At 44.8% G+C, this 72,089-nt stretch overlaps 3 long non-coding RNA genes across 5 annotated transcripts; all 3 read left to right on the plus strand.

Moving 5' to 3' along the window:
• The first annotated feature begins 31,266 nt into the window (after positions 1–31,266).
• Positions 31,267–39,726, plus strand: LOC141073578 (uncharacterized). Of its 2 annotated transcripts, none has more exons than XR_012227000.1 (6): positions 31,267–31,427; positions 37,704–37,904; positions 38,141–38,259; positions 38,363–38,472; positions 38,845–39,164; positions 39,488–39,726. It is a non-coding gene; the product is annotated as an uncharacterized lncRNA (long non-coding RNA). The 2 variants fall into 2 exon arrangements; XR_012227001.1 differs by having other exon boundaries at positions 37,756–37,904; positions 39,488–39,725.
• A 7-nt stretch (positions 39,727–39,733) lies between these two features.
• Positions 39,734–44,426, plus strand: LOC141073579 (uncharacterized). Its single transcript, XR_012227002.1, has 3 exons — positions 39,734–40,313; positions 42,546–42,851; positions 44,275–44,426. It is a non-coding gene; the product is annotated as an uncharacterized lncRNA (long non-coding RNA).
• A 15,115-nt stretch (positions 44,427–59,541) lies between these two features.
• Positions 59,542–66,647, plus strand: LOC141073580 (uncharacterized). 2 transcript variants are annotated; one of them, XR_012227003.1, is made up of 3 exons: positions 59,542–59,702; positions 65,979–66,179; positions 66,337–66,647. It is a non-coding gene; the product is annotated as an uncharacterized lncRNA (long non-coding RNA). The 2 variants fall into 2 exon arrangements; XR_012227004.1 differs by having other exon boundaries at positions 66,031–66,179.
• Positions 66,648–72,089: the final 5,442 nt, after the last annotated feature.

Consider the following 72,089-nt stretch of genomic DNA (forward strand, 5'->3'; position numbering starts at 1 on the left):
AAAAAAGTACTTTTTTTTACAAATCAATTTGTGAAGCACCTGGGGGTTCAAAGTGCTCACTATGCATCTAGATAAGTTCCTTGGAGGGTCTAGTTCCCAAAATGGGGTCACTTGTTGCGGAGCTCCAATGTTTAGGCGCACAGGGGCTCTCCAAAGGAGACATGGCAATCGCTAAATATTCCAGCATATTTTCCATTCAAAAAGTCAAATGGCGCTCCTTCCCTTCAGAGCCCTCCCGCGTGCCCAAACAGTGGTTTATGACCACATATGAGGTATCAGTGTACTCAGAAGAAATTGCCCAACAAATTTTAGGATCCATTTTATCCTGTTACTCATATGAAAATGAAAAAATTGATGCTAAAAGAAAATTTGTGTTGGAAAAATTAAAATGTCCATATTTTCCTTCCACGTTGCTTTAGTTCCTGTGAAGCACCTGAAGGGTTAATAACCTTCTTGAATGTAGTTTTGAGTAGCTTGATGGGTGCAGTTTTTAGAATGGCGTCACTTTTGGGTATTTTCTGCCATCTAGACCCCTCAAAGTGACTTAAAATGTGAGGTGGTTGTTACGTGTTACAGAACCACTCAGCACCCAGAATATGTTGTGCAGTTATATGTATGTATAATAGGTTCTATGTGAGATGCATGTCCCTAATGCATCAGCCCACAGGCTTCCCCCCTGGGCAGAGGGGACACGATTATCTGCCCGGGCTGCCTGCACGGGGTCTACTTCATGCAGCACTTGAGGGCCTCAAACCACCGAAGATTGTAGGGGGACCAGCTAGAAACCCGGCCTACCACAGTCCCCCTGGGGCGCAATGCCACACCTGCCGTCAGCTGGGCCACCTTCAAAGACAATGCCCCAACCGGACTCAGCATACCCAGTGGCCAAAGGCGGGAACAGCTACCTTCAGCCGGGCTGCTGTACACTGCTACCAAGGCGAAGCTGACCCGGCATTGGGGGCTACGACTAACCAAGGGGTGGAAGAGATGGAGGAAGTGCTGCATGAAGTAGACCCCGTGCAGGCAGCCCGGGCAGATAATCGTGTCCCCTCTGCCCAGGGGCGCAGCCTGTGGGCTGATGCATTAGGGACATGCATCTCACATAGAGCCTATTATACATACATATAACTGCACAACATATTCTGGGTGCTGAGTGGTTCTGTAACACGTAACAGCAGCCTTCAGCTCGTTTGCATTGTTGGCTCTGGTGTCTCATTTTCCCCTTGATAATACTCCATAGATTCTCTATGGGGTTAAGGTCAGGCGAGTTTGCTGCCAATCAAGCACAGTGATACTGTTGTGTGTACACCAGGTATTGGTACTTTTGGCAGTGTGGACAGGGGCCAAGTCCTGCTGGAGAATGACATTTCCATCTCCAAAAATCTTGTCGGCAGAGGGAAGCATGAAGTGCTCTACAATGTCCTGGTAGACGGCTGCGCTTACTTTGTACTTGATAAAACACAGTGGACCGACACCAGCAGATGACATGGCTCCCCAAACCATCACTGATTGTGGAAACTTCACACTAGACCTCCAGCAGCTTGGATTGTGGCCTCTCCACCGTTCCTCCAGACTCTGGGACCTTGATTTCCAAATGAAATGCAAAATTTACTTTCATCTGAAAACAACACCTTGGACCACTGACAACACTCCAGTTCTTTTTCTCCTTGGCCCAGGTAAGATGCTTCTGACATTGACTATTGGTCATGAATGGCTGACACAAGGAATGTGACACTTGTATCCCATGTCCTGGATACATCTGTGTGTGGTGGCTCTAGAAGCAATGATTCCAGCAGCAGTCCACTCCTTGTGAATCTCCCCCAAATTTTTAAATGGCCTTTCCTTAACAATCCTTTCCAGGCTGCGGTTATCCTGGTTGCTTGTGCACCTTTTTCTACCACACGTTTTCCTTCAACTCAACTTTCTGTTATTATGCTTGGATACAGCGCTCTGTGAACAGCCGGCATCTTTAGCAATGACCTTTTGTGGTTTCCCCTCCTTGTGGAGTGTGTCAGTGACTGCCTCCTGGACATCTGTCAGGTCAGCAGTCTTCCCCATGATTGTGGAGCTCCTGAAACTAAGGGACCTTTATAAACACTTAGGAAGCCTGTGCAGGTGTTTATTGTGAATTATTCTAATTTACTGAGATAATGACTTTTGGGTTTTCATTGGCTGTAAGCCATAATCATCAACATTACCAGAAATAAACACGTGACATAGATCACTCTGTAATGACTCTATAGGAGGAGAGTCACTTTATGTATTGAAGAACTGAAATAATTTAACTTTTTGATAATAATAATAATAATCTTTATTTTTATATAGCGCTAACATATTCCGCAGCGCTTTACAGTTTGAACATATTATCATCACTGTCCCTGATGGGGCTCACAATCTAAATTCCCTATCAGTATGTCTTTGGAGTGTGGGAGGAAACCGGAGTGCCCGGAGGAAACCCACGCAAACACGGGGAGAACATAGAAACGCAGATGTTGTCCTTGGTGGGATTCGAACCCAGGACTCCAGCACTGCAAGGCTGCAGCGCTAACCACTGAGCCACCGTGCTGCCCAATGATGATTGATGATATTCTAATTTTGTGAGAGGCACCTGTAAGTTTACATCAGCATCATTCTTGAAATGACTTTTTTTTTTTGTTAAATTGTTTGAAAGGGTAAAATTTTATCTGCAATTTTTCATTGTTTCAATGCAATTTAACGAACCTATATTTTTAGGGACTGCTTCACTTTTGAAGCGACTTTGAGGGGTCTACATGTGAGAAAACTGGCAAAAGAATACACATTTTAAAATCTGAGCCCCTCTAAATAATCAATAGTGCACTCAGAAAGTTTCATTATGATGGAACGTTAGGAGCCTCGAAGAATATAAAAAAGTGGGCATAATTCCCCGAGGTCTTCGCATGCAGATTTTTCCCTCTTGGGAAGCAGCTTCTGACTTCCAGTCTGTTTGGGAAACAGGGTTGGCTCAATGTTCGATTATTTTAATTGACATTTTGATTGAGCATGACCAGGCTCTGCTGAATAAAATAAAGGAGGAGAATAAAAAATGGGAGAACAAGCTGACTAACTTCGATAGGGACACTACTGTTGTTCCTTTTCAACAAAAATTAAAAACCACAATAGATCACTTTGAGAAAGAGAAAATCACTAGAAATAAATTCCAACGTGATAAACTAGATTACAGCAAAGGAAAAGCATATAACTGGGTACATCATGGTAATAGATGCCCCATCTCACGGGAACCCCAAGAAATAAACAACACTGCAGTAGCTAGGGATGTATCTTCTAGTGATTTTTTTTGTCCTCAGACCCCAGCGACGCAGAGGGCGCCGCGGGAGGGGTAGAAGGAAGAAGAGATATCTTCAAGAAGAACGGCAAACCACAAAGGAATTGGTCCCCCACGTTCAGGAGAGTGACAAGATACAACAAGAGAATAAGAGTCAGTGATAAGCGGTCATAAAGGAGCACTTAGGAAGCAACCCAGGGGCAGACAAAAATGTCAGGTCTACACCGCAGCTCCAGCCGGATAGGGGCAATGAGAAAATGGAAACGGTCTTAGGAGCGCAGGAAAGAGACTCAGACAAGAGATGGAGTTAAACCACAACGCGTTTCGATGGAGAATCTTCATCAGGTGGAAGTTCCACCTGATGAAGACGGATTCTCCGTCGAAACGCGTTGTGGTTTAACCCCATCTCTTGTCTGAGTCTCTTTCCTGCGCTCCTAAGACCTTTTCCATTTTCTCATCAAGATACAACAAGAGACAATGACTACCTCAAGTGGAATCGTGGGATCACAAGGTAACCTGCAGGCGATCAACCTCGCTTCTTATGTACTATCAGATTTGGAGACGCGGGTCTTGTGTAAAGGGTTATCTTTCTCCCTTATGAATGTTCTTGATTAATTCATTTTCATTAAGGACCTGTATTTTGTTTTGTCGACAGCTCATCTTTAAAATGTTATTCCATCAGCCAACCATTGCTGATTCTTTCCCAGATGACGAGAGACAGGTGTTTCTGGATCTCTTCGACCTATTACAGGAAAATGAAGTAGCAGAAACAAAAGGAAGATTTTCCAGACGACTCCCCTCCCAGGCCACTCCATCTCTTGCTTTGTTTCCTACAGTTCAAATCTTCTTTGAAAAGGTATGTAGGGATGTCCAGAGACTAAAACTAGACCCCAACAAACATTATACTGATGACGTTCTGTTTTTATGGAGGGGCTCCCCTGATCAATGTATTGAATTCATCAATGATCTTAATAGTAACCCATTTAACATCAGGCTTACTCATGTCATTTCAGCTATCTCCATAGACTTCCTTGACATTAAATTATCCATTGATGATTCCCAGATCATCTGCAGCCTTTTTCGAAAAAAAACCCCAGCTACAAATAGTTTTTTACACTACTCAAGCTTCCACCCGCAACATCTGAAAAACGGAATCCCAAAGGGTGAACTCCTCCGACCTAGAAGAAACTGCAGCTCTGAGTTGGAATTTACTGAACAAGCAAAAGATTTGACTATGCGTTTCAGGCTAAGAGGTTACCCATGGAAGGTTGTTTCAGGAGCATACCAATATGGCCGTAGTCAAGACAGAACTAAGCTACTAAATAATAAAAAGGTATGTGAATCCTCCCGTCCCCTTCCGCTAATCACCACTTTTAAATAACCAGTGGTCTGACATTCCAGGGATCCTCATGAGGAATTAGGACATCCTTTTGAGTGATAATAGGATCACTCCTTTCATTTCTGATTCACCTGCCCTGGTGGCCAGGAGGGCAAAAAAACGTAAAGGATGACCTCTGCCATAGCCACTATCAAAGACCCACTAAGAAACTTAATCGGGGAACAAGGATTTGGGGTTCTAACCCCTGTGGGAACTGCAGTATCTGCCAACTTTTAATAGCACAGGATGGTTATTGTATTCAATCTTTATCTTTTCAGATTCGTCCTAGAGACAACTTCAATTGCAAGACTTCAAATCTCGTATATGCCATTTTCTGCAGTTCTCCTAAAATTTATGTGGGACAAACCACCCAACAACTTAGGAGAAGAACACAACAGCATCTCTCAAACATCTCTACTGCTTCCAAGGACCGAGAAAAGGGAAAATCACTCTCCTCTGTGGCTGCACAGTTTTGGACACTCATGGAGGCATTTTCCTTCTTAGGGCAATTTTTGGCACCTTTCTAGGAGTCTTTTGTCATATACATATTTGTTTGTTTTTTGATAACTGCCCTCTCCCGTATGTGATCATTCAGACTTTTAGGCTTGAGAGTATCATCCCTCTTTGGGAAAACTTTCTCTCCTTATTTTCGTCCACAATATTTGCGTGTCAGTATTATTGGTATTTTTTATATTTTCTGGACATACAAGAAACCTACTATGATCTGTTTTTTTTTTTATACATGTATTTCTCCTGTTGAGCCATATAAAAGCTAATTGTTTATGAGGCATGAATATACAGTGGGGCAAAAAAGTATTTAGTCAGTCAGCAATAGTGCAAGTTCCACCACTTAAAAAGATGAGAGGCGTCTGTAATTTACATCATAGGTAGACCTCAACTATGGGAGACAAACTGAGAAAAAAAAATCCATAAAATCACATAGTCTGTTTTTTTTCATTTTATTTGCATATTATGGTGGAAAATAAGTATTTGGTCAGAAACAAAATTTCATCTCAATACTTTGTGATATATCCTTTGTTGGCAATGACAGAGGTGAAACGTTTTCTGTAAGTCTTCACAAGGTTGCCACACACTGTTGTTGGTATGTTGGCCCATTCCTCCATGCAGATCTCCTCTAGAGCAGTGATGTTTTTGGCTTTTCGCATAGCAACATGGACTTTCAACTCCCTCCAAAGGTTTTCTATAGGGTTGAGATCTGGAGACTGGCTAGGCCACTCCAGGACCTTGAAATGCTTCTTACGAAGCCACTCCTTCGTTGCCCTGGCGGTGTGCTTTGGATCATTGTCATGTTGAAAGACCCAGCCACGTTTCATCATCAATGCCCTTGCTGATGGAAGGAGGTTTGCACTCAAAATCTCACGATACATGGCCCCATTCATTCTTTCATGTACCCGGATCAGTCGTCCTGGCCCCTTTGCAGAGAAACAGCCCCAAAGCATGATGTTTCCACCACCATGCTTTACAGTAGGTATGGTGTTTGATGGATGCAACTCAGTATTCTTTTTCCTCCAAACACGACAAGTTGTGTTTCTACCAAACAGTTCCAGTTTGGTTTCATCAGACCATAGGACATTCTCCCAAAACTCCTTTGGATCATCCAAATGCTCTCTAGCAAACTTCAGACGGGCCCGGACATGTACAAGCTTAAGCAGTGGGACACGTCTGGCACTGCAGGATCTGAGTCCATGGTGGCGTAGTGTGTTACTTATGGTAGGCCTTGTTACATTGGTCCCAGCTCTCTGCAGTTCATTCACTAGGTCCCCCCTCGTGGTTCTGGGATTTTTGTTCACCGTTCTTGTGATCATTCTGACCCCACGGGGTGGGATTTTGCGTGGAGCACCAGATCGAGGGAGATTATCAGTGGTCTTGTATGTCTTCCATTTTCTAATTATTGCTCCCACAGTTGATTTCTTCACTCCAAGCTGGTTGGCTATTGCAGATTCAGTCTTCCCAGCCTGGTGCAGGGCTACAATTTTGTTTCTGGTGTCCTTTGACAGCTCTTTGGTCTTCACCATAGTGGAGTTTGGAGTCAGACTGTTTGAGGGTGTGCACAGGTGTCTTTTTATACTGATAACAAGTTTAAACAGGTGCCATTACTACAGGTAATGAGTGGAGGAAAGAGGAGACTCTTAAAGAAGAAGTTACAGATCTGTGAGAGCCAGAAATCTTGATTGCTTGTTTCTGACTAAATACTTATTTTCCACCATAATATGCAAATAAAATGAAAAAAACAGACAATGTGATTTTCTGGATTTTTTTTTCTCAGTTTGTCTCCCATAGTTGAGGTCTACCTATGATGTAAATTACAGACGCCTCTCATCTTTTTAAGTGGTGGAACTTGCACTATTGCTGACTGACTAAATACTTTTTTGCCCCACTGTATAAAATAACAATAATAAACTATTGTGTGATCGATTTAAATGAAAAATTATTTTTTGTTATATTTGGGGCATTTGCTCATTCGTACCCTTTATCAATTTAGGGGAGTAGTTTCTCATTTTATACTCCTTCAGCAATATCTAACTTTTTACCCTTTTCCCTCTTTTTTGGCCATTTAGTTTTACGCTCTGATGGCCGCTTGACTGCAGTCTAATTTGTAACTAACATCTGGTTGTTGGCCCATCTATTTTCATCAAGGGATTATAGGGGAAGTATCACTCTGCATTTGTTTGAAAGGTTTTTATGGGACTTTCCATTTATAGAGACTGTATGTACATGTGAAATCTAACTGTAGGCCTATTTAACTTCTTCAGACTATGACATGGCACATCAGTTTTTCAGGCTCCTATATTTATTTACTGATGATACTATTTCTGTAATACGCTCAGATGGCTGCCTGATTGCAGCTCAATCTTTGCTGGTTAAATACCTGTTTTTTTTACTTTTTTATTTTTCATCAAGGGTCTTGTGGGGAGCATCTACGGACTGGGGCTGTAATTCAGTCCTGGCATTTGAAATCACACAGGCCCATGTTGTCCGTGTCCCCAAGAACCAGATGACTATATTACTAATATTACCCTGGACGGAGGAAAGGAAGACCACCGATTCTGTAAGCAACGTAGCAGACAAGGCAGCCCATGACCAGACAGGCCCTTCTGGCATGTGCCAGAATTGCCAGATGACCAGTCCAGCCCTGCTCGGGGGGCAGCACCTGAGCATTCCTATTGTAGACCCTGAGAGGAAGGGAGGGTGCTTGACGAGAAACGGAAAACTTCCATCACCCATTGAGGTCACTAGAAATGTGGAGAATTTGTGTCATTTTGGGCTGAGTGTAGACGGGACGGTCACATCCTGGGACAGTTATTACGGGTTACTGCAGACATCACTTCGTTCCCAGAATGCTCTCATTGCTATGTACAGCGCATGTCATGATCATTCTCTGCCGTGTGGCGCCATCCTGCGGCTATAGGATTCCACCCGTGTAGTCAGGGCGTTACTGCACTGCCAAGTTATTGGGCGACTGATGTAACTGCATTCTACTTTTGGTGGGACAGACATACACTAGATTAGTGACTGACGGACATTAGGCCTCATGCGGAGATGAGTGATAATGTCAGAGAGGCTGCAGGAAGATGCGTCCCTGACTCAGAACCATAACCCCAGAGTGCTATCAGTCAGTCAGAGAAGCGAGTCAGCTGTGTGTCCAGCCCGCTGCCGCCTGGTAGCACGCGGTCTCCTCTCCTGGGCCCGCTCCATGCACCTGGATCACCCCCAGAGCTATGGGATTACTCGGTACCTGGCTGGTGTCTCAGAGGGACGTGTCGCGGTGGCGGTGACCCGGTCCGTGGCCCTGGGTGTCCAATGTAAAAGGGGTTGAATGAAGTAAAGAGTTTCTAGGTAGTTCGTGACGCCACCTGTGGTGCTCGGCAAGGGAGGGGTTAAGCCGACGCTGCGGTGCAGATCCTCTGGGACAGATGGTGGGGCGCAGCAAAGATGTGATAGCTCTCCACAGGCAAGGTTGTAGTCCCAGGGCAGTAATAGAAGGTGTTGAGGTAGATAGTGTAGTGTTAGGCACAGAGATGTGGCAGTGCTGAGTGGGTTGGCGCAGGAAGAAGGCAATGACACAGCTGAGTGCAGTTCCAAGTCTTTTACTCACGTTTCTGGCACAGACAGGTGCCCGTTTCAGTGCTGTGTCCTCCAGGTCAGGGGCTCAGCCAACTCCCAGGCATATGGATTAACCCTTCTAGCACTCCCTTCCAAATGTGCCTTTTCTGAACGTCTCCTCTCTAGCGCTAATCTGAAGTGCTTGCAATTCTGAATTACACTCAAGTGCCTCCTTCTTGATGTTACTTATAACTCCACTCGTATGACAGGCGGCTGTAGCCTGCTTCGGGAACTCCATCAATCTTGTCCCGGCTCACACAACGTTGCCACTGTGTCTTCGAGTCTTTGGTGGGAATTAAGCGGTCACAACTCCTATTCCTCCGGTTTCTGCTGCAGGATCATTAGTATCACACACAGCCTCGGATACCGGCGCCCGGCCTTGGCGCAATGAACTTAGGGAAGGGCTCCGCACTAGCCCCAGTCTCTCTCCTCCTCACGTTCCGTGCTTATCTATCTTCCTTCTGAACAACTGATCCTTCTTTCTTCCTCTTTCCTTGCTAACAGCTCCAGCTCACAGGAGGCGGCTGCAAACACGTCCTCGCACTATCCTCCACCGGGGATTATCACTGTCGAGAGTCCTTCTCCCCGCTCCCCCCTGCTGGGAACTTCTGCCTTCCTCCCCCTCTCAGGGGATGCTCCCCCTAACTTCCTGTCAGCTTTCCCCTCTCAGTGTCGGTACCAGCGTCTGGTCAGGTGTCACCATCTTACCTGGGGAGTGGGACAGTACACCTCAGGAGGAGGTGCAGTACCTCTGTGGCGACTGAACCCTCAGGGGCGCCACACACTCACAACCAACATCCGCTGTACATATACAGCTAAATACAATCCTCATAGCACACGTAGTAACAGAAAACCCGGCGTTCTAGTAACGACACAACCTCGTTCTCAGGAGGAAGCAATGACAACATATAGGGGGGGCTGTAGGAAGGGGCCGGTGAGTTTACGTGTTACAGACCACTAGAGGCCCAAAACCTAATTACTCAGAAGTCCATGTTTTACGTCACTGTGGGCATCAATCCTTACAGATGTGTAATGTAGAGGATAATAGTATATGACACCCATGACAATGTGCAGTGTTACCACCTTTCTATAGATCACACACTGGTAATAAATACAGAAATACGCGAGATACAGGATGATGATGGTCAATAATTAATCATTTTATTTTTGTCTCCTATCAGTATGTTTTGAGTTGTGGGAGGAAACCGGAGAACCCGGAGAAAACCCACACGGACACGGGGAGAACATACAAACTCTGTGCAGATGGAGTCCCAGATTTACACCCAGGACCACCGTGCTGCTCGCTAACAGCGCTAATCACTGCGCCACCGTGCCGTCCTGTAGTATGATGGTCCTACGTCTCCAAGTAGCCTGACAGCCAGATGAGAATGCAGGAGAGAATGGTCCCTGATATGTAACAGAGGAGACGGAAGACCTCGGGGGCGGGATTCCAACATACCCCGCCTCTTTCTTCAGACCACACCCAGGTGCACGCCTTCCTGAGCCAGTAGTCAGGTATTGGGGGAGGGGGCTGCGTCGTATTTCCAGTGCTCTTCCACCTCTTGCTGGTGTAGGAGAAGCCACAGAACAGCCGCTGCTCCTCCGGGGTTATAGGTGGTTTCTGGGCTTCATTGCCGGATATCACTTGGTGCAATTCCATTTGTTCGCTGGTTTCCATAACTGGGATCTATAGAAGAAAGACAAATCAGTCGGGTTAATTCATTAAGTCTTTCATTATATCCGTCCCCTCCCGAGGACAGCTGTACAGATTGTGGATGAGCCGTGGTAACCGTGTGCAGATTGCCGATAATCGCCACCATGTATCAGGACTTGCAACGTGAGAATAAGGACGGTTTCACATTTCCGTTTTTTCACGTCAGTCAAAATCCGCCGTTTTGCAAAAAAAATGGATCCGCCATTTTTTTTTGGCCAATCCATTTTTTTTCCATTGACTCGCATTATCGGCGGATTTTGAGGGATGGTCATCGGTTGCATCCGTTTTTTGACAGATCCGTCATAATTTGGGCGTCCGCTGTCTTTAGTGGACGGACAATGAAACGTTTTTTGTCTGCGTTAAAACTGCAGATAGGAACGGACCCACCGCTATCCGCCATGCGTTATAATGGACGCCTATGGGTGGCGGATCCGTAGCCAACCGTTAATTGATGGAATCCGCCAACGGATCCGCCTTTTTATACTGAGCATGCCCAGAAGATTTTCCTTTCATTACATTTAACCCCGAAAACCGTTTTGCAGCAAAATCTCTCTCTCTTTCTCTCCTTTTTTCCAGACTCATGTTACTTTAAATTTCAGGCACTGGCTGCTAAAGCGGATCCATCAAAAAACGGATCCGGTGAAATCCGTTTGTGCCAAAACGGAAACGGATCCGTTTTTTCACACTGTGGCGGATTTGGACTGACGTCAAAAAACGGAAATGTGAAACAGGCCTTAGTCAACTCCTGGCGCTGCCTGGCAATCTGCGGTCTCCACATCTGCGACAACTGCACCATAAAGCTGTGTTCACACGTTGCAGCCACATTGGCTTCTTTTTACTCCGTGTCACCAATAGTGCATCCTTATCTTGTGTTTTCCCCCCAAAATGTCCAGAGCATTATGGCTATTTTTCATAGAAAAAAATGCACAGTGTGAGCGCAGCCTAACAGATCGAAGTTAGTCACTAAGTGGCCTTCTGAAGAATTGGGAACAAGGATTACACTTTCGAGAAATAAGTAAAAGCCTGTCCATCCTGGCACGTTCTGTAATTCCACCCATTTACCAGCAGGGGAGGATAAACACATTCTGCCCTACCCTATGTAGGATTGTTACTCATTATTTGAGTATTTCTTACACATATTATCACATTACACAGACGAGGAGCTGACATTATAATAAAATAACGCTGTGCACTTACAGGTGTCATTGTAAATGGTGGACGGGACCTTCCCGCCTCTAATTCCTCCCAATTTATGGGCGAGAAGAATGGATGTCCTTTTAGATTGCTGCAAACAACCTGCCTCTTCTCTGGTGAGTTACACAAGAGCTGCAAATATATAAGATCCATTATTATATCACAAGTAATAATATAAATAACTAGCTGAAGAGCCCGGCGCTGCCCGGGCATAGTAACTAACTGTGGTTAGTTATAACAAATTATAATGGTTATCCTCCATCCCATAGTCCTGTGCCCATATACCCATCACACATCCTCCATCCCATAGTCCTGTGCCCATATACCCATCACACATCCTCCATCCCATAGTCCCGTGCCCATATACCCATCATACATATCCTCGATCCCATAGTCCCGTGCCCATATACCCATCATACATATCCTCCATCCCATAGTCCCGTGCCCATATACCCATCATACATATCCTCCATCCCATAGTCCCGTGCCCATATACCCATCATACATATCCTCCATCCCATAGTCCCGTGCCCATATACCCGTCATACATATCCTCCATCCCATAGTCCCGTGCCCATATACCCATCATACACATCCTCCATCCCATAGTCCTGTGCCCATATACCCATCATACATATCCTCCATCCCATAGTCCTGTGCCCATATACCCATCATACATATCCTCCATCCCATAGTCCAGTGCCCATATACCCATCATACATATCCTCCATCCCATAGTCCCGTGCCCATATACCCATCATACATATCCTCCATCCCATAGTCCTGTGCCCATATACCCATCATACATATCCTCCATCCCATAGTCCAGTGCCCATATACCCATCATACATATCCTCCATCCCATAGTCCCGTGCCCATATACCCATCATACACATCCTCCATCCCATAGTCCTGTGCCCATATACCCATCATACATATCCTCCATCCCATAGTCCAGTGCCCATATACCCATCATACATATCCTCCATCCCATAGTCCCGTGCCCATATACCCATCATACATATCCTCCATCCCATAGTCCCATGCCCATATACCCATCATACATATCCTCCATCCCATAGTCCTGTGCCCATATACCCATCACACATCCTCCATCCCATAGTCCCGTGCCCATATACCCATCATACATATCCTCCATCCCATAGTCCCGTGCCCATATACCCATCATACATATCCTCCATCCCATAGTCCTGTGCCCATATACCCATCATACATATCCTCCATCCCATAGTCCTGTGCCCATATACCCATCATACATATCCTCCATCCCATAGTCCAGTGCCCATATACCCATCATACATATCCTCCATCCCATAGTCCCGTGCCCATATACCCGTCATACATATCCTCCATCCCATAGTCCCATGCCCATATACCCATCATACATATCCTCCATCCCATAGTCCTGTGCCCATATACCCATCACACATCCTCCATCCCATAGTCCCGTGCCCATATACCCATCATACATATCCTCCATCCCATAGTCCCGTGCCCATATACCCATCATACATATCCTCCATCCCATAGTCCTGTGCCCATATACCCATCATACATATCCTCCATCCCATAGTCCTGTGCCCATATACCCATCATACATATCCTCCATCCCATAGTCCCGTGCCCATATACCCATCATACATATCCTCCATCCCATAGTCCCGTGCCCATATACCCATCATACATATCCTCCATCCCATAGTCCTGTGCCCATATACCCATCACACATCCTCCATCCCATAGTCCCGTGCCCATATACCCATCATACATATCCTCCATCCCATAGTCCCGTGCCCATATACCCATCATACATATCCTCCATCCCATAGTCCTGTGCCCATATACCCATCACACATCCTCCATCCCATAGTCCAGTGCCCATATACCCATCATACACATCCGCCATCCCATAGTCCAGTGCCCATATACCCATCATACACATCCGCCATCCCATAGTCCCGTGCCCTTATACCCGTCATACAAATCCTCCATCCCCAATACCCAACACAGTGGTGATGAAATGTACGGTGTGTTATCAGATCTCCTGACTGGTCTATCCTTCCTATGTCTCCAGGTAGAAGTGTCTATTTACTCACTCTCTTAATGAGATCCCTGAGCTGAGAATCCGTGGCGCGCGGATAGCAAGGGTCATCACATTTATCACACGAATCAAAGTAAAACGGGTACGATCCTGTGGCCATTTGGAAGAGTATGACCCCAAAAGCAAACAGGTCGACCGTGTAATTAAAGGTCTGTTGACTATTCATCTGTGGAAATATAAGATTAGACGAGTAAGTTAGTACATTGGTCATCCTGGGAGAGAGAAAACTATCGTGGTCCATGGTTACTGGCAGTTTTTTCACACCTAATCCCCCATACATATGACATGTCGGCCAAGAGATCATTTGGTTGATAGCTACGTCTGAAGTCGAGATGCCCCAGAACACAGTAAACTGGTTTATTTTATTTATTATGCTTTTCTTACACAGCGCTATCTTATTCCGCAGTGCTGTACATGCAGTGCTTTCCCTATCACTATGTCTTTGGAGTGTGGGAGGAAACCCAGACAAACACGGTATTGTCCATGGTGGGATTTGACCCCAGGACCCCAGCACTGCAAGACTGTAGTCCTAACCACTGAGCCACGGTGCTGCCCTAGGCTTATCCTTCTGATATTGGCCGCTTCGGCTGACTTTAGTCTAATCTGTATGGGGGCCTTACACAGTCCATCTATTAGATAACGTTAGTAAATGTGAGCGCTGTGGTGACAGATCTGTGATTCCACGAGCTCCACATTAAGTGAGAATTGCAGGTGGATAATAAGAGATATTAGTGGTCACATAGTCACCTCAGGAGCCATATAGCGACGAGTGCCGTAAGCGCCTCTGATCTTCTGAGAACCAAATACATTCATAGCAGCAATGCCAAAATCCGCAATCTTCGCGTGTCCATCACCGTCCAGAAGAATGTTGTCTGGTTTTAAATCCCTTAAAAAAAGAAAGAGAACTAGTTCTGTGAGTCAGACGTCGATCAGCTGTAGTGCTTGGGTTGCTGTGGGGGCTTCACAGGACCACTCACTACACACTGGGGCAGAGTCACTAATCCTATCTGGTGTAGACATAGACCAGGCTGTCGGAAAACGCGCCACATTCATCACCGTGGCTGTGTGACACATTAGGAGCATCTTCAGAGGCTTTGGTCTGATGTTACACCACTATTGGTTTCATTACTTAGAGCCAATCATTATCACAAAAATCTGGTTACAGTTTAGTTGCACGTTGTGACATTGTAAGCCACATGGATTCCCATCAAACTATTCCCATTTCCATAAAAGCCTTGTCCCCTCTTCAAGTGAGCCCCAAAAGTGTCTAAAACACTTCATGAATGTGGAACACGCCATGTTCACCAGAATTTTGGCCAAATAACACCACAATTCCGGCACAGTTAACTATTTCCCATAGTAAATCTTTCCCTACGTAGAAAACAAGAAATGACTTATTACCGGTGAATAATCCCACGACTGTGGAGAAACTCTATTCCACTCAATATTTCTGCTGCAAGGAACCTAAAAAGGAAGAAAAAATCCTATCAGCATTAATTGTTCTACGGAACCACTAATAACTATGAGGGGAGACAGCGGCCACAGAAGTCTCAGAGCGGCTGCTCTCTTACCTGATCGTGCAGACATCCAGGGGGCCTCTGGAACTGATAAATGCAGCCAAATCGCCTCCACTCAGATATTCCATGGCATAAAATACATAGTCCTGTGCGAGAGGAGGGAAGATGGTGGTAAATAATGCAGATTTTATCCATCCTGATAACATTTACTATGGGTCTGGGACCTATACTGTATGTCCAGAAGACAGGTCTCTGTGCCTGCACACACCAGAGAGGTGTCCAGGGTGAAACCGAAGTAAAACTCCTCTAATGATTGCCGTCAGTAATGGCGCCCAGGGCATACAGGCACACAGAGCAAGCAGCAGGTCCCTTCATTTACACAGGCAAAGATTGAATTTACAATCTAATGGAAGCAAATGGACATGATGGGGAGAAAGGAGAGAATATCTAGAACGTGAGGAGTCTCTTACCGCGGTCTGGAAGGTGCCATAGGCATGTGTGAAGAATCTGCTGTCTTCAGTGATTTCCAGGACATCTCTCTCTATGCGGATGTCTTCAGGATACTCCAACAATTCCCTCTTCTTGACCATCTTGACTGCCAGCTGAAGTCCGCTGGGTTGATGTGTCGCCAGCATCACCTTGCCAAAGCCGCCTGCTCCAAGCTTCCTGGTAAAGATCAAACTCTTCAGGGAAAGACAGGCAGTCACTTGCTCTGAAGGGCCGGTGGTCTGAGCACCGACTACACCTAGAACAGAAAACAGATATAAGAACCAACAATTAATCTTACAGTCGTGCTCATGTAGAACGCTACAATAAATTGGCAATTTTTTTAAATCTATCATGAACTTTGAACCATGATGAACCTGGTTACCACCATGTTCTGGCTGGAGAGCCCCAAGTATAGAAGGTGGAGAGCTCTGATGTACGCGGTAAGATGCACGGGATACGATTATGTCATTAGGTTACATTTTGTAAAATAAATTAACACTTTATATAAAGCACTAGCTGAAGAGCCCGGCGCTGCCCGGGCACAGTAACTAACTGTGGTTAGTTATAACAAATTATAATTATCCTCCATCCCATAGTCCCGTGCCCATATACCCATCATACATATCCGCCATCCCATAGTCCCGTGCCCATATACCCATCACACATCCTCCATCCCATAGTCCCGTGCCCATATACACGTCATACTTATCGTCCATTCCATAGTCCCGTGCCCATATACCCATCATACATATCCACCCTCCCATTGTCCCGTGCCCATATACCCGTCATACATATCCTCCATCCCATAGTCCCGTGCCCATATACCCATCACACATCTTCCATCCCATAGTCCCGTGCCCATTTACCCATCATACATATCCTCCATCCCATAGTCCCGTGCCCATATACCCATCACACATCCTCCATCCCATAGTCCCGTGCCCATATACCCATCACACATCCTCCATCCCATAGTCCCGTGTCCATATACCCGTCATACATATCCTCCATCTCATAGTCCCGTGCCCATATACCCATCATACATATCCTCCATCCCATAGTCCCGTGCCCATATACCCGTCATACATATCCTCCATCCCATAGTCCAGTGCCCATATACCCATCATACATATCCTCCATCTCATAGTCCCGTGCCCATATACCCATCACACATCCTCCATCCCATAGTCCCGTGCCCATATACCCGTCAAACATATCCTCCATCTCATAGTCCCGTGCCCATATACCCATCATACATATCCTCCATCCCATAGTCCCGTGTCCATATACCCGTCATACATATCCTCCATCCCATAGTCCAGTGCCCATATACCCGTCATACATATCCTCCATCTCATAGTCCCGTGCCCATATACCCATCATACATATCCTCCATCCCATAGTCCCGTGCCCATATACCCGTCATACATATCCTCCATTCCATAGTCCTGTGCCCATATACCCGTCATACATATCCTCCATTCCATAGTCCTGTGCCCATATACCCGTCATACATATCCTCCATCTCATAGTCCCGTGCCCATATACCCATCATACATATCCTCCATCCCATAGTCCCGTGTCCATATACCCGTCATACATATCCTCCATTCCATAGTCCTGTGCCCATATACCCGTCATACATATCCTCCATCTCATAGCCCCGTGCCCATATACCCATCATACATATCCTCCATCCCATAGTCCCGTGCCCATATACCCGTCATACATATCCTCCATCCCATAGTCCAGTGCCCATATACCCATCACACATCCTCCATCTCATAGTCAACCATTATGACATCATAATGAGCGGCTGCAGGGCTTGCAACCTATGATGACATCAGCGTCGCCATGGCAACCATTGTGACATCATAATGAGGGGCGGGGCTTGATACGCACACACTGTTTCCCCAGTATGCAAATAGGGGCATTATGACATCATAATGAGGGGCGGGGCTTGACGCGCACACACTTTTTCCCGCAGTATGTAGATAGGGGCAAAATTGTTTGGTGAATTCGAACGCGCGGGGTTAAAATTTCGCCTCACAACATAGCTTAGGACGCTCTCGGGGTCCAGACGTGTGACTGTGCCAAATTTTGTGGCTGTAGCTGCAACGGTTCGGATGCCTATCCCGGACATACACACATATACACACACACATACATACACACATACACACTTTGAGCTTTATATATTAGATGGATGTAACCTGTGACAAAATGACTATAGACTTTACCTTCTGGAGCTTGATTGATGGATTTATCATTCTCACGTCTTCTCTTTTTGGTGGTCTCAGTGTCAGATGTCCTCTTTCTCTTAAGTTGTTCTCTACAACTTTGATTTTCAACTCTATCATGATGTAAGTGAGAGCTCCTGGTTTCAGAGGTAGCATCTTTTCCACTCTCAGATTCCACCATTCTTCCTCTGTTATTTGGGATTGCATCTCCTTTCTCAGGAGATGTGTTTCCTCTTTTTTTCCCCTTCTTAAGGGTCTTTTTCTCTGGAGGATGTCTAGAAGATGATGTACAGGGATCATCTGTCTTCTCAACAGGTACATCCTGCACAATGGCCTGAGAAGTTTCTCCTCTCTGGGAAAAATTCTCTTCCATGCATCTCCTTTTAGCATTCCTCTTATTCTTTTCACCACACTTCCTTTTTCGTCCCATGATAAGTTAATATCAATAATAATGAAATTGCTAAGTGCACAAAAGTAGTCTTCACTCTCCAACAGCTGAAGGTAAAGTAAGAACAGTGACATCAGAATCCCTAACCTACTAGACACCTAGTATTGTGACATCATCACCATTGTGACATCATCACCATTGTGACATCATCAGCCAGAGTGTAAGCGATGTTATCATCGGCTGCTGCAGGACTAAGTTTGACATAGTCAGATAACCTAGTATAAGAAAAGTTTAGTTTTTCATAGTAACATACTTAGCATATGTCAAGATCCTACTCAAGGTCCCTTTACATCTAACTATTTAAAAAACTGTGAACACTAGAAAAAAACAAGAACTGATGCAGCAACAAATACAAAGATTAATAACCAAAGAAATAAACAAATATTTCTTTATTCAATATGCAAAATTGCTGGACATGATCTCATCTGGGAGTGAAATGCCCGCATACATTATTTCTATGCAGCGGTAGATGGGACGTGCAGGCAGGAAACATTATGTGGCCACCGATGTTTCGCTCCGTGACGCTTCTTCAGGCCCGACTCTATCATGACGTCAGTACAGATTGGGCAATTGCCGCATCTAATTTCCTTTTGGTGTGGGATTTTCTACCCAGGTGGTTTTCCTATCACTAAAGCGGCTCCACACTGAACTATCTTTTTTTTTTATTGTGATTGCGTTTCTAATATAAAATCTGGATAATTATCAATTATATGACAATTTTTTGTTATAAACGGCTGATTTTATAGCTGCAGATAAAGGACTGTGCTTAGAAGAAAAGCGAACGGACTTTCTATTCTTCTTTCTTCCTCTTTAGAATCGGGCAGGTCGCTGGGGCTTCGTATCTTCAGAGGTTCTGGGACTTCATTTTTTTGGGTGCCCTCTTTTTGTTAATTTTTCTTTTAATTCCGTCTCCTGTTCTGTGAAGTTTTCCATAATATTATTTGTACATCGTCTACACAAGAATTGACTGTACGGATTGGATTTCTTACATGTGGAGGATGGGCACTGTCTTACTGCAAAGAAAGAGGAGTTTTCTGCAGTTTTTAGTGATGATTTCATTGTTAGTTATAGAGACTGGAATGTCTAAGAATTCTGTGATGATGCCATTAACCTTTCTAGTAAATTTCATATTCATTGTTTTAAGTTATAATTTTTATCCTTTTTGTCATATCCCTGTTAATTATCCTTATCTTGTCTGTGCGGACTTTTTTCCATCCGTATGGCTTCTGTGTTATTATTCACCAGTAAATAAACTTTCCAAGACCAATGTGTCCTTAAAAATTGGATGTAAAACATACATATGATATAACGATTTTTTTGCACACCCATAGGCTTGAGTAGGTGAGTCTCATCCGAAATACCGAAGAGAATGGTGTTATCTGAACAGCTCCATAGAATAACACTGATCGGAGCGCTGTCCGTGTGAGGTCTGTCGAGGTCGGGGGGAGCGCGGCTTATAGCGGCCGGGTGTGAGCTGATTCTCACAACTGACACCCAGAACTAAGTGCCAGGAGCGGTCACGGACCGCTTCCGGCACTTTATCCCCCGAACACTGCGATTAAACATGAGCCCCTCTGCCTTTGGATCAGAGACACCGTGGCATAACACGGGGTCCCGATCGCTGCCATGGAGACCCAATATCGTCATGAGGACATCCGAGTCTCCAGGCCTGAGAGACTTCCTGCCATGTGCAGTTCATGTCACGTTAACCCCTTGCACACCGCGATCAAACATGATCGCGGTGTAGCGGGAGTTAAAGGGAAGCATCGGCAGGGAGGGGGCTCCCTCCGTGCTTCCCTGAGCCCCCCACGGCAGCGCAATGTGCAGCGCTGCTGCGGGGGACTCCTTTCCTCCAGGCCCCCGGATCCAAGATGGCGACGGGGGCCTTCGGGGGCCTGGAGGAAGCTGGCTTCCTCAGTGCCAGCAAAGCGCAGGCATGAGGAAGCCTTGTGCACTGCCTGTGACAGATTGCTGATCTGTCACAGTGATCTGTGATGTGACAGATCAGCGATCTGTCACAGGACAGTGATGTCCCACCTGGGACTATGTAATAAAGTTAAAAAAAAATTAAAAAAAAGTGTAAAAATAATTTAAAAAAAATCGCCAAATAAATTAGTAAAAAAAAAAAAAAAATATTCCCCAATAAATTCATTTTTTGAAAATAAAAGAAACCCAAAACAATAAAAGTACACATATTAGGTATCTCCGCATCCGTAACGACCCGCCCTATAAAACTGGCCCATTAGTTAACCCCTTTAGCAAACCCCTAAAAAAAAAAAAATAAAAAACGAAGCAAAAAATAATGATTTATTATCATACCGCCAAACAAAAAGTGCAATAACGCGCGATCAAAAAGACGCATATAAATATCCATGGTACCACTGAAAACGTCATCTTGTCCCGCAAAAAACGAGCCGCCACACAGCATCATCAGCAAAAAAATAAAAGTTATAGCTCGCAGAATAAAGCGATGCAAAAATAATTATTTTTTATATAAAATAGTTTTCATTGCATAAAAGCGCCAAAACATAAAAAACGACCTAAATGAGGTATCGCTGTAACCGTACTGACCCGAAGAATAAAACCGCTTTATCAATTTTACCGCACGCGGAACGGTGTAAACGCACTCCCCAAAAGAAATTCATGAAACGCTGGTTTTTGTTCATTCTGCGTCCCAAAAATCGGAATAAAAAGCGATCAAAATATGTCACATGCCCGAAAATGGTACCAATAAAAACGTCAACTCGTCCCGCAAAAGATAAGACCTCACATGACTCGGTGGGCCAAAATACGGAAAAATTATAGCTCTTAATATGTGTTGATGCAAAAACTATTTTTACAATAAAAAGCGTCTTTTAGCGTGCGACAGCTGCCAAAAATAAAAACCGCCATAAATAGTAAATCAAACCCCCCGTTATCACCCCCTTAGTTAGGGAAAAATAATAAAATTAAAAAAATGTATTTATTTCCATTTTTCCATTAGGGCTAGGGATAGGGCTAGGGTTAGGGCTAGGGTTAGGGCTAGGGCTAGGGTTAGGGCTTGGGTTAGGGCTGAGATTAGGGTTAGAGGTGTGTTGGGGTTCGGGTTGGAGTTAGAATTGGGGGTTTCCACTGTTTGGGCACATCAGGGGCTCTCCAAATGCAACATTGCGTCTGATCTCAATTCCAGCCAATTCTGAGTTGAAAAAGTCCTATGGTGCTCCTTCCCTTCCAAGCTCTGCCATGCGCCCAAACAGTGTTTTACCCCCACATGTAGGGTATCAGCCTACTCAGGACAAATTGCAAAACAATTTTTGGGGTCCAATTTCTCCTGTTACCCTTAGGAAAATAAAAAATTGGGGGCAAAAATATCATTTTTGTGGAAAAAAATGATTTTTTTATTTTCACGTCCGAGCGTTATAAACTTCTGTGAAGCACTTGGGGGTTCAAAGTGCTCACCACACATCTAGATAAGTTCCGTGGGGGGGTCTAGTGTCCAAAATGGAGTCACTTGTTGGGAGTTTCAATAGTTTAGGTACATCAGGGGCTCTCCAAACGCACATGACACCCGCAGACCATTCCATCAAAGTCTGCATTCCAAAACGTCACTACTTCCATTCCGAGAACGGACGTGTGCCCATACAGTAGTTTTCTCCCACATATGGGGTGTCAGCGTACTCAGGACAAATTGGACAACAACTTTTGCGGTCCAATTTCTCCTGTTACCCTTGGGAAAATGAAAAAATTCGGGACTAATTGATCATGTTTGTGGAAAAAATACGATTTTTTTATTTTCATGCCCTGGCATTATAAACTTCTGTGAAGCCCTTGGGGGTTCAAAGTGCTCACCTCACATCTAGATAAGTTCCTTAGGGGGTCTAGTTTTCAAAATGGGGTCATTTGTGGGGAGTTTCCACTGTTTAGGTACATTAGGGGCTCTCCAAAGGCAACATGACACCCGCAGACCATTCCATGAAAGTCTGCATTCCAAAACGTCACTACTTCCCTTCCGAGCCCTGACGTGTGTCCATACAGTAGTTTTCTCCCACATATGGGGTGTCAGCTTACTCAGGACAAATTGGACAACAACTTTTGGGGTTCAATTTCTCCTGTTACCCTTGGGAAAATAAAAAAATTGGGGAATAATTGATCATGTTTGTGGAAAAAATACGATTTTTTTATTTTCATGCCCTGGCATTATAAACTTCTGTGAAGCCCTTGGGGGTTCAAAGTGCTCACCTCACATCTAGATAAGTTCCTTAGGGAGTCTAGTTTTCAAAATGGGGTCATTTGTGGGGAGTTTCCACTGTTTAGGTACATTAGGGGCTCTCCAAAGGCAACATGACACCCGCAGACCATTCCATCAATGTCTGCATTCCAAAACGTCACTACTTCCCTTCCGATCCCCGACGTGTGCCCATACAGTATTTTTCTCCCACATATGGGGTATCAGCGTACTCAGGACAAATTGGACAACAACTTTTGGGGTCCAATTTATCCTGTTACCCTTGGGAAAATAAAAAAATGGTGACTAAAAGATCATGTTTGTGGAAAAAATACGAATTTTTTATTTTCACGCCCGGGCGTTATAAACTTCTGTGAAGCACTGGGGGGTTCAATGTGCTCACCACACATCTAGATAAGTTCCTTGGGGGGTCTAGTTTCCAAAATGGTGTCATTTGTGGGGGGTTTCCACTGTTTAGGTACATCAGGGGTTTTCCAATCGCGACATGGTGTCCGATCTCAATTCCAGCCAAAAACGTCAAATGGCGCTGCTTCCCTTCCGAGCCCTGCCATGCGCCCAAATAGTGGTTTACCCCCACATGTGGGGTATCAGCGTACTCAGGACAAATTGCACAATAACTTTTAGGGTGCTGTTACCCTTGGAAAAATAAGAATTGAGGGTGAAAAGATCATTTTTGTGGAAAAAATATGATTATTTAATTGTACGGCTTTATGTTATAAACTTCTGTGAAGCCCTTGGGGGTTCAAAGTTCTCACCACACATCTAGATAAGTTCCTTAGGGGGGTCTAGTTTCCAAAATGGTGTCATTTGTGGGGGGTTTCCACTGTTTAGGTACATCAGGGGTTTTCCAATCGCGACATGGTGTCCGATCTCAATTTCCGCCAAAAACGTCAAATGGCGCTGCTTCCCTTCCGAGCTCTGCCATGCGCCCAAATAGTGGTTTACCCCCACATGTGGGGTATCAGCGTACTCAGGACAAATTGCACAATAACTTTTAGGGTGCTGTTACCATTGGAAAAATAAGAATTGAGGGTGAAAAGATCATTTTTGTGGAAAAAATATGATTTTTTAATTGTACGGCTTTATGTTATAAACTTCTGTGAAGCCCTTGCGGGTTCAAAGTTCTCACCACACATCTAGATAAGTTCCTTAGGGGGTCTAGTTTCCAAAATGGTGTCATTTGTGGGGGGTTTCCACTGTTTTGGTACATCAGGGGTTTTCCAATCGCGACATGATGTCCGATCTCAATTCCAGCCAAAAACGTCAAATGGCGCTGCTTCCCTTCCGAGCTCTGCCATGCGCCCAAATAGTGGTTTACCCCCACATGTGGGGTATTAGCATACTCAGGACAAATTGCACAATAACTTTTAGGGTCCTGTTACCCTTGGGAAAATAAAAATTGGGGTGAAAAGATCATTTTTGTGGAAAAAATATGATTCTTTAATTGTACCGCTGTATGTTATAAACTTCTGTAAAGCCCTTGTGGGTTCAAAGTTCTCACCACATATCTAGATAAGTTCCTTGGGGGGTCTAGTTTCCAAAATGGGGTCAATTGTAGGGGGTTTCCACTGTTTAGGTACATCAGGGACTCTCCAAACGTGACATGGCGTCCGATCTGAATTCCAGCCAATTTTGCATTGAAAAAGTCAAACGGCGCTCCTTCCATTCTGAGCTCTGCCATGCGCCGAAACAGTCATTCCCCCCCACAAATCAGGTATCAGCGTACTCAGGACAAATTGCACAATAACTTTTGCAGTCCAATTTCTCCTGTTACCCTTGGTAAAATAAAAAAATTGAACCTGAAGTATTTTTTTTGGGAAAAAAGTTAGATGTTCATTTTTTTTTAAATATTCAAAAAAATTCCTGTGACGCACCTAAAGGGTTAATAAACTTCTTGAATGTGGTTTTGAGCACCTTAAGGGGTGCAGTTTTTAGAATGGTGTCACTTTTGGGTATTTTCTATCATATAGACCCCTCAAAGTGGCTTCAAATGTGATGTGGTCCTAAAAATAAAATGGTGTTGTACAAATGAGAAATCGCTGGTCAACTTTTAACCCTTATAACTTCCTAACAAAAAAAAATATTGGTTCCAATATTGTGCTGATGTAAAGTAAACATGTGGGAAATGTTAGTTATCAAGTTTTTTGTGTGCCGTATCTCTGTGATTTAAGGGCATAAAAATTCAAAGTTGGAAAATTGCGAAATTTTCAAAATTTTTGCCAAATTTCCGTTTTTTTCACAAATAAACGCAAGTTATTTGAATGAAATTTTACCACTAACATGAAGTACAATATGTCACGAGAAAACAGTGTCAGAATCACCGGGATCCATAGAAGCGTTCCAGAGTTATGACCTCATAAAGGTACAGTGGTCAGAATTGTAAAAATTGGCCCGGTCATGAACGTGCAAACCACCCTTGGGGGTGAAGGGGTTAAATCAATATTTGAATAAAAAAAGTCTAAACAATAAAAGTACACATATTTAGTATCGCTGCGTCCATAACAGCTCAACCTATAAAACTGTCCCACTAGTTAACCCCTTTAGTGAACACCATTAAAAAAACAAGGCAAAAAAACAATGCTTTATCATCATACCGCAGAACAAAAAGTGGAATAGCACGCTATCAAAAAGACGGATATGAATAAACGAGATACTGCTGAAAACGTCATCTTGTCCCGCAAAAAAACCAAGCCGCCTTACAGCATCATCAACGAAAAAATAAAAAAGTTATAGCTCGCAGAATAAAGCGATGCAAAAATAATTATTTTTTATATAAAATAGTTTTTATTGTATAAAACCGCCAAAACAAAAGATATAAATGTGTTATCGCTGTAATCGTACTGACCTGAATAATAAAACCGCTTTATCAATTTTACTACACGCAAAACGGTGTAAAGGCCCCCCCAAAAAGAAATTCATGAAACACTGTTTTTTGTTCATTCTGCCTCCCAAAAATCGGAATAAAAAGTGATCCAAAAATGTCATGTGCTCGAAAATGGTACCAATAAAAACATCAACTTGTCCCGCAAACAACAAGACCTCACATGACTCTGTGGGACAAAATATGGAAACATTTATGGCTCTTAAAATGTGGTGGTGCAAAAACTATTTTTAGCAATAAAAGGCTTCTTTTAGTGTGTGACAGCTGCCAAACATAAAAACCGCCATAAATAGTAAATCAAACCCCCCGTTATCACCCCCTTAGATAGGGAAAACAATAAAATAAAAAAATGTATTTATTTCCATTTCCCCGTTAGGGTTGGGGTTAGGCTTGGGGTTATGGTTGGGGCTATAGTTAGGGTTGGGATTAGGATTAGGGGTGTGTTAGGGTTATGGTTAGAGTTGGAATTAGGGTTAGGGGTGTGTTGGGGTTAGCGTTGGAGTTAGAATTGGGGGGTTTCCACTGTTTAGGCACATCAGGGGCTCTCCAAATGCAACATGGAATCTGATCTGAATTTCAGCCAATTCTGTGTTGAAAAAGTCAAAACGGCGCTCCTTCCCTTCCTGTTTCTGCCATGCGCCCAAACAGTGGTTCCCCCCCACATATGCGGTATTGGCGTACTCAGGACAAATTGTACAACAACTTTTGGGATTCAATCTCTCCTGATACCCTTGGTCAAATAAAACAAATAGGATCTGAAGTAATTTCTTTGTGAAAAAAAGTTAAATGTTCATTTTTTTTTTAAACATTCCAAAACTTCCTGTGAAGCACCTGAAGGGTTAATAAACTTCTTAAATGTGGTTTTGAGCACCTTGAGGGGTGCAGTTTTTAGAATGGTGTCACTTTTGAGTATTTTCTATCATATAGACCCCTCAAAGTGACTTCAAATGTGATGTGGTCCGTAAAAATAAAATGTTGTTTTTAAAAATGAGAAATCGCTATTTAACTTTTAACCCTTATAACTTCCTAACAAAAAAAAAAATTTGATTCCAAAATTGTGCTGATGTAAAGTAAACATGTGGGAAATGTTATTTATTAACTATTTTGTGTGCCATATTTCTCTGTTTAAAGGGCATAAAAATTCACATTTGGAAAATTGCACAATTTTCAAAATTTTCACCAAATTTCCATTTTTTTCACAAATAAATGCAAGTCATATCAAAGAAATTTTACCACTAACATGAAGTACAATATATCACGAGAAAACAATGTCAGAATCACCGGGATTCATGGAAGCGTTTCAGAGTTAAGACCTCATAAAGGGACAGTGGTCAGAATTGTAAAAATTGGCCCTGTCATTAACGTGCAAACCACCCTTGGGGGTAAAGGGGTTAATCAGTATTCAGATTAGCTATCATTATTGAATCTGTATAACCCACAGAGTACCTATTGGGGATTGCATCTATATTTATATAAGCCAATTTTTTCCCTCAGAATTTTTCCATTTTTTTCCATCTCGTATCTCTTATCTATATGTTTTCCCACCTGTCTATTGGTAGGGACATCTAGGGAAGTAAGGGATAGTCCTCATTGAGTGGAGGCGCCAAAAAAATCGAGCTCTTAGGGTGCCAACCTCCACCGCTAGATAGGAGTCAATTAGGACTACTGTAGGGTTCTGTAGATCTACTTGTTATCAATTTGGTCTACGTTCACATTGATTTGTTTTTTTTTACCAATTGTTTACACTGGGTAGATGTCTTTTAATACTGACGTCACTGAGGCTGCGGGGAGTCCCCGGCTGATCTGTGAATGAACTAATGACCCTGGGAAAAAAGTCAGAAACTTTCCCACGGTAATTAGATCATCTACAGGCAGCCATTGAGGCTGCACAGAGCTGAATCAATTCATTTTGTAGTAGATTACAGTGAGGCTGGTTGCATTAGCTTTTAAAGCTATAATTAAAATAAAATTGTTTTTAAGGGGTTATATGTTCACACGTAATTATTCCTCACAAGTCTGTAGATGATCTTGTTCGCATACTCCTAATGTGCCTAAACAGCAGAAATCATTCCAAGTCACCCTACGTTGGAAACTTCACCTCTGAAGGATTTTATTCAGGGGTATAGTGAGCATTTTGAAGCCACAGAATTTGTACACAAATCTTGTTTTAACCCCAAATTTCTCACTTTTGCAAGGATAACACCAAAAGGTGGACCTTAAAGTTTGTTACCCATGTTCTTTCGAGCTTGACGATATCCCACATGTAATCAGAAAGTTCTGTTTAGACAAACAGCAGAGCTCGGAATGGAAGGAGCAATTTTTGAATTTTGGAAAACAAATTTGGACGAAAGAGATGGCGAGCACCATTTCGTAGTTGCAAGGCCCCTAAACAGCAGAAACTCCAAACAATTGACCCCATTTTGGAAACTACACCCCTCATGGATTTTATCCAGGGGTCTAGTGAGCATTTTGATCCCACAGCAACTACACAGAATTTGATGACAGTAGGTTGTCATATTAAAAATGCTCATTATTTTCACAAAAATCTTGATTTAGCCCCAAATTACTCACTTTAGCAAGAGATAATACCAAAAAGTGTACCCACAGTTTGCTACCCACATACTTCTGAGTATGTCAATACCTGTAACGAATGGAAGCGGAGGCAGAGATGGTGAAGTTCACATTCGTTTTTTAATTTTTAAGTGGAACCTCGGGCGGCTCTGAAGGGGGCGTAACTAGTGAGCCCCGGGTACCCATAGTAAAGTCCCTCAGACAGGACCAGAATTGAATACCCGGAGGACACAGGTGCTACCTCCAGTTAGACCCGGGACACGTGGCAGCTGTCCCAGCGGGACGAAAAGGGGTAACAGATACAATAGCAGAGTCCGTGGAGAAGTAGACACACAGCTGAGGTTCTGGTTCCGGGTAGTTGGTACCTAGCAGGCTCCCGGAACCTTGTCACAGTCCATGGTCACGGATGGCTGTTGGCGGAGCGGGATGGCATTTGCACAGATGTTTGCAGAGATTGCCAGGGTTAGCAGGATACAGATAATCTGTGGAGACAGATAGCATGAGAGAATGCACAGAGACTGCTAACACAGTGCAGACAGCTCAGGAACAGAACCGGATGTAGCAATGATAGATACTCGTTGCTCCAACGCTCTCCCTATGGAGGAGAGTCCAGAAATTGCAGCCAGTGCGCTGCCATTTGATAATTACCAAATTTGAAAAATGCACACTGTCCCTTTAAGAAGCCAGGGGAGCATGCACGCGTGCTCTAATAGCTTTGCCTGAAGACCTGCTGACAGGACACCAGGAGATGGGGGAGGGGGAGAGAGTAGGACGCCGAGGAGCAGCATGAGACAGAAAGGGAGCTCGCTGCTGCACAGGGACAGCGTGCAGCACAGGAGGTGAGTGGCCAGAACAGGGTGCAGCGGCAGACCGGGACACAGAGCCAGCACGGGGAGCGGGTGTAACAATACCCCACATGTAGTCTAAAAGTTATGTTTGGACACGCGACAGGGCTCGGAACAGAAGAGGCACAATTTGAATTTTAGTTCTATTTGGAATCTATAATATAACGGTGGGAGCGTCACTCTGTCTGAAGCCTTTATAGACTGCTCAAGCACGACGCGCCTGCGCAGTCTGGACAGAGTAACGCACCCTGTGATGAGGGTGGCCCAGGAGATGGTGGTATGCGTAAGCACTGAACGCATACCACGATCTCCGACATAACACCTTACCGATCTGGTGTTGCCACGGGGTCTTGCTGGGCTGTCAGGAGAGGGTGGGTTGTGGCGCCGGAATTGGCACATGCCCAGTCCGCGCTTTCTGGCGCCACATTTTGGAAGACACACTGCAGTGTGTCTTCAAGAAAATGGTGCCAGAAAGTGAGGACTGCGCAGACACTGATTTCGTCGGCATCGGCGCTTGCCCAGTCCACGCTTTCCGGAGCCATTTTGTGGAATACACACTGCAGTGTGTCTTCAAGAAAATTGCACCAGAAAGTGATGACGGCGCAGCGCCAAATTCGCCGGCACAATCCCGCCCTCTCCTGACATCACGGCACAACAACTTACCGATCCGGTATTGCCGCGGGTTTAATCGGGCTGATTTCGGAGGCACAATCCCGCCCTCTCCTGACCTCACGGTGAGACCCCGTGGCAATACCAGGATTGGGGAATGAGGGGTACCATGCATACCAGAAAAGGGGGGGGTGAGGGGGACCATGCATACCAGTATTGGGGATGAGGGGACCATACATATCAGGATAGGGGGGTGAGGGGACCATGCATACCAGTATTGGGGATGAGGGGACCATGCATATCAGGATAGGGGGGGTGAGGGGACGATGCATATCAGGATAGGGGGGTGAGGGGACGATGCATTCCAGGATTGGGGGGTGAGGGGACCATGCATTCCAGGATAGGGGGGTGAGAGGACCATGCATTCCAGGATTGGGAATGAGGAGACCATGCATACCAGGATTTGGGGGGTGATGGGACCATGCATACCAGGACTGGGGGATGAGGGAACCATGCATACCAGGACTGGGGGGTGAGAGGACCATGCATACCAGGATTGGGGGGGTGAGGGGACCATGCATACCAGGATTGGGGGGTGAGGCGACCATGCATTCCAGGATTGGGGGTGAGGGGACCATGCATACCAGGATTTGGGGGGTGATGGGACCATGCATACCAGGATTGGGGGGTGAGGGGACCATGCATACAAGGATTGGAGGGTGAGGGGACCATACATACCAGGATAGGGATGAGGGGTACCATACATACCAGGATAGGGATGAGGGGGACCATGCATACCAGGATAGGGATGAGGGGGACCATGCATACCAGGATAGGGATGAGGGGGACCATGCATAGCAGGATAGGGATGAGGGGTACCATGCATAGGAGGATAAGGATGAGGGGGACCATGCATAGCAGGATAGGGATGAGGGGGACCATGCATAGGAGGATAAGGATGAGGGGGACCACGCATAGCAGGATAGGAGGGGGGCAGCACATACCAGGATGGGAGACCATATACCAATAAAAATGCCCCCCACCCGGGCGTAGAACGGGTTCATAGCTAGTAGATAGAGTCATATTGGCAGAGCCTGTGTGGTTCAAGAGCAACAGGAAATGAACAGAAATGTTTGTTTTGCTAATTATACCCTCTAATGTATTTATCTAGGGAGGTAGCGGGTAGTTTTTTATGCAGTATAATGCAACACAAGTTTGAAAAATTACAATTTGCATTTTTTTTACTGTCATGTTCATTTTTTTTTTTTTTTTTTTTTACATTCTAAGGAACACACCTCAAATGTTATTACACTAGTGTTTGTAGTAATTGTCGGTGTACATGTGGTAGCCTGGGTGAAGAAATGGTGTCATTAGTTGCCAAATATACTTTTTTTTTTACCTGGGATGCTAATGGTCAGGGGGCAGTAGGGTGGGGTAATGTGGCCGTCCCTGTCTTTGTAAATTAGGTAGGCACACATGTGCCCTGATGAGCTCTCTCACATTGTACCTAATATTACAACGTGTATTTGGAGGAAAAGAGGTGTTTGTTTTTTTTTGGGGGGGGATAAAATTGGTGACATCTAATTTTATTCCAGGCCCTGCCTCTGATGATTCAGCGGTGACCACTAAGTCTAACCCCATCGGGCTGTGGGATCTTGTGGAGGAAGAGGAGCCATCACTGTCTGAAAACTCTTCTGCTTCAGAATCAGATTTCGTTTGACTCCAGAAACTAATGGAGCGAAGCAGGGTGCACCGCTGCGCCTCGGTAACCGTTCTGCACGCCATCGATTTTATATGAATGCCTAACAATAAGAACTAATCTAACAATAGTACACCTAATGTAATAGTAATATTTTGTTAATTTTATTTATTTTATGATTTTTTTAAACTTTTGAATGAACCTCAACTTTGAAGCCTAACCCTAAGCCCAACCCTAGTCCAACTCTAGTCCAACTACAACCCTAAACCCAACCCTACCCCCAACCATAAGGAGTTATCCCTAACCCCTGGCTAAAAGCAAAGAAAGAAAGAAATCAAAATTATAAAATGAAAACAAAAAACAACAAATTTAATCTGACTAGGGGGATGACAAATATTGGACTTTTGATCACTTTGAAAGGATCTATCACAGTGATCAAAAGTCAGGGCCCAATAGAGAAAATCTCTGTTGTTGGGTGCCGCCCGGCAGATCATTAACTAACTTGAGCCTTGTTCTGCCCATTCTGTGCAGCTAGATATTTTTAAGTGCTGTTCCAGCTATCGCCAGTAGGTGTCATAAGTTGCCCCTCTCCTTTTATTCATGTGTTTGGAATTTTCTATTCTCCAAATGGTTAATTGTTCAGATCCACCCCTTCTTTCTGCCTGGTCAACAACATGTAACCTTTTTTCCAGCCGTCTCCGGAGTAGCTCACACCTGCTCAGCTCTTTGCAAACCATTGCTTATAACAAGTGGATTCCGGTAAGGATAATGCAGTTATTAGTTATGCATCTCTGTTAGCAGCCATAATGCAGCCCCCTATGATGTTCATCTTGGAAGGAAAAATTTGGATTGAAGATCCCTTCCCGATCTTTGACGCCACGTAGGCGTCATGAAAGTCGGTGCCAATCCGAGCCATGACGCCTATGTGACGTCATGAGTTCATAGCCCCCCTGCGGGTCGGGTGACCGGGGTCACTGAAAGGTCACCTGACCTGCACACACAGGACCCTTTCTACTTCACCCCAGGGGGTGGCTTAGCCCCCCCCTTGGCTATAGTTGCTCTGATTGGCTCTTAAAAGTTTAACAGCCAATCAGAGCGATTGCAATATTTCACCATTGAAATTTGGTGAAATATTACAATCCAGCCATGGCCGATGCTGCAATATCATCTGCCATGGCTGGAGACACCGATCAGACCCCCCCACTGACTGACGGCACCGATCGGCCGTCGCTGTCATCATCTGCTCCCCCTCCCCTCACCTTCCGATCCTCCCTCACCCCCCCCCCGATACCTCCTATGTCCCTCTGGCCATCCCGATGTCCCACCATCCCAGATCATGGGCGCCACCATCTTGGAAATGGTGGGCGCATGCGCAGTGCACCCGCTGGACTCTGCCGGCTGCAGATTCATTCATTCATTTTGATCACTGTGATAAACTCTCACAGTGATCAAAATAAAAAAAGTAAATAATCCCCCTCCCTTTTTATCACCCCCATAGGTAGAAACAAACAATGAAATAAAGAAAATATTTTTATTTTTCCATTAGGGTTAGAATTAGGGTTAGGGTTGGAATTAGGGTTAGAAATAGGGTTAGGGTTAGAAATAGGGTTGGGATTAGGGTCAGGGTTGTAATTAGGGTTAAGATTAGGGTTAGGGGTGGGTTAAGGTTGGGATTAGGGTTAGGCTTGTGTTTAGGGTTAGAGTTGGGATTAGGGTTAGGGGTTAGAATTGGGGGGTTTTCATTGTTTAGGCACATCATGGGGTCTCCAAACGCGACATGGCGCCACCATTTATTCCAACCAATTTTGCATTTAAAAAGTGAAACAGTGCTCCCTCCATTCCGAGCCCCGACGTGTGCCCAAACAGTGGTTTACCCCCACATATGGGGTATCGGCGTACTCAGGAAAAATTGCACAACAACTTTGGGGGTCTAATTTCTCCTGTTACCCTTGGGAAAATAAAAGAATTGGGGCTAAAAAAAAATATTTTTGTGGAAAAAAAATATTTTTTATTTTCACGGCTCTGCGTTATAAACTTCTGTGAAGCACTTGGGGGTTCAAAGTGCTCACCACACATCTAGATAAGTTCCTTTGTGGGTCTATTTTCCAAAATGGGGTCACTTGTAGGAGAGCTCCAATATTTAGGCACACAGGGGCTCTCCAAATGTGACATGGTGTCGTTAATTGGAGCTAATTTTCCATTCAAAAAGTCAAATGGTGCTCCTTCCCTTACAGGCCCTGCAGTGTGCCCAAACAGTGGTTTATGACCACATATGAGGTATCGGTGCACTCAGGAGAAGTTGCCCAACAATTTTTTGGATCCTTTTTATCCTGTTCCCCATGTGAAAATGAAAAAACTGAGGCTAAAAGAAAATTTTTGTGAAAAAAAGTACTTTTTTTTACAAATCAATTTGTGAAGCACCTGGGGGTTCAAAGTGCTCACTATGCATCTAGATAAGTTCCTTGGAGGGTCTAGTTCCCAAAATGGGGTCACTTGTTGCGGAGCTCCAATGTTTAGGCGCACAGGGGCTCTCCAAAGGAGACATGGCAATCGCTAAATATTCCAGCATATTTTCCATTCAAAAAGTCAAATGGCGCTCCTTCCCTTCTGAGCCCTCCCGCGTGCCCAAACAGTGGTTTATGACCACATATGAGGTATCAGTGTACTCAGAAGAAATTGCCCAACAAATTTTAGGATCCATTTTATCCTGTTACTCATATGAAAATGAAAAAATTGATGCTAAAAGAAAATTTGTGTTGGAAAAATTAAAATGTCCATATTTTCCTTCCACGTTGCTTTAGTTCCTGTGAAGCACCTGAAGGGTTAATAACCTTCTTGAATGTAGTTTTGAGTAGCTTGATGGGTGCAGTTTTTAGAATGGCGTCACTTTTGGGTATTTTCTGCCATCTAGACCCCTCAAAGTGACTTAAAATGTGAGGTGGTTGTTACGTGTTACAGAACCACTCAGCACCCAGAATATGTTGTGCAGTTATATGTATGTATAATAGGTTCTATGTGAGATGCATGTCCCTAATGCATCAGCCCACAGGCTTCCCCCCTGGGCAGAGGGGACACGATTATCTGCCCGGGCTGCCTGCACGGGGTCTACTTCATGCAGCACTTGAGGGCCTCAAACCACCGAAGATTGTAGGGGGACCAGCTAGAAACCCGGCCTACCACAGTCCCCCTGGGGCGCACTGCCACACCTGCCGTCAGCTGGGCCACCTGCAAAGAAAATGCCCCAACCGGACTCAGCATACCCAGTGGCCAAAGGCGGGAACAGCTACCTTCAGCCGGGCTGCTGTACACTGCTACCAAGGCGAAGCTGACCCGGCATTGGGGGCTACGACTAACCAAGGGGTGGAAGAGATGGAGGAAGTGCTGCATGAAGTAGACCCCGTGCAGGCAGCCCGGGCAGATAATCGTGTCCCCTCTGCCCAGGGGCGCAGCCTGTGGGCTGATGCATTAGGGACATGCATCTCACATAGAGCCTGTTATACATACATATAACTGCACAACATATTCTGGGTGCTGAGTGGTTCTGTAACACGTAACAGCAGCCTTCAGCTCGTTTGCATTGTTGGCTCTGGTGTCTCATTTTCCCCTTGATAATACTCCATAGATTCTCTATGGGGTTAAGGTCAGGCGAGTTTGCTGCCAATCAAGCACAGTGATACTGTTGTGTGTACACCAGGTATTGGTACTTTTGGCAGTGTGGACAGGGGCCAAGTCCTGCTGGAGAATGACATTTCCATCTCCAAAAATCTTGTCGGCAGAGGGAAGCATGAAGTGCTCTACAATGTCCTGGTAGATGGCTGCGCTTACTTTGTACTTGATAAAACACAGTGGACCGACACCAGCAGATGACATGGCTCCCCAAACCATCACTGATTGTGGAAACTTCACACTAGACCTCCAGCAGCTTGGATTGTGGCCTCTCCACCGTTCCTCCAGACTCTGGGACCTTGATTTCCAAATGAAATGCAAAATTTACTTTCATCTGAAAACAACACCTTGGACCACTGACAACACTCCAGTTCTTTTTCTCCTTGGCCCAGGTAAGACGCTTCTGACATTGACTATTGGTCATGAATGGCTGACACAAGGAATGTGACACTTGTATCCCATGTCCTGGATACGTCTGTGTGTGGTGGCTCTAGAAGCAATGACTCCAGCAGCAGTCCACTCCTTGTGAATCTCCCCCAAATTTTTGAATGGCCTTTCCTTAACAATCCTTTCCAGGCTGCGGTTATCCTGGTTGCTTGTGCACCTTTTTCTACCACACTTTTTCCTTCAACTCAACTTTCTGTTATTATGCTTGGATACAGCGCTCTGTGAACAGCCGGCATCTTTAGCAATGACTTTTTGTGGTTTCCCCTCCTTGTGGAGTGTGTCAGTGACTGCCTACTGGACATCTGTCAGGTCAGCAGTCTTCCCCATGATTGTGGAGCTACTGAAACTAAGGGACCTTTATAAACGCTTAGGAAGCCTGTGCAGGTGTTTATTGTGAATTATTCTAATTTACTGAGATAATGACTTTTGGGTTTTCATTGGCTGTAAGCCATAATCATCAACATTACCAGAAATAAACACGTGGAATAGATCACTCTGTAATGACTCTATAGAATATAGGAGAGTCACTTTATGTATTGAAGAACTGAAATAATGTAACTTTTTGATAATAATAATAATCTTTATATAGCGCTAACATATTCCGCAGCGCTTTACAGTTTGAACATATTATCATCACTGTCCCTGATGGGGCTCACAATCTAAATTCCCTATCAGTATGTCTTTGGAGTGTGGGAGGAAAACGGAGTGCCCGGAGGAAACCCACGCAAACACGGGGAGAACATAGAAACTCCTTGCAGATGTTGTCCTTGGTGGGATTCGAACCCAGGACTCCAGCAGTGCAAGGCTGCAGTGCTAACCACTGAGCCACCGTGCTGCCCAATGATGATTGATGATATTCTAATTTTGTGAGAGGCACCTGTAAGTTTACATCAGCATCATTCTTGAAATGACTTTTTTTTTTTTGTTAAATTGTTTGAAAGGGTAAAATTTTATCTGCAATTTTTCATTGTTTCAATGCAATTTAACGAACCTATATTTTTAGGGACTGCTTCACTTTTGAAGCGACTTTGAGGGGTCTACATGTGAGAAAACTGGCAAAAGAATACACATTTTAAAATCTGAGCCCCTCTAAATAATCAATAGTGCACTCAGAAAGTTTCATTATGATGGAACGTTAGGAGCCTCGAAGAATATAAAAAAGTGGGCATAATTCCCCGAGGTCTTCGCATGCAGATTTTTCCCTCTTGGGAAGCAGCTTCTGACTTCCAGTCTGTTTGGGAAACAGGGTTGGCTCAATGTTCGATTATTTTAATTGACATTTTGATTGAGCATGACCAGGCTCTGCTGAATAAAATAAAGGAGGAGAATAAAAAATGGGAGAACAAGCTGACTAACTTCGATAGGGACACTACTGTTGTTCCTTTTCAACAAAAATTAAAAACCACAATAGATCACTTTGAGAAAGAGAAAATCACTAGAAATAAATTCCAATGTGATAAACTAGATTACAGCAAAGGAAAAGCATATAAATGGGTACATCATGGTAATAGACGCCCCATCTCACGGGAACCCCAAGAAATAAACAACACTGCAGTAGCTAGGGATGTATCGTCTAGTGATTTTTTTTGTCCTCAGACCCCAGCGACGCAGAGGGCGCCGCGGGAGGGGTAGAAGGAAGAAGAGATATCTTCAAGAAGAACGGCAAACCACAAAGGAATTGGTCCCCCACGTTCAGGAGAGTGACAAGATACAACAAGAGAATAAGAGTCAGTGATAAGCGGTCATAAAGGAGCACTTAGGAAGCAACCCAGGGGCAGACAAAAATGTCAGGTCTCCACCGCAGCTCCAGCCGGATAGGGGCAATGAGAAAATGGAAACGGTCTTAGGAGCGCAGGAAAGAGACTCAGACAAGAGATGGAGTTAAACCACAACGCGTTTCGATGGAGAATCTTCATCAGGTGGAAGTTCCACCTGATGAAGACGGATTCTCCGTCGAAACGCGTTGTGGTTTAACCCCATCTCTTGTCTGAGTCTCTTTCCTGCGCTCCTAAGACCGTTTCCATTTTCTCATCAAGATACAACAAGAGACAATGACTACCTCAAGTGGAATCGTGGGATCACAAGGTAACCTGCAGGCGATCAACCTCGCTTCTTATGTACTATCAGATTTGGAGACGCGGGTCTTGTGTAAAGGGTTATCTTTCTCCCTTATGAATGTTCTTGATTAATTCATTTTCATTAAGGACCTGTATTTTGTTTTGTCGACAGCTCATCTTTAAAATGTTATTCCATCAGCCAACCATTGCTGATTCTTTCCCAGATGACGAGAGACAGGTGTTTCTGGATCTCTTCGACCTATTACAGGAAAATGAAGTAGCAGAAACAAAAGGAAGATTTTCCAGACGACTCCCCTCCCAGGCCACTCCATCTCTTGCTTTGTTTCCTACAGTTCAAATCTTCTTTGAAAAGGTATGTAGGGATGTCCAGAGACTAAAACTAGACCCCAACAAACATAACTTTAGCAAGGAGGAAAGGAAGGCCCTACAAAAAATAAAAAACAACAACAAATTTGTAGTCCGTTTTGTGGCCCCATGAACAATATCAAGGAGGTAAAGGCGCCAGTTACATGATGAAAACTGCTATGTTCTTTTACCTTCTGATCCAACAACAGTATTCAAGGATAAAATTGATTGTCTTATCAACAGGGCACTACGGGAAGGAACAGTGATGAAAAAAGAAGCAGAGTTTTTAACCACTCCGGTTCCGGTTATTCCAACATTTTATGCCTTTCCAAAGGTGCATAAGTCCGTTAAGGAGCCACCAGGTAGGCCCTTTGTCTCCGGGGAGGGCAGTCTTTTTGAGCGCACTTGTATCTTTATAGACCATTTTCTCCAACCGTTGGTCTTGTCCCTTAAATCTTACACTAGGGACTCTACCCATTTGATGCAGCTCTTGGAAAATCTGGATTTACCTGATGAGACCTACCTTGTGAGCATGGATGTGGAAGCCTTATACACCAGCATCTCACACACCCTAGGTATGCAAGCGGTGAAATATTTTCTTGACAAGGGTTCCAACAGAAACACCCACCATGATCGTTTTCTATTGGAACTGTTTTATTTTGTCTTGGACAGAAATTACTTTGTTTTCGATAAAAAATATTACAGACAAAGGACCGGCGCAGCAATGGGTGCCCGCTGCGCACCTTCATATGCCAACCTTTTTCTTGGGTGGTGGGAGGAACAAACTGTGTATCAACATCAGGCCTTCCATGATCATGTTTTTAGGTGGCAACGTTATACTGATGACGTTCTGTTTTTATGGAGGGGCTCCCCTGATCAATGTATTGAATTCATCAATGATCTTAATAGTAACCCATTTAACATCAGGCTTACTCATGTCATTTCAGCTATCTCCATAGACTTCCTTGACATTAAATTATCCATTGATGATTCCCAGATCATCTGCAGCCTTTTTCGAAAAAAAAACCCATCTACAAATAGTTTTTTACACTACTCAAGCTTCCACCCGCAACATCTGAAAAACGGAATCCCAAAGGGTGAACTCCTCCGACCTAGAAGAAACTGCAGCTCTGAGTTGGAATTTACTGAAAAAGCAAAAGATTTGACTATGCGTTTCAGGCTAAGAGGTTACCCATGGAAGGTTGTTTCAGGAGCATACCAATATGGCCGTAGTCAAGACAGAACTAAGCTACTAAATAATAAAAAGGTATGTGAATCCTCCCGTCCCCTTCCGCTAATCACCACTTTTAAATAACCAGTGGTCTGACATTCCAGGGATCCTCATGAGGAATTAGGACATCCTTTTGAGTGATAATAGGATCACTCCTTTCATTTTTGATTCACCTGCCCTGGTGGCCAGGAGGGCAAAAAAACGTAAAGGATGACCTCTGCCATAGCCACTATCAAAGACCCACTAAGAAACTTAATCGGGGAACAAGGATTTGGGGTTCTAACCCCTGTGGGAACTGCAGTATCTGCCAACTTTTAATAGCACAGGATGGTTATTGTATTCAATCTTTATCTTTTCAGATTCGTCCTAGAGACAACTTCAATTGCAAGACTTCAAATCTCGTATATGCCATTTTCTGCAGTTCTCCTAAAATTTATGTGGGACAAACTGGTTTTTTTTATACATGTATTTATCCTGTTGAGCCATATAAAAGCTAATTGTTTATGAGGCATGAATATATAAAATAGCAATAATAAACTATTGTGTGATCGATATATATGAAAAATTATTTTTGTTATATTTGGGGCATTTGCTCATTCGTACCCTTTATCAATTTAGGGGAGTAGTTTCTCATTTTATACTCCTTCAGCAATATCTAACTTTTTACCCTTTTCCCTCTTTTTTGGCCATTTAGTTTTACGCTCTGATGGCCGCCTGACTGCAGTCTAATTTGTGACTAACATCTGGTTGTTGGCCCATCTATTTTCATCAAGGGATTATAGGGGAAGTATCACTCTGCATTTGTTTGAAAGGTTTTTATGGGACTTTCCATTTATAGAGACTGTATGTACATGTGAAATCTAACTGTAGGCCTATTTAACTTCTTCAGACTATGACATGGCACATCTGTTTTTCAGGCTCCTATATTTATTTACTGATGATACTATTTCTGTAATACGCTCAGATGGCTGCCTGATTGCAGCTCAATCTTTGCTGGTTAAATACCTGTTTTTTTTACTTTTTTACTTTTCATCAAGGGTCTTGTGGGGAGCAGGTACGGACTGGGGCTGTAATTCAGTCCTGGCATTTGAAATCACACAGGCCCATGTTGTCCGTGTCCCCAAGAACCAGATGACTATATTACTAATATTACCCTGGACGGAGGAAAGGAAGAACACCGATTCGGTAAGCAACGTAGCAGACAAGGCAGCCCATGACCAGACAGGCCCTTCTGGCATGTGCCAGAATTGCCAGATGACCAGTCCAGCCATGTTCGGGGGGCAGCACCTGAGCATTCCTATTGTAGACCCTGAGAGGAAGGGAGGGTGCTTGACGAGAAACGGAAAACTTCCATCACCCATTGAGGTCACTAGAAATGTGGAGAATTTGTGTCATTTTGGGCTGAGTGTAGACGGGACGGTCACATCCTGGGACAGTTATTATGGGTTACTGCAGACATCACTTCGTTCCCAGAATGCTCTCATTGCTATGTACAGCGCATGTCATGATCATTCTCTGCCGTGTGGCGCCATCCTGCGGCTATAGGATTCCACCCGTGTAGTCAGGGCGTTACTGCACTGCCAAGTTATTGGGCGACTGATGTAACTGCATTCTACTTTTGGTGGGACAGACATACACTAGATCAGTGACTGACGGACATTAGGCCTCATGCGGAGATGAGTGATAATGTCAGAGAGGCTGCAGGAAGATGCGTCCCTGACTCAGAACCATAACCCCAGAGTGCTATCAGTCAGTCAGAGAAGCGAGTCAGCTGTGTGTCCAGCCCGCTGCCGCCTGGTAGCACGCGGTCTCCTCTCCTGGGCCCGCTCCATGCACCTGGATCACCCCCAGGGCTGTGGGATTACTCGGTACCTGGCCGGTGTCTCAGAGGGACGTGTCGCGGTGGCGGTGACCCGGTCCGTGGCCCTGGGTGTCCAATGTAAAAGGGGTTGAATGAAGTAAAGAGTTTCTAGGTAGTTCGTGACGCCACCTGTGGTGCTCGGCAAGGGAGGGGTTAAGCCGACGCTGCGGTGCAGATCCTCTGGGACAGATGGTGGGGCGCAGCAAAGATGTGATAGCTCTCCACAGGTAGAGCTGCAATCCCAGGGCAGTAATAGAAGGTGTTGAGGTAGATGGAGTAGTGTTAGGCACAGAGATGTAGCAGTGCTGAGTGGGTTGGCGCAGGAAGAAGGCAATGACACAGCTGAGTGCAGTTCCAAGTCTTTTACTCACGTTTCTGGCACAGACAGGTGCCCGTTTCAGTGCTGTGTCCTCCAGGTCAGGGGCTCAGCCAACTCCCAGGCAGATGGATTAACCCTTCTAGCACTCCCTTCCAAATGTGCCTTTTCTGAACGTCTCCTCTCTAGCGCTAATCTGAAGTACTTGCAGTTCTGAATTACACTCAAGTGCCTCCTTCTTGATGTTACTTATAACTCCACTCGTATGACAGGCGGCTGTAGCCTGCTTCGGGAACTCCATCAATCTTGTCCCGGCTCACACAACGTTGCCACTGTGTCTCGAGTCTTTGGTGGGAATAAAGTGATCACAACTCCTATTCCACAGGTTTCTGCTGCAGGATCATTAGTATCACACACAGCCTCGGATACCGGCGCCCGGCCTTGGAGCAATGAACTTAGGGAAGGGCTCCGCACTAGCCCCAGTCTCTCTCCTCCTCACGTTCCGTGCTTATCTATCTTCCTTCTGAACAACTGATCCTTCTTTCTTCCTCTTTCCTTGCTAACAGCTCCAGCTCACAGGAGGCGGCTGCAAACACGTCCTCGCACTATCCTCCACCGGGGATTATCACTGTCGAGAGTCCTTCTCCCCGCTCCCCCCTGCTGGGAACTTCTGCCTTCCTCCCCCTCTCAGGGGATGCTCCCCCTAACTTCCTGTCAGCTTTCCCCTCTCAGTGTCGGTACCAGCGTCTGGTCAGGTGTCACCATCTTACCTGGGGAGTGGGACAGTACACCTCAGGAGGAGGTGCAGTACCTCTGTGGCGACTGAACCCTCAGGGGCGCCACACACTCACAACCAACATCCGCTGTACATATACAGCTAAATACAATCCTCAGCACACGTAGTAACAGAAAACCCGGCGTTCTAGTAACGACACAACCTCGTTCTCAGGAGGAAGCAATGACAACATATAGGGGGGCTGTAGGAAGGGGCCGGTGAGTTTACGTGTTACAGACCACTAGAGGCCCAAAACCTAATTACTCAGAAGTCCATGTTTTACGTCACTGTGGACATCAATCCCTACAGATGTGTAATGTAGAGGATAATAGTATATGACACCCATGACAATGTGCAGTGTTACCACCTTTCTATAGATCACACACTGGTAATAAATACAGAAATACGCGAGATACAGGATGATGTTGGTCAATAATTAATCATTTTATTTTTGTCTCCTATCAGTATGTTTTGAGTTGTGGGAGGAAACCGGAGAACCCGGAGAAAACCCACACGGACACGGGGAGAACATACAAACTCTGTGCAGATGGAGTCCCAGATTTACACCCAGGACCACCGTGCTGCTCGCTAACAGCGCTAATCACTGCGCCACCGTGCCGTCCTGTAGTATGATGGTCCTACGTCTCCAAGTAGCCTGACAGCCAGATGAGAATGCAGGAGAGAATGGTCCCTGATATGTAACAGAGGAGACGGAAGACCTCGGGGGCGGGATTCCAACAGACCCCGCCTCTTTCTTCAGACCACACCCAGGTGCACGCCTTCCTGAGCCAGTAGTCAGGTATTGGGGGAGGGGGCTGCGTCGTATTTCCAGTGCTCTTCCACCTCTTGCTGGTGTAGGAGAAGCCACAGAACAGCCGCTGCTCCTCCGGGGTTATAGGTGGTTTCTGGGCTTCATTGCCGGATATCACTTGGTGCAATTCCATTTGTTCGCTGGTTTCCATAACTGGGATCTATAGAAGAAAGACAAATCAGTCGGGTTAATTCATTAAGTCTTTCATTATATCCGTCCCCTCCCGAGGACAGCTGTACAGATTGTGGATGAGCCGTGGTAACCGTGTGCAGATTGCCGATAATCGCCACCATGTATCAGGACTTGCAACGTGAGAATAAGGACGGTTTCACATTTCCGTTTTTTCACGTCAGTCAAAATCCGCCGTTTTGCAAAAAAAATGGATCCGCCATTTTTTTTTGGCCAGTCCGTTTTTTTTCCATTGACTCGCATTAGCGGCGGATTTTGAGGGATGGTCATCCGTTGCATCCGTTTTTTGACAGATCCGTCATAATTTGGGCGTCCGCTGTTTTTAGTGGACGGACAATGAAACGTTTTTTGTGTGCGTTAAAACTGCAGATAGGAACGGACCCACCGCTATCCGCCATGCGTTATAATGGACGCCTATGGGTGGCGGATCCGTAGCCAACCGTTAATTGATGGAATCCGCCAACGGATCCGCCTTTTTATACTGAGCATGCCCAGAAGATTTTCCTTTCATTACATTTAACCCCGAAAACCGTTTTGGCAGCAAAATCTCTCTTTCTCTCCTTTTTTCCAGACTCATGTTACTTTAAATTTCAGGCACTGGCTGCTAAAGCGGATCCATCAAAAAACGGATCCGGTGAAATCCGTTTGTGCCAAAACGGAAACGGATCCGTTTTTTCACACTGTGGCGGATTTGGACTGACGTCAAAAAACGGAAATGTGAAACAGGCCTTAGTCAACTCCTGGCGCTGCCTGGCAATCTGCGGTCTCCACATCTGCGACAACTGCACCATAAAGCTGTGTTCACACGTTGCAGCCACATTGGCTTCTTTTTACTCCGTGTCACCAATAGTGCATCCTTATCTTGTGTTTTCCCCCCAAAATGTCCAGAGCATTATGGCTATTTTTCATAGAAAAAAATGCACAGTGTGAGCGCAGCCTAACAGATCGAAGTTAGTCACTAAGTGGCCTTCTGAAGAATTGGGAACAAGGATTACACTTTCGAGAAATATGTAAAAGCCTGTCCATCCTGGCACGTTCTGTAATTCCACCCATTTACCAGCAGGGGAGGATAAACACATTCTGCCCTACCCTATGTAGGATTGTTACTCATTATTTGAGTATTTCTTACACATATTATCACATTACACAGACGAGGAGCTGACATTATAATAAAATAACGCTGTGCACTTACAGGTGTCATTGTAAATGGTGGACGGGACCTTCCCGCCTCTAATTCCTCCCAATTTATGGGCGAGAAGAATGGATGTCCTTTTAGATTGCTGCAAACAACCTGCCTCTTCTCTGGTGAGTTACACAAGAGCTGCAAATATATAAGATCCATTATTATATCACAAGTAATAATATAAATAACTAACTGAAGAGCCCGGCGCTGCCCGGGCATAGTAACTAACTGTGGTTAGTTATAACAAATTATAATGGTTATCCTCCATCCCATAGTCCTGTGCCCATATACCCATCACACATCCTCCATCCCATAGTCCTGTGCCCATATACCCATCACACATCCTCCATCCCATAGTCCCGTGCCCATATACCCATCATACACATCCTCCATCCCATAGTCCCGTGCCCATATACCCGTCATACATATCCTCCATCCCATAGTCCTGTGCCCATATACCCATCACACATCCTCCATCCCATAGTCCCGTGCCCATATACCCATCATACATATCCTCCATCCCATAGTCCCGTGCCCATATACCCATCATACATATCCTCCATCCCATAGTCCTGTGCCCATATACCCATCATACATATCCAACATCCCATAGTCATGTGCCCATATACCCATCATACATATCCTCCATCCCATAGTCCCGTGCCCATATACCCATCATACATATCCTCCATCCCATAGTCCCGTGCCCATATACCCATCATACATATCCTCCATCCCATAGTCCCGTGCCCATATACCTATCATACATATCCTCCATCCCATAGTCCTGTGCCCATATACCCATCACACATCCTCCATCCCATAGTCCAGTGCCCATATACCCATCATACACATCCGCCATCCCATAGTCCAGTGCCCATATACCCATCATACACATCCGCCATCCCATAGTCCTGTGCCCATATACCCATCATACATATCCTCCATCCCATAGTCCTGTGCCCATATACCCATCATACATATCCTCCATCCCATAGTCCCGTGCCCATATACCCGTCATACATATCCTCCATCCCATAGTCCCGTGCCCATATACCCATCATACATATCCTCCATCCCATAGTCCCGTGCCCATATACCCATCATACATATCCTCCATCCCATAGTCGAGTGCCCATATACCCATCACACATCCTCCATCCCATAGTCCCGTGCCCATATACCCATCACACATCCTCCATCCCATAGTCCCGTGCCCATATACCCGTCATACATATCCTCCATCCCATAGTCCTGTGCCCATATACCCATCATACATATCCTCCATCCCATAGTCCCGTGCCCATATACCCATCATACATATCCTCCATCCCATAGTCCCGTGCCCATATACCTATCATACATATCCTCCATCCCATAGTCCTGTGCCCATATACCCATCACACATCCTCCATCCCATAGTCCAGTGCCCATATACCCATCATACACATCCGCCATCCCATAGTCCAGTGCCCATATACCCATCATACATATCCTCCATCCCATAGTCCTGTGCCCATATACCCATCATACATATCCTCCATCCCATAGTCCCGTGCCCATATACCCATCATACATATCCTCCATCCCATAGTCCCGTGCCCATATACCCATCATACATATCCTCCATCCCATAGTCCCGTGCCCATATACCTATCATACATATCCTCCATCCCATAGTCCTGTGCCCATATACCCATCACACATCCTCCATCCCATAGTCCAGTGCCCATATACCCATCATACACATCCGCCATCCCATAGTCCAGTGCCCATATACCCATCATACATATCCTCCATCCCATAGTCCTGTGCCCATATACCCATCATACATATCCTCCATCCCATAGTCCCGTGCCCATATACCCATCATACATATCCTCCATCCCATAGTCCCGTGCCCATATACCCATCATACATATCCTCCATCCCATAGTCCCGTGCCCATATACCTATCATACATATCCTCCATCCCATAGTCCTGTGCCCATATACCCATCACACATCCTCCATCCCATAGTCCAGTGCCCATATACCCATCATACACATCCGCCATCCCATAGTCCAGTGCCCATATACCCATCATACATATCCTCCATCCCATAGTCCTGTGCCCATATACCCATCATACATATCCTCCATCCCATAGTCCCGTGCCCATATACCCATCATACATATCCTCCATCCCATAGTCCCGTGCCCATATACCCATCATACATATCCTCCATCCCATAGTCCCGTGCCCATATACCTATCATACATATCCTCCATCCCATAGTCCCGTGCCCATATACCCATCACACATCCTCCATCCCATAGTCCTGTGCCCATATACCCATCACATATCCTCCATCCCATAGTCCAGTGCCCATATACCCATCATACATATCCTCCATCCCATAGTCCTGTGCCCATATACCCATCACACATCCTCCATCCCATAGTCCCGTGCCCATATACCCATCATACACATCCGCCATCCCATAGTCCAGTGCCCATATACCCATCATACACATCCGCCATCCCATAGTCCAGTGCCCATATACCCGTCATACAAATCCTCCATCCCCAATACCCAACACAGTGGTGATGAAATGTACGGTGTGTTATCAGATCTCCTGACTGGTCTATCCTTCCTATGTCTCCAGGTAGAAGTGTCTATTTACTCACTCTCTTAATGAGATCCCTGAGCTGAGAATCCGTGGCGCGCGGATAGCAAGGGTCATCACATTTATCACACGAATCAAAGTAAAACGGGTACGATCCTGTGGCCATTTGGAAGAGTATGACCCCAAAAGCAAACAGGTCGACCGTGTAATTAAAGGTCTGTTGACTATTCATCTGTGGAAATATAAGATTAGAAGAGTAAGTTAGTACATTGTTCATCCTGGGAGAGAGAAAACTATCGTGGTCCATGGTTACTGGCAGTGTTTTCACACCTAATCCCCCATACATATGACATGTCGGCCAAGAGATCATTTGGTTGATAGCTACGTCTGAAGTCGAGATGCCCCAGAACACAGTAAACTGGTTTATTTTATTTATTATGCTTTTCTTACACAGCGCTATCTTATTCCGCAGTGCTGTACATGCAGTGCTTTCCCTATCACTATGTCTTTGGAGTGTGGGAGGAAACCCAGACAAACACGGTATTGTCCATGGTGGGATTTGACCCCAGGACCCCAGCACTGCAAGACTGTAGTCCTAACCACTGAGCCACGGTGCTGCCCTAGGCTTATCCTTCTGATATTGGCCGCTTCGGCTGACTTTTGTCTAATCTGTATGGGGGCCTTACACAGTCCATCTATTAGATAACGTTAGTAAATGTGAGCGCTGTGGTGACAGATCTGTGATTCCACGAGCTCCACATTAAGTGAGAATTGCAGGTGGATAATAAGAGATATTAGTGGTCACATAGTCACCTCAGGAGCCATATAGCGACGAGTGCCGTAAGCGCCTCTGATCTTCTGAGAACCAAATACATTCATAGCAGCAAGGCCGAAATCCGCAATCTTCGCGTGTCCATCACCGTCCAGAAGAATGTTGTCTGGTTTTAAATCCCTTAAAAAAAGAAAGAGAACTAGTTCTGTGAGTCAGACGTCGATCAGCTGTAGTGCTTGGGTTGCTGTGGGGGCTTCACAGGACCACTCACTACACACTGGGGCAGAGTCACTAATCCTATCTGGTGTAGACATAGACCAGGCTGTCGGAATACGCGCCACATTCATCACCGTGGCTGTGTGACACATTAGGAGCATCTTCAGAGGCTTTGGTCTGATGTTACACCACTATTGGTTTCATTACTTAGAGCCAATCATTATCACAAAAATCTGGTTACAGTTTAGTTGCACGGTGTGACATTGTAAGCCACATGGATTCCCATCAAACTATTCCCATTTCCATAAAAGCCTTGTCCCCTCTTCAAGTGAGCCCCAAAAGTGTCTAAAACACTTCATAAATGTGGAACACGCCATGTTCACCAGAATTTTGGCCAAATAACACCACAATTCCGGCACAGTTAACTATTTCCCATAGTAAATCTTTCCCTACGTAGAAAACAAGAAATGACTTATTACCGGTGAATAATCCCACGACTGTGGAGAAACTCTATTCCACTCAATATTTCTGCTGCAAGGAACCTAAAAAGGAAGAAAAAATCCTATCAGCATTAATTGTTCTACGGAACCACTAATAACTATGAGGGGAGACAGCGGCCACAGAAGTCTCAGAGCGGCTGCTCTCTTACCTGATCGTGCAGACATCCAGGGGGCCTCTGGAACTGATAAATGCAGCCAAATCGCCACCACTCAGATATTCCATGGCATAAAATACATAGTCCTGTGCGAGAGGAGGGAAGATGGTGGTAAATAATGCAGATTTTATCCATCCTGATAACATTTACTATGGGTCTGGGGCCTATACTGTATGTCCAGAAGACATGTCTGTGTGTCTGCACACACCAGAGAGGTGTCCAGGGTGAAACCGAAGTCAAACTCCTCTAATGATTGCCGTCAGTAATGGCGCCCAGGGCATACAGGCACACAGAGCAAGCAGCAGGTCCCTTCATTTACACAGGCAAAGATTGAATTTACAATCTAATGGAAGCAAATGGACATGATGGGGAGAAAGGAGAGAATATCTAGAACGTGAGGAGTCTCTTACCGCGGTCTGGAAGGTGCCATAGGCATGTGTGAAGAATCTGCTGTCTTCAGTGATTTCCAGGACATCTCTCTCTATGCGGAGGATGTCTTCAGGATACTCCAACAATTCCCTCTTCTTGACCATCTTGACTGCCAGCTGAAGTCCGCTGGGTTGATGTGTCGCCAGCATCACCTTGCCAAAGCCGCCTGCTCCAAGCTTCCTGGTAAAGATCAAACTCTTCAGGGAAAGACAGGCAGTCACTTGCTCTGAAGGGCCGGTGGTCTGAGCACCGACTACACCTAGAACAGAAAACAGATATAAGAACCAACAATTAATCTTACAGTCGTGCTCATGTAGAACGCTACAATAAATTGGCAATTTTTTTAAATCTATCATGAACTTTGAACCATGATGAACCTGGTTACCACCATGTTCTGGCTGGAGAGCCCCAAGTATAGAAGGTGGAGAGCTCTGATGTACGTGGTAAGATGCACGGGATACGATTATGTCATTAGGTTACATTTTGTAAAATAAATTAACACTTTATATAAAGCACTAGCTGAAGAGCCCGGCGCTGCCCGGGCATAGTAACTAACTGTGGTTAGTTATAACAAATTATAATTATCCTCCATCCCATAGTCCCGTGCCCATATACCCATCATACATATCCGCCATCCCATAGTCCCGTGCCCATATACCCATCACACATCCTCCATCCCATAGTCCCGTGCCCATATACCCATCATACATATCCTCCATCCCATAGTCCCGTGCCCATATACCCATCACACATCCTCCATCCCATAGTCCCGTGCCCATATACCCATCACACATCCTCCATCCCATAGTCCCGTGTCCATATACCCGTCATACATATCCTCCATCTCATAGTCCCGTGCCCATATACCCATCACACATATTCCATCCCATAGTCCCGTGCCCATATACCCATCACACATCCTCCATCCCATAGTCCCGTGCCCATATACCCATCATACATATCATCCATCCCATAGTCCCGTGCCCATATACCCATCACACATCTTCCATCCCATAGTCCCGTGCCCATATACCCATCATACATATCCTCCATCCCATAGTCCCGTGCCCATATACCCATCACACATCCTCCATCCCATAGTCCCGTGCCCATATACCCATCACACATCCTCCATCCCATAGTCCCGTGTCCATATACCCGTCATACATATCCTCCATCCCATAGTCCCGTGCCCATATACCCATCATACATATCCTCCATCCCATAGTCCCGTGCCCATATACCCGTCATACATATCCTCCATCCCATAGTCCAGTGCCCATATACCCATCATACATATCCTCCATCTCATAGTCCCGTGCCCATATACCCATCACACATCCTCCATCCCATAGTCCCGTGCCCATATACCCGTCATACATATCCTCCATCTCATAGTCCCGTGCCCATATACCCATCATACATATCCTCCATCCCATAGTCCCGTGTCCATATACCCGTCATACATATCCTCCATCCCATAGTCCAGTGCCCATATACCCGTCATACATATCCTCCATCTCATAGTCCCGTGCCCATATACCCATCATACATATCCTCCATCCCATAGTCCCGTGCCCATATACCCGTCATACATATCCTCCATTCCATAGTCCTGTGCCCATATACCCGTCATACATATCCTCCATCTCATAGCCCCGTGCCCATATACCCATCACACATATCCTCCATCCCATAGTCCCGTGCCCATATACCCGTCATACATATCCTCCATCCCATAGTCCAGTGCCCATATACCCATCACACATCCTCCATCTCATAGTCAACCATTATGACATCATAATGAGCGGCTGCAGGGCTTGCAACCTATGATGACATCAGCGTCGCCATGGCAACCATTGTGACATCATAATGAGGGGCGGGGCTTGATACGCACACACTGTTTCCCCAGTATGCAAATAGGGGCATTATGACATCATAATGAGGGGCGGGGCTTGACGCGCACACACTTTTTCCCCCAGTATGTAGATAGGGGCAAAATTGTTTGGTGAATTCGAACGCGCGGGGTTAAAATTTCGCCTCACAACATAGCTTAGGACGCTCTCGAGGTCCAGACGTGTGACTGTGCCAAATTTTGTGGCTGTAGCTGCAACGGTTCGGATGCCTATCCCGGACATACACACATATACACACACACATACATACACACATACACACTTTGAGCTTTATATATTAGATGGATGTAACCTGTGACAAAATGACTATAGACTTTACCTTCTGGAGCTTGATTGATGGATTTATCATTCTCACGTCTTCTCTTTTTGGTGGTCTCAGTGTCAGATGTCCTCTTTCTCTTAAGTTGTTCTCTACAACTTTGATTTTCAACTCTATCATGATGTAAGTGAGAGCTCCTGGTTTCAGAGGTAGCATCTTTTCCACTCTCAGATTCCACCATTCTTCCTCTGTTATTTGGGATTGCATCTCCTTTCTCAGGAGATGTGTTTCCTCTTTTTTTCCCCTTTTTAAGGGTCTTTTTCTCTGGAGGATGTCTAGAAGATGATGTACAGGGATCATCTGTCTTCTCAACAGGTACATCCTGCACAATGGCCTGAGAAGTTTCTCCTCTCTGGGAAAAATTCTCTTCCATGCATCTCCTTTTAGCATTCCTCTTATTCTTTTCACCACACTTCCTTTTTCGTCCCATGATAAGTTAATATCAATAATAATGAAATTGCTAAGTGCACAAAAGTAGTCTTCACTCTCCAACAGCTGAAGGTAAAGTAAGAACAGTGACATCGGAATCCCCAACCTACTAGACACCTAGTATTGTGACATCATCACCATTGTGACATCATCACCATTGTGACATCATCAGCCAGAGTGTAAGCGATGTTATCATCGGCTGCTGCAGGACTAAGTTTGACATAGTCAGATAACCTAGTATAAGAAAAGTTTAGTTTTTCATAGTAACATACTTAGCATATGTCAAGATCCTACTCAAGGTCCCTTTGCATCTAACTATTTAAAAAACTGTGAACACTAGAAAAAAACAAGAACTGATGCAGCAACAAATACAAAGATTAATAACCAAAGAAATAAACAAATATTTCTTTATTCAATATGCAAAATTGCTGGACATGATCTCATCTGGAAGTGAAATGCCCGCATACATTATTTCTATGCAGCGGTAGATGGGACGTGCAGGCAGGAAACATTATGTGGCCACCGATGTTTCGCTCTGTGACGCTTCTTCAGGCCCGACTCTATCATGACGTCAGTACAGATTGGGCAATTGCCGCATCTAATTTCCTTTTGGTGTGGGATTTTCTACCCAGGTGGTTTTCCTATCACTAAAGCGGCTCCACACTGAACTATCTTTTTTTTTATTGTGATTGCGTTTCTAATATAAAATCTGGATAATTATCAATTATATGACAATTTTTTGATATAAACGGCTGATTTTATAGCTGCAGATAAAGGACTGTGCTTAGAAGAAAAGCGAACGGACTTTCTATTCTTCTTTCTTCCTCTTTAGAATCGGGCAGGTCGCTGGGGCTTCGTATCTTCAGAGGTTCTGGGACTTCATTTTTTTGGGTACCCTCTTTTTGTTAATTTTTCTTTTAATTCCGTCTCCTGTTCTGTGAAGTTTTCCATAATATTATTTGTACATCGTCTACACAAGAATTGACTGTACGGATTGGATTTCTTACATGTGGAGGATGGGCACTGTCTTACTGCAAAGAAAGGAGTTTTCTGCAGTTTTTAGTGATAATTTCATTGTTAGTTATAGAGACTGAAATGTCTAAGAATTCTGTGATGATGCCATTAACCTTTCTAGTAAATTTCATATTCATTGTTATAATTTTTATCCTTTCTGTCATATCCCTGTTTATTGTCCTTATGTTGTCTGTGCGGACTTTTTTCCATCCGTATGGCTTCTGTGTTATTATTCACCAGTAAATAAACTTTCCAAGACCAATGTGTCCTTAAAAATTGGATGTAAAACATACATATGATATAACGATTTTTTTGCACACCCATAGGCTTGAGTAGGTGAGTCTCATCCGAAATACCGAAGAGAATGGTGTTATCCGAACAGAATAGAATAACATTGATCCGAGCGCTGTCCGTGTGAGGTCTGTCGAGGTCGGGGGGAGCGCGGCTTATCGCGGCCGGGTGTGAGCTGATTCTCACAACTGACACCCAGTACTAAGTGCTAGGAGCGGTCACGGACCGCTTCCGGCACTTTATCCCCCGAACACTGCGATTAAACATGAGCCCCTCTGCCTTTGGATCAGAGACACCGTGGCATAACACGGGGTCCCGATCGCTGCCATGGAGACCCAATATCGTCATGAGGACATCCGAGTCTCCAGGCCTGAGAGACTTACTGCCATGCGCAGTTCATGTCAGGAAGTCTCACAGGTCAGTGTACAGAAGCTGCAGCTCTGACAGCGTCTATACCATGCAGATCTGTATGCTATAGAAGCGATCAGTCTGCACAAAATGAGTGTCCCATAGTGGGACAAAATGTAAAAGTAAGAATGAAATAAAAAAAAAAAATTTGTAATAATTGTAAAAATATTTAAAAAAAAATTTTTTTTTATTCTTTCATTAAATCAATATTTGAATAAAAAAAGTCTAAACAATAAAAGTACACATATTTAGTATCGCTGCATCCATAACAGCTCAACCTATAAAACTGTCCCACTAGTTAACCCCTTTAGTGAACACCATTAAAAAAACAAGGCAAAAAAACAATGCTTTATCATCATACCGCAGAACAAAAAGTGGAATAGCACGCTATCAAAAAGACGGATATGAATAAATGAGATACTGCTGAAAACGTCATCTTGTCCCGCAAAAAAACCAAGCCACCTTACAGCATCATCAACGAAAAAATAAAAAAGTTATAGCTCGCAGAATAAAGCGATGCAAAAATAATTATTTTTTATATAAAATAGTTTTTATTGTATAAAACCGCCAATACAAAAGATATAAATGTGTTATCACTGTAATCGTACTGACCTGAATAATAAAACCGCTTTATCAATTTTACTACACGCAAAACGGTGTAAAGGCCCCCCCAAAAAGAAATTCATGAAACACTGGTTTTTGTTCATTCTGCCTCCCAAAAATCGGAATAAAAAGTGATCCAAAAATGTCATGTGCTCGAAAATGGTACCAATAAAAACGTCAACTTGTCCCGCAAACAACAAGACCTCACATGACTCTGTGGGACAAAATATGGAAAAATTTATGGCTCTTAAAATGTGGTGGTGCAAAAACTATTTTTTGCAATAAAAGGCTTCTTTTAGTGTGTGACAGCTGCCAAACATAAAAACCGCCATAAATAGTAAATCAAACCCCCCGTTATCACCCCCTTAGATAGGGAAAATAATAAAATAAAAAAAGTATTTATTTCCATTTCCCCGTTAGGGTTAGGGTTGGGGTTAGGCTTGGGGTTATGGTTGGGGCTATAGTTAGGGTTGGGATTAGGATTAGGTGTGTGTTAGGGTTATGGTTAGAGTTGGAATTAGGGTTAGGGGTGTGTTGGGGTTAGCGTTGGAGTTAGAATTGGGGGGTTTCCACTGTTTAGGCACATCAGGGGCTCTCCAAATGCAACATGGAATCTGATCTGAATTTCAGCCAATTCTGTGTTGAAAAAGTCAAAACGGCGCTCCTTCCCTTCCTGTTTCTGCCATGCGCCCAAACAGTGGTTCCCCCCCACATATGCGGTATTGGCGTACTCAGGACAAATTGTACAACAACTTTTGGGATTCAATCTCTCCTGATGCCCTTGGTCAAATAAAACAAATAGGATCTGAAGTAATTTTTTTGTGAAAAAAAGTTAAATGTTCATTTTTTTTTAAAACATTCCAAAACTTCCTGTGAAGCACCTGAAGGGTTAATAGACTTCTTAAATGTGGTTTTGAGCACCTTGAGGGGTGCAGTTTTTAGAATGGTGTCACTTTTGAGTATTTTCTATCATATAGACCCCTCAAAGTGACTTCAAATGTGATGTGGTCCGTAAAAATAAAATGTTGTTTTTAAAAATGAGAAATCGCTATTTAACTTTTAACCCTTATAACTTCCTAACAAAAAAAAAAATTTGATTCCAAAATTGTGCTGATGTAAAGTAAACATGTGGGAAATGTTATTTATTAACTATTTTGTGTGCCATATTTCTCTGTTTAAAGGGCATAAAAATTCACATTTGGAAAATTGCACAATTTTCAAAATTTTCACCAAATTTCCATTTTTTTCACAAATAAATGCAAGTCATATCAAAGGAATTTTACCTCTAACATGAAGTACAATATATCACGAGAAAACAATGTCAGAATCACCGGGATTCATGGAAGCGTTTCAGAGTTAAGACCTCATAAAGGGACAGTGGTCAGAATTGTAAAAATTAGCCCGGTCATTAACGTGCAAACCACCCTTGGGGGTAAAGGGGTTAATCAGTATTCAGATTAGCTATCATTATTGAATCTGTATAACCCACAGAGTACCTATTGGGGATTGCATCTATATTTATATAAGCCAATTTTTTCCCTCAGAATTTTTCCATTTTTTTCCATCTCGTATCTCTTATCTATATGTTTTCCCACCTGTAAATTGGTAGGAACATCTAGGGAAGTAAGGGATAGTCCTCATTGAGTGGAGGCGCCAAAAAAATCGAGCTCTTAGGGTGCCAACCTCCACCGCTAGATAGGAGTGAATTAGGACTACTGTAGGGTTCTGTAGATCTACTTGTTATCAATTTGGTCTACGTTCACATTGATTTGTTTTTTTTGACCAATTGTTTACACTGGGTAGATGTCTTTTAATACTGACGTCACTGAGGCTGCGAGAAGTCCCCGGCTGATCTGTGAATGAACTAATGACCGTGGGAAAAAAGTCAGAAACTTTCCCACGGTAATTAGATCATCTTCAGGCAGCCATTGAGGCTGCACAGAGCTGAATCAATTCATTTTGTAGTAGATTACAGTGAGGCTGGTCGCATTAGCTTTTAAAGCTATAATTAAAATAAAATTGTTTTTAAGGGGTTATATGTTCACACGTAATTATTCCTCACAAGTCTGTAGATGATCTTGTTCGCATACTCCTAAGGTGCCTAAACAGCAGAAATCATTCCAAGTCACCCTACGTTGGAAACTTCACCTCTGAAGGATTTTATTCAGGGGTATAGTGAGCATTTTGAAGCCACAGAATTTGTACACAAATCTTGTTTTAACCCCAAATTTCTCACTTTTGCAAGGAGAACACCAAAAGGTGGACCTTAAAGTTTGTTACCCATGTTCTTTCGAGCTTGACGATATCCCACATGTAATCAGAAAGTTCTGTTTAGACAAACAGCAGAGCTCGGAATGGAAGGAGCAATTTTTGAATTTTGGAAAACAAATTTGGACGAAAGAGATGGCGAGCACCATTTCGTAGTTGCAAGGCCCCTAAACAGCAGAAACTCCAAACAATTGACCCCATTTTGGAAACTACACCCCTCATGGATTTTATCCAGGGGTCTAGTGAGCATTTTGATCCCACAGCAACTACACAGAATTTGATGACAGTAGGTTGTCATATTAAAAATGTTCATTATTTTCACAAAAATCTTGATTTAGCCCCAAATTACTCACTTTAGCAAGAGATAATACCAAAAAGTGTACCCACAGTTTGCTACCCACATACTTCTGAGTATGTCAATACCTGTAACGAATGGAAGCGGAAGCAGAGATGGTGAAGTTCACATTCGTTTTTTAATTTTTAAGTGGAACCTCGGGCGGCTCTGAAGGGGGCGTAACTAGTGAGCCCCGGGTACCCATAGTAAAGTCCCTCAGACAGGACCAGAATTGAATACCCGGAGGACACAGGTGCTACCTCCAGTTAGACCCGGGACACGTGGCAGCTGTCCCAGCGGGACGAAAAGGGGTAACAGATACAATAGCAGAGTCCGTGGAGAAGTAGACACACAGGTGAGGTTCTGGTTCCGGGTAGTTGGTGCCTAGCAGGCTCCCGGAACCTTGTCACAGTCCATGGACACGGATGGCTGTTGGCGGAGCGGGATGGCATTTGCACAGATGTTTGCAGAGATTGCCAGGGTTAGCAGGATACAGATAATCTGTGGAGACAGATAGCATGAGAGAATGCACAGAGACTGCTAACACAGTGCAGACAGCTCAGGAACAGAACCGGATGTAGCAATGATAGATACTCGTTGCTCCAACGCTCTCCCTATGGAGGAGAGGCCAGAAATTGCAGCCAGTGCGCTGCCATTTGATAATTACCAAATTTGAAAAATGCACACTGTCCCTTTAAGAAGCCAGGGGAGCATGCACGCGTGCTCTAATAGCTTTGCCTGAAGACCTGCTGACAGGACACCAGGAGATGGGGGAGGGGGAGAGAGTAGGACGCCGAGGAGCAGCATGAGACAGAAAGGGAGCTCGCTGCTGCACAGGGACAGCGTGCAGCACAGGAGGTGAGTGGCCAGAACAGGGTGCAGCGGCAGACCGGGACACAGAGCCAGCACGGGGAGCAGGTGTAACAATACCCCACATGTAGTCTAAAAGTTATGTTTGGACACACGACAGGGCTCGGAACAGAAGAGGCACAATTTGAATTTTAGTTCTATTTGGAATCTATAATATAACGGTGGGAGCGTCACTCTGTCTGAAGCCTTTATAGACTGCTCAAGCACGACGCGCCTGCGCAGTCTGGACAGAGTAACGCACCCTGTGATGAGGGTGGCCCAGGAGATGGTGGTATGCGTAAGCACTGAACGCATACCACGATCTCCGACATAACACCTTACCGATCTGGTGTTGCCACGGGGTCTTGCTGGGCTGTCAGGAGAGGGTGGGTTGTGGCGCCGGAATTGGCACATGCCCAGTCCGCGCTTTCTGGCGCCACATTTTGGAAGACACACTGCAGTGTGTCTTCAAGAAAATGGTGCCAGAAAGTGAGGACTGCGCAGGCACTGATTTTGTCGGCATCGGCGCTTGCCCAGTCCGCGCTTTCCGGAGCCATTTTGTGGAATACACACTGCAGTGTGTCTTCAAGAAAATTGCACCAGAAAGTGATGACGGCGCAGCGCCAAATTCGCCGGCACAATCCCGCCCTCTCCTGACATCATGGCACAACAACTTACCGATCCGGTATTGCCGCGGGTTTAATCGGGCTGATTTCGGAGGCACAATCCCGCCCTCTCCTGACCTCACGGTGAGACCCCGTGGCAATACCAGGATTGGGGAATGAGGGGTACCATGCATACCAGAAAAGGGGGGGGTGAGGGGGACCATGCATACCAGTATTGGGGATGAGGGGACCATACATATCAGGATAGGGGGGTGAGGGGACCATGCATACCAGTATTGGGGATGAGGGGACCATGCATATCAGGATGGGGGGGTGAGGGGACGATGCATATCAGGATAGGGGGGTGAGGGAACCATGCATTCCAGGATTGGGGGGTGAGGGGACCATGCATTCCAGGATTGGGGGGTGAGGGGACCATGCATTCCAGGATTGGGGGGTGAGGGGACCATGCATTCCAGGATAGGGGGGTGAGAGGACCATGCATACAAGGATTGGGAATGAGGAGACCATGCATACCAGGATTTGGGGGGTGATGGGACCATGCATACCAGGACTGGGGGATGAGGGGACCATGCATACCAGGACTGGGGGGTGAGAGGACCATGCATACCAGGATTGGGGGGTGAGGGGACCATGCATACCAGGATTGGGGGGTGAGGGGACCATGCATTCCAGGATTGGGGGTGAGGGGACCATGCATACCAGGATTTGGGGGGTGATGGGACCATGCATACCAGGATTGGGGGGTGAGGGGACCATGCATACAAGGATTGGGGGGTGAGGGGACCACGCATACAAGGATTGGAGGGTGAGGGGACCATACATACCAGGATAGGGATGAGGGGGACCATGCATAGCAGGATAGGGATGAGGGGGACCATGCATAGGAGGATAAGGATGAGGGGGACCACGCATAGCAGGATAGGAGGGGGGCAGCACATACCAGGATGGGAGACCATATACCAATAAAAATGCCCCCCACCCGGGCGTAGAACGGGTTCATAGCTAGTAGATAGAGTCATATTGGCAGAGCCTGTGTGGTTCAAGAGCAACAGGAAATGAACAGAAATGTTTGTTTTGCTAATTATACCCTCTAATGTATTTATCTAGGGAGGTAGCGGGTAGTTTTTTATGCAGTATAATGCAACACAAGTTTGAAAAATTACAATTTGCATTTTTTTTACTGTCATGTTCATTTTTTTTTTTTTTTTTTACATTCTAAGGAACACACCTCAAATGTTATTGCACTAGTGTTTGTAGTAATTGTCGGTGTACATGTGGTAGCCTGGGTGAAGAAATGGTGTCATTAGTTGCCAAATATACTTTTTTTTTTACCTGGGATGCTAATGGTCAGGGGGCAGTAGGGTGGGGTAATGTGGCCGTCCCTGTCTTTGTAAATTAGGTAGGCACACATGTGCCCTGATGAGCTCTCTCACATTGTACCTAATATTACAGCGTGTATTTGGAGGAAAAGAGGTGTTTGTTTTTCTTTGGGGGGGGATAAAATTGGTGACATCTAATTTTATTCCAGGCCCTGCCTCTGATGATTCAGCGGTGACCACTAAGTCTAACCCCATCGGGCTGTGGGATCTTGTGGAGGAAGAGGAGCCATCACTGTCTGAAAACTCTTCTGCTTCAGAATCAGATTTCGTTTGACTCCAGAAACTAATGGAGCGAAGCAGGGTGCACCGCTGCGCCTCGGTAACCGTTCTGCATGCCATCGATTTTATATGAATGCCTAACAATAAGAACTAATCTAACAATAGTACACCTAATGTAATAGTAATATTTTGTTAATTTTATTTATTTTATGATTTTTTTAAACTTTTGAATGAACCTTAACTTTAAAGCCTAACCCTAAGCCCAACCCTAGTCCAACTCTAGTCCAACTATAACCCTAAACCCAACCCTACCCCCAACCATAAGGAGTTATCCCTAACCCCTGGCTAAAAGCAAAGAATGAAAGAAATCAAACTTATAAAATGAAAACAAAAAACAACAAATTTAATCTGACTAGGGGGATGACAAATATTGGACTTTTGATCACTTTGAAAGGATCTATCACAGTGATCAAAAGTCAGGGCCCAATAGAGAAAATCTCTGTTGTTGGGTGCCGCCCGGCAGATCATTAACTAACTTGAGCCTTGTTCTGCCCATTCTGTGCAGCTAGATATTTTTAAGTGCTGTTCCAGCTATCGCCAGTAGGTGTCATAAGTTGCCCCTCTCCTTTTATTCATGTGTTTGGAATTTTCTATTCTCCAAATGGTTAATTGTTCAGATCCACCCCTTCTTTCTGCCTGGTCAACAACATGTAACCTTTTTTCCAGCCGTCTCCGGAGTAGCTCACACCTGCTCAGCTCTTTGCAAACCATTGCTTATAACAAGTGGATTCCGGTAAGGATAATGCAGTTATTAGTTATGCATCTCTGTTAGCAGCCATAATGCAGCCCCCTATGATGTTCATCTTGGAAGGAAAAATTTGGATTGAAGATCCCTTCCCGACCTTTGACGCCACGTAGGCGTCATGAAAGTCGGTGCCAATCCGAGCCATGACGCCTATGTGACGTCATGAGTTCATAGCCCCCCTGCGGGTCGGGTGACCGGGGTCACTGAAAGGTCACCTGACCTGCACACACAGGACCCTTTCTACTTCACCCCAGGGGGGTGGCTTAGCCCCCCCCTTGGCTATAGTTGCTCTGATTGGCTGTTAAAAGTTTAACAGCCAATCAGAGCGATTGCAATATTTCACCATTGAAATTTGGTGAAATATTACAATCCAGCCATGGCCGATGCTGCAATAGCATCTGCCATGGCTGGAGACACCGATCAGACCCCCCCACTGACTGACGCACCGATCGGCCGTCGCTGTCATCATCTGCTCCCCCTCCCCTCACCTTCCGATCCTCCCTCACCCCCCCGATACCTCCTATGTCCCTCTGGCCATCCCGATGTCCCACCATCCCAGATCATGGGCGCCACCATCTTGGAAATGGTGGGCGCATGCGCAGTGCACCCGCTGGACTCTGCCGGCTGCAGATTCATTCATTCATTTTGATCACTGTGATAAACTCTCACAGTGATCAAAATAAAAAAAGTAAATAATCCCCCTCCCTTTTTATCACCCCCATAGGTAGAAACAAACAATGAAATAAAGAAAATATTTTTATTTTTCCATTAGGGTTAGAATTAGGGTTAGGGTTGGAATTAGGGTTAGAAATAGGGTTAGGGTTAGAAATAGGGTTGGGATTAGGGTTAGGGTTGTAATTAGGGTTAAGATTAGGGTTAGGGGTGGGTTAAGGTTGGGATTAGGGTTAGGCTTGTGTTTAGGGTTAGAGTTGGGATTAGGGTTAGGGGTTAGAATTGGGGGGTTTTCATTGTTTAGGCACATCATGGGGTCTCCAAACGCGACATGGCGCCACCATTTATTCCAACCAATTTTGAGTTTAAAAAGTCAAACAGTGCTCCCTCCATTCCGAGCCCCGACGTGTGCCCAAACAGTGGTTTACCCCCACATATGGGGTATCGGCGTACTCAGGAAAAATTGCACAACAACTTTGGGGGTCTAATTTCTCCTGTTACCCTTGGGAAAATAAAAGAATTGGGGCTAAAAAAAAATATTTTTGTGGAAAAAAAATATTTTTTATTTTCACGGCTCTGCGTTATAAACTTCTGTGAAGCACTTGGGGGTTCAAAGTGCTCACCACACATCTAGATAAGTTCCTTTGTGGGTCTATTTTCCAAAATGGGGTCACTTGTAGGAGAGCTCCAATATTTAGGCACACAGGGGCTCTCCAAATGTGACATGGTGTCGTTAATTGGAGCTAATTTTCCATTCAAAAAGTCAAATGGTGCTCCTTCCCTTACAGGCCCTGCAGTGTGCCCAAACAGTGGTTTATGACCACATATGAGGTATCGGTGCACTCAGGAGAAGTTGCCCAACAATTTGTTGGATCCTTTTTATCCTGTTCCCCATGTGAAAATGAAAAAACTGAGGCTAAAAGAAAATTTTTGTGAAAAAAAGTACTTTTTTTTACAAATCAATTTGTGAAGCACCTGGGGGTTCAAAGTGCTCACTATGCATCTAGATAAGTTCCTTGGAGGGTCTAGTTCCCAAAATGGGGTCACTTGTTGCGGAGCTCCAATGTTTAGGCGCACAGGGGCTCTCCAAAGGAGACATGGCAATCGCTAAATATTCCAGCATATTTTCCATTCAAAAAGTCAAATGGCGCTCCTTCCCTTCTGAGCCCTCCCGCGTGCCCAAACAGTGGTTTATGACCACATATAAGGTATCAGTGTACTCAGAAGAAATTGCCCAACAAATTTTAGGATCCATTTTATCCTGTTACTCATATGAAAATGAAAAAATTGATGCTAAAAGAAAATTTGTGTTGGAAAAATTAAAATGTCCATATTTTCCTTCCACGTTGCTTTAGTTCCTGTGAAGCACCTGAAGGGTTAATAACCTTCTTGAATGTAGTTTTGAGTAGCTTGATGGGTGCAGTTTTTAGAATGGCGTCACTTTTGGGTATTTTCTGCCATCTAGACCCCTCAAAGTGACTTAAAATGTGAGGTGGTTGTTACGTGTTACAGAACCACTCAGCACCCAGAATATGTTGTGCAGTTATATGTATGTATAATAGGTTCTATGTGAGATGCATGTCCCTAATGCATCAGCCCACAGGCTTCCCCCCGGGCAGAGGGGACACGATTATCTGCCCGGGCTGCCTGCACGGGGTCTACTTCATGCAGCACTTGAGGGCCTCAAACCACCGAAGATTGTAGGGGGACCAGCTAGAAACCCGGCCTACCACAGTCCCCCTGGGGCGCACTGCCACACCTGCCGTCAGCTGGGCCACCTGCAAAGACAATGCCCCAACCGGACTCAGCATACCCAGTGGCCAAAGGCAGGAACAGCTACCTTCAGCCGGGCTGCTGTACACTGCTACCAAGGCGAAGCTGACCCAGCATTGGGGGCTACGACTAACCAAGGGGTGGAAGAGATGGAGGAAGTGCTGCATGAAGTAGACCCCGTGCAGGCAGCCCGGGCAGATAATCGTGTCCCCTCTGCCCAGGGGCGCAGCCTGTGGGCTGATGCATTAGGGACATGCATCTCACATAGAGCCTATTATACATACATATAACTGCACAACATATTCTGGGTGCTGAGTGGTTCTGTAACACGTAACAGCAGCCTTCAGCTCGTTTGCATTGTTGGCTCTGGTGTCTCATTTTCCCCTTGATAATACTCCATAGATTCTCTATGGAGTTAAGGTCAGGCGAGTTTGCTGCCAATCAAGCACAGTGATACTGTTGTGTGTACACCAGGTATTGGTACTTTTGGCAGTGTGGACAGGGGCCAAGTCCTGCTGGAGAATGACATTTCCATCTCCAAAAATCTTGTCGGCAGAGGGAAGCATGAAGTGCTCTACAATGTCCTGGTAGACGGCTGCGCTTACTTTGTACTTGATAAAACACAGTGGACCGACACCAGCAGATGACATGGCTCCCCAAACCATCACTGATTGTGGAAACTTCACACTAGACCTCCAGCAGCTTGGATTGTGGCCTCTCCACCGTTCCTCCAGACTCTGGGACCTTGATTTCCAAATGAAATGCAAAATTTACTTTCATCTGAAAACAACACCTTGGACCACTGACAACACTCCAGTTCTTTTTCTCCTTGGCCCAGGTAAGACGCTTCTGACATTGACTATTGGTCATGAATGGCTGACACAAGGAATGTGACGCTTGTATCCCATGTCCTGGATACGTCTGTGTGTGGTGGCTCTAGAAGCAATGACTCCAGCAGCAGTCCACTCCTTGTGAATCTCTCCCAAATTTTTGAATGGCCTTTCCTTAACAATCCTTTCCAGGCTGCGGTTATCCTGGTTGCTTGTGCACCTTTTTCTACCACACTTTTTCCTTCAACTCAACTTTCTGTTATTATGCTTGGATACAGCGCTCTGTGAACAGCCGGCTTCTTTAGCAATGACCTTTTGTGGCTTCCCCTCCTTGTGGAGTGTGTCAGTGACTGCCTACTGGACATCAGGTCAGCAGTCTTCCCCATGATTGTGGAGCTACTGAAACTAAGGGACCTTTATAAATGCTTAGGAAGCCTGTGCAGGTGTTTATTGTGAATTATTCTAATTTACTGAGATAATGACTTTTGGGTTTTCATTGGCTGTAAGCCATAATCATCAACATTACCAGAAATAAACACGTGGAATAGATCACTCTGTAATGACTCTATAGAATATAGGAGAGTCACTTTATGTATTGAAGAACTGAAATAAATTCACTTTTTGATAATAATAATAATAATCTTTATTTTTATATAGTGCTAACATATTTCGCAGCGCTTTACAGTTTGAACATATTATCATCACTGTCCCTGATGGGGCTCACAATCTAAATTCCCTATCAGTATGTCTTTGGAGTGTGGGAGGAAACCGGAGTGCCCGGAGGAAACCCACGCAAACACGGGGAGAACATAGAAACTCCTTGCAGATGTTGTCCTTGGTGGGATTCGAACCCAGGACTCCAGCACTGCAAGGCTGCAGCGCTAACCACTGAGCCACCGTGCTGCCCAATGATGATTGATGATATTCTAATTTTGTGAGAGGCACCTGTAAGTTTACATCAGCATCATTCTTGAAATGACTTTTTTTTTTTGTTAAATTGTTTGAAAGGGTAAAATTTTATCTGCAATTTTTCATTGTTTCAATGCAATTTAACGAACCTATATTTTTAGGGACTGCTTCACTTTTGAAGCGACTTTGAGGGGTCTAGATGTGAGAAAACCGGCAAAAAAATACACATTTTAAAATCTGAGCCCCTCTAAATAATCAATAGTGCACTCAGAAAGTTTCATTATGATGGAACGTTAGGAGCCTCGAAGAATATAAAAAAGTGGGCATAATTCCCCGAGGTCTTCGCATGCAGATTTTTCCCTCTTGGGAAGCAGCTTCTGACTTCCAGTCTGTTTGGGAAACAGGGTTGGCTCAATGTTCGATTATTTTAATTGACATTTTGATTGAGCATGACCAGGCTCTGCTGAATAAAATAAAGGAGGAGAATAAAAAATGGGAGAACAAGCTGACTAACTTCGATAGGGACACTACTGTTGTTCCTTTTCAACAAAAATTAAAAACCACAATAGATCACTTCGAGAAAGAGAAAATCACTAGAAATAAATTCCAACGTGATAAACTAGATTACAGCAAAGGAAAAGCATATAACTGGGTACATCATGGTAATAGACGCCCCATCTCACGGGAACCCCAAGAAATAAACAACACTGCAGTAGCTAGGGATGTATCGTCTAGTGATTTTTTTTGTCCTCAGACCCCAGCGACGCAGAGGGCGCCGCGGGAGGGGTAGAAGGAAGAAGAGATATCTTCAAGAAGAACGACAAACCACAAAGGAATTGGTCCCCCACGTTCAGGAGAGTGACAAGATACAACAAGAGAATAAGAGTCAGTGATAAGCGGTCATAAAGGAGCACTTAGGAAGCAACCCAGGGGCAGACAAAAATGTCAGGTCTCCACCGCAGCTCCAGCCGGATAGGGGCAATGAGAAAATGGAAACGGTCTTAGGAGCGCAGGAAAGAGACTCAGACAAGAGATGGAGTTAAACCACAACGCGTTTCGATGGAGAATCTTCATCAGGTGGAAGTTCCACCTGATGAAGACGGATTCTCCGTCGAAACGCGTTGTGGTTTAACCCCATCTCTTGTCTGAGTCTCTTTCCTGTGCTCCTAAGACCGTTTCCATTTTCTCATCAAGATACAGCAAGAGACAATGACTACCTCAAGTGGAATCGTGGGATCACAAGGTAACCTGCAGGCGATCAACCTCGCTTCTTATGTACTATCAGATTTGGAGACGCGGGTCTTGTGTAAAGGGTTATCTTTCTCCCTTATGAATGTTCTTGATTAATTCATTTTCATTAAGGACCTGTATTTTGTTTTGTCGACAGCTCATCTTTAAAATGTTATTCCATCAGCCAACCATTGCTGATTCTTTCCCAGATGACGAGAGACAGGTGTTTCTGGATCTCTTCGACCTATTACAGGAAAATGAAGTAGCAGAAACAAAAGGAAGATTTTCCAGACGACTCCCCTCCCAGGCCACTCCATCTCTTGCTTTGTTTCCTACAGTTCAAATCTTCTTTGAAAAGGTATGTAGGGATGTCCAGAGACTAAAACTAGACCCCAACAAACATTATACTGATGACGTTCTGTTTTTATGGAGGGGCTCCCCTGATCAATGTATTGAATTCATCAATGATCTTAATAGTAACCCATTTAACATCAGGCTTACTCATGTCATTTCAGCTATCTCCATAGACTTCCTTGACATTAAATTATCCATTGATGATTCCCAGATCATCTGCAGCCTTTTTCGAAAAAAAACCCCAGCTACAAATAGTTTTTTACACTACTCAAGCTTCCACCCGCAACATCTGAAAAACGGAATCCCAAAGGGTGAACTCCTCCGACCTAGAAGAAACTGCAGCTCTGAGTTGGAATTTACTGAACAAGCAAAAGATTTGACTATGCGTTTCAGGCTAAGAGGTTACCCATGGAAGGTTGTTTCAGGAGCATACCAATATGGCCGTAGTCAAGACAGAACTAAGCTACTAAATAATAAAAAGGTATGTGAATCCTCCCGTCCCCTTCCGCTAATCACCACTTTTAAATAACCAGTGGTCTGACATTCCAGGGATCCTCATGAGGAATTAGGACATCCTTTTGAGTGATAATAGGATCACTCCTTTCATTTCTGATTCACCTGCCCTGGTGGCCAGGAGGGCAAAAAAACGTAAAGGATGACCTCTGCTATAGCCACTATCAAAGACCCACTAAGAAACTTAATCGGGGAACAAGGATTTGGGGCTGTAACCCCTGTGGGAACTGCAGTATCTGCCAACTTTTAATAGCACAGGATGGTTATTGTATTCAATCTTTATCTTTTCAGATTCGTCCTAGAGACAACTTCAATTGCAAGACTTCAAATCTAGTATATGCCATTTTCTGCAGTTCTCCTAAAATTTATGTGGGACAAACCACCCAACAACTTAGGAGAAGAACACAACAGCATCTCTCAAACATCTCTACTGCTTCCAAGGACCGAGAAAAGGGAAAATCACTCTCCTCTGTGGCTGCACAGTTTTGGACACTCATGGAGGCATTTTCCTTCTTAGGGCAATTTTTGGCACCTTTCTAGGAGTCTTTTGTCATATACATATTTGTTTGTTTTTTGATAACTGCCCTCCCCCGTATGTGATCATTCAGACTTTTAGGCTTGAGAGTACCATCCCTCTTTGGGAAAACTTTCTCTCCTTATTTTCGTCCACAATATTTGCGTGTCAGTATTATTGGTATTTTTTATATTTTCTGGACATACAAGAAACCTACTATGATCTGTTTTTTTTTTTATACATGTATTTCTCCTGTTGAGCCATATAAAAGCTATTTGTTTATGAGGCATGAATATACAGTGGGGCAAAAAAGTATTTAGTCAGTCAGCAATAGTGCAAGTTCCACCACTTAAAAAGATGAGAGGCGTCTGTAATTTACATCATAGGTAGACCTCAACTATGGGAGACAAACTGAGAAAAAAAAATCCATAAAATCACATAGTCTGTTTTTTTTCATTTTATTTGCATATTATGGTGGAAAATAAGTATTTGGTCAGAAACAAAATTTCATCTCAATACTTTGTGATATATCCTTTGTTGGCAATGACAGAGGTGAAACGTTTTCTGTAAGTCTTCACAAGGTTGCCACACACTGTTGTTGGTATGTTGGCCCATTCCTCCATGCAGATCTCCTCTAGAGCAGTGATGTTTTTGGCTTTTCGCATAGCAACATGGACTTTCAACTCCCTCCAAAGGTTTTCTATAGGGTTGAGATCTGGAGACTGGCTAGGCCACTCCAGGACCTTGAAATGCTTCTTACGAAGCCACTCCTTCGTTGCCCTGGCGGTGTGCTTTGGATCATTGTCATGTTGAAAGACCCAGCCACGTTTCATCATCAATGCCCTTGCTGATGGAAGGAGGTTTGCACTCAAAATCTCACGATACATGGCCCCATTCATTCTTTCATGTACCCGGATCAGTCGTCCTGGCCCCTTTGCAGAGAAACAGCCCCAAAGCATGATGTTTCCACCACCATGCTTTACAGTAGGTATGGTGTTTGATGGATGCAACTCAGTATTCTTTTTCCTCCAAACACGACAAGTTGTGTTTCTACCAAACAGTTCCAGTTTGGTTTCATCAGACCATAGGACATTCTCCCAAAACTCCTTTGGATCATCCAAATGCTCTCTAGCAAACTTCAGACGGGCCCGGACATGTACAAGCTTAAGCAGTGGGACACGTCTGGCACTGCAGGATCTGAGTCCATGGTGGCGTAGTGTGTTACTTATGGTAGGCCTTGTTACATTGGTCCCAGCTCTCTGCAGTTCATTCACTAGGTCCCCCCTCGTGGTTCTGGGATTTTTGTTCACCGTTCTTGTGATCATTCTGACCCCACGGGGTGGGATTTTGCGTGGAGCACCAGATCGAGGGAGATTATCAGTGGTCTTGTATGTCTTCCATTTTCTAATTATTGCTCCCACAGTTGATTTCTTCACTCCAAGCTGGTTGGCTATTGCAGATTCAGTCTTCCCAGCCTGGTGCAGGGCTACAATTTTGTTTCTGGTGTCCTTTGACAGCTCTTTGGTCTTCACCATAGTGGAGTTTGGAGTCAGACTGTTTGAGGGTGTGCACAGGTGTCTTTTTATACTGATAACAAGTTTAAACAGGTGCCATTACTACAGGTAATGAGTGGAGGAAAGAGGAGACTCTTAAAGAAGAAGTTACAGGTCTGTGAGAGCCAGAAATCTTGATTGCTTGTTTCTGACTAAATACTTATTTTCCACCATAATATGCAAATAAAATGAAAAAAACAGACAATGTGATTTTCTGGATTTTTTTTTCTCAGTTTGTCTCCCATAGTTGAGGTCTACCTATGATGTAAATTACAGACGCCTCTCATCTTTTTAAGTGGTGGAACTTGCACTATTGCTGACTGACTAAATACTTTTTTGCCCCACTGTATAAAATAACAATAATAAACTATTGTGTGATCGATTTAAATGAAAAATTATTTTTTGTTATATTTGGGGCATTTGCTCATTCGTACCCTTTATCAATTTAGGGGAGTAGTTTCTCATTTTATACTCCTTCAGCAATATCTAACTTTTTACCCTTTTCCCTCTTTTTTGGCCATTTAGTTTTACGCTCTGATGGCCGCCTGACTGCAGTCTAATTTGTAACTAACATCTGGTTGTTGGCCCATCTATTTTCATCAAGGGATTATAGGGGAAGTATCACTCTGCATTTGTTTGAAAGGTTTTTATGGGACTTTCCATTTATAGAGACTGTATGTACATGTGAAATCTAACTGTAGGCCTATTTAACTTCTTCAGACTATGACATGGCACATCAGTTTTTCAGGCTCCTATATTTATTTACTGATGATACTATTTCTGTAATACGCTCAGATGGCTGCCTGATTGCAGCTCAATCTTTGCTGGTTAAATACCTGTTTTTTTTACTTTTTTATTTTTCATCAAGGGTCTTGTGGGGAGCATCTACGGACTGGGGCTGTAATTCAGTCCTGGCATTTGAAATCACACAGGCCCATGTTGTCCGTGTCCCCAAGAACCAGATGACTATATTACTAATATTACCCTGGACGGAGGAAAGGAAGACCACCGATTCTGTAAGCAACGTAGCAGACAAGGCAGCCCATGACCAGACAGGCCCTTCTGGCATGTGCCAGAATTGCCAGATGACCAGTCCAGCCCTGCTCGGGGGGCAGCACCTGAGCATTCCTATTGTAGACCCTGAGAGGAAGGGAGGGTGCTTGACGAGAAACGGAAAACTTCCATCACCCATTGAGGTCACTAGAAATGTGGAGAATTTGTGTCATTTTGGGCTGAGTGTAGACGGGACGGTCACATCCTGGGACAGTTATTACGGGTTACTGCAGACATCACTTCGTTCCCAGAATGCTCTCATTGCTATGTACAGCGCATGTCATGATCATTCTCTGCCGTGTGGCGCCATCCTGCGGCTATAGGATTCCACCCGTGTAGTCAGGGCGTTACTGCACTGCCAAGTTATTGGGCGACTGATGTAACTGCATTCTACTTTTGGTGGGACAGACATACACTAGATTAGTGACTGACGGACATTAGGCCTCATGCGGAGATGAGTGATAATGTCAGAGAGGCTGCAGGAAGATGCGTCCCTGACTCAGAACCATAACCCCAGAGTGCTATCAGTCAGTCAGAGAAGCGAGTCAGCTGTGTGTCCAGCCCGCTGCCGCCTGGTAGCACGCGGTCTCCTCTCCTGGGCCCGCTCCATGCACCTGGATCACCCCCAGAGCTATGGGATTACTCGGTACCTGGCTGGTGTCTCAGAGGGACGTGTCGCGGTGGCGGTGACCCGGTCCGTGGCCCTGGGTGTCCAATGTAAAAGGGGTTGAATGAAGTAAAGAGTTTCTAGGTAGTTCGTGACGCCACCTGTGGTGCTCGGCAAGGGAGGGGTTAAGCCGACGCTGCGGTGCAGATCCTCTGGGACAGATGGTGGGGCGCAGCAAAGATGTGATAGCTCTCCACAGGCAAGGTTGTAGTCCCAGGGCAGTAATAGAAGGTGTTGAGGTAGATAGTGTAGTGTTAGGCACAGAGATGTGGCAGTGCTGAGTGGGTTGGCGCAGGAAGAAGGCAATGACACAGCTGAGTGCAGTTCCAAGTCTTTTACTCACGTTTCTGGCACAGACAGGTGCCCGTTTCAGTGCTGTGTCCTCCAGGTCAGGGGCTCAGCCAACTCCCAGGCATATGGATTAACCCTTCTAGCACTCCCTTCCAAATGTGCCTTTTCTGAACGTCTCCTCTCTAGCGCTAATCTGAAGTACTTGCAATTCTGAATTACACTCAAGTGCCTCCTTCTTGATGTTACTTATAACTCCACTCGTATGACAGGCGGCTGTAGCCTGCTTCGGGAACTCCATCAATCTTGTCCCGGCTCACACAACGTTGCCACTGTGTCTTCGAGTCTTTGGTGGGAATTAAGCGGTCACAACTCCTATTCCTCCGGTTTCTGCTGCAGGATCATTAGTATCACACACAGCCTCGGATACCGGCGCCCGGCCTTGGCGCAATGAACTTAGGGAAGGGCTCCGCACTAGCCCCAGTCTCTCTCCTCCTCACGTTCCGTGCTTATCTATCTTCCTTCTGAACAACTGATCCTTCTTTCTTCCTCTTTCCTTGCTAACAGCTCCAGCTCACAGGAGGCGGCTGCAAACACGTCCTCGCACTATCCTCCACCGGGGATTATCACTGTCGAGAGTCCTTCTCCCCGCTCCCCCCTGCTGGGAACTTCTGCCTTCCTCCCCCTCTCAGGGGATGCTCCCCCTAACTTCCTGTCAGCTTTCCCCTCTCAGTGTCGGTACCAGCGTCTGGTCAGGTGTCACCATCTTACCTGGGGAGTGGGACAGTACACCTCAGGAGGAGGTGCAGTACCTCTGTGGCGACTGAACCCTCAGGGGCGCCACACACTCACAACCAACATCCGCTGTACATATACAGCTAAATACAATCCTCATAGCACACATAGTAACAGAAAACCCGGCGTTCTAGTAACGACACAACCTCGTTCTCAGGAGGAAGCAATGACAACATATAGGGGGGGCTGTAGGAAGGGGCCGGTGAGTTTACGTGTTACAGACCACTAGAGGCCCAAAACCTAATTACTCAGAAGTCCATGTTTTACGTCACTGTGGGCATCAATCCTTACAGATGTGTAATGTAGAGGATAATAGTATATGACACCCATGACAATGTGCAGTGTTACCACCTTTCTATAGATCACACACTGGTAATAAATACAGAAATACGCGAGATACAGGATGATGATGGTCAATAATTAATCATTTTATTTTTGTCTCCTATCAGTATGTTTTGAGTTGTGGGAGGAAACCGGAGAACCCGGAGAAAACCCACACGGACACGGGGAGAACATACAAACTCTGTGCAG

This window comes from Dendrobates tinctorius, unplaced genomic scaffold (assembly GCF_039654945.1).
Source record: "Dendrobates tinctorius isolate UK_male_01 unplaced genomic scaffold, ASM3965494v1 ptg000307l, whole genome shotgun sequence".
Classification (NCBI taxonomy): domain Eukaryota; kingdom Metazoa; phylum Chordata; class Amphibia; order Anura; family Dendrobatidae; genus Dendrobates; species Dendrobates tinctorius.